At 43.5% G+C, this 72,089-nt stretch overlaps 1 protein-coding gene and 1 pseudogene across 1 annotated transcript; both read right to left on the bottom strand.

The window, feature by feature from the left end:
• Positions 1-57,925: 57,925 nt before the first annotated feature.
• On the bottom strand, positions 57,926-58,873 carry LOC134934500 (olfactory receptor 5V1-like). Its single transcript, XM_063929932.1, has one exon. The coding sequence runs from the start codon at positions 58,871-58,873 to the stop codon at positions 57,926-57,928; it is 948 nt and encodes a 315-aa protein (XP_063786002.1).
• A 2,703-nt stretch (positions 58,874-61,576) lies between these two features.
• LOC134939192 (5S ribosomal RNA) lies at positions 61,577-61,695 on the bottom strand (annotated as a pseudogene).
• Positions 61,696-72,089: the final 10,394 nt, after the last annotated feature.

Below are 72,089 nucleotides of genomic sequence, written 5' to 3'. Positions count from 1 at the left end.
TTGCCGTATAATTCCTGTGATGTTGTAGTATAATTTTCGGAATACTGGCGTATAATTCCTGTGATATTGCTGTATATTTCCTTTGACATTGCCGTATAATTCATGTGACATTGCTGTATGATTCTCTGAATACTGGCGTATAATTACTGTGACATTGCCGTATAATTCTCGGAATACTGGCGTATAATTCCTCTCATATTGCCGTATAATTATTGTGACTTTGCCGTATAATTCTCTGAATACTGGCGCATAATTCCTGTGACATTGCGGTATAATTCTCAGAATACTGGCGTATAATTAGTGTGATATTGGCGTATAATTCCTGTGATATTGCCGTACAATTCTTGGAATACTGGCATATAATTCCTGTGACACTGCCGTAAAATTCTCGAAAATACTGTAGTATAATTCCTGTGATATTGCTGTATAATTCTCACAATACTGGCGTATAATTCCTGTGACATTGCCGTATAATTCTCTAAATACTGCCGTATAATTCCTGTAACATTGCCTAATAATTCCTGTGATATTGCCATATAATTCCCGTGATACTGTCGTATAATTCCTGTGACATTGCCGTATAATTCTCTGAATACTAGCGTATAATTCCTGTGACATTACCGTATAATTCTCGGAATACTGGCGTATAATTCCTGTGATATTGATTTATAATTCTCGGAATACTGGCATATAATTCCTGTGGCACTGCCGTATAGTTCTCGAAAATACTGGCGTATAATTCCTGTGACATTGCCGTATAATTCTCTGAATACTGGCGTACAATCCCTGTGACACTAACGTATAATTCCTGTGATATTGCCATATAATTCCTGTGATACTGGTATATAATTCCTGTGACATTGCAGAATAATTCTTTGAATAATGGCGTATAATTCCTGTGACATTGCAGAATAATTCTCAGAATACTGGCGTATAATTCCTGTGATATTGCAGTATAATTCCTGTGATATTGCCGTATAATTCTCGGAATACTGGCGTATAATTCCTGTGACATTGCCGTATAATTCCTGTGATATTGCTGTTTAATTCTCTGAATACTGGCATATAATTCCTGTGTCATTGCCATATAAAATTCTCGGAAAACTGGCGTATAATTCCTGTGATATTGCCGTATAATTCTCTGAATACTGGCATATAATTCCTGTGACATTGCTGTAAAATTCTCGGAATACTGGCATATAATTCCTTTGATATTGCCGTATAATTCCTGTGATATTGCAGTATAATTCTCGGAATACTGGCATATAATTGCTGTGATATTGCCGTATAATTCCTGTGATGTTGCCGTATCATTTTCGGAACACTGTCATATAATTCCTGTGACATTGTCGTATAATTCTTGTGACATTGCCGTATAATTCTCTGAATACTGGCGTATAATTCCTGTGACATTGCAGTATAATTCTCGGAATACTGGCGTATAATTCCTGTGATATTGCCATATAATTCCTGTGATATTGCCGTATATAATTCTCAGAATACTGGCGTATAATTAGTGTGATATTGCAGTATAATTCCTGTGATATTGCCGTAGAATTATTGGAATACTGGCAAATAATTCCTGTGACATTGCCGTATAATTCTTGTGACTCTGCTGTATAATTCTCTTAATTCTGGCGTATAATTCCTGCGACACTAACGTATAATTCCTGTGATATTGCCATATAATTCCTGTGATACTGGTATATAATTCCTGTGACATTGCAGAATAATTCTCTGAATAATGGCGTATAATTCCTGTGACATTGCAGAATAATTCTCAGAATACTGTCGTATAATTCCTGTGATATTGCAGTATAATTCCTGTGATATTGCCGTATAATTCTCGGAATACTGGCGTATAATTAGTGTGATATTGCCGTATAATTCCTGTGATATTGCAATATAATTCCTGTGATATTGCCGTGTAATTCTCAGAATACTGGCGTATAATTAGTGTGATATTGCCGTATAATTCCTGTGATATTGCCGTAGAATTCTTGGAATACTGGGATATAATTCCTGTGACAATGTCGTATAATTCTCGGAATACTGGCATATAATTAGTGGAATATTGCCATATAATTCCTGTGATATTGCCGTAGAATTCTTGGAATACTGACATATAATTCCTGTGACATTGCCGTATAATTCTTGTGACCCTGCTGTATAATTCTCTTAATTCTGGCGTATAATTCCTGCGACATTATGGTATAATTCTCAGAATACTGGCGTATAATTAGTGTGATATTGGCGTATAATTCCTGTGATATTGCCGTACAATTTTTGGAATATTGGCATATAATTCATGTGACACTGCCGTAAAATTCTTGAAAATACTGGAGTATAATTCCTGTGACATTGCCGTATAATTCTCTAAATACTGCCATATAATTCCTGTAACATTGCCTAATAATTCCTGTGATATTGCCATATAATTCCTGTGATACTGTCGTATAATTCCTGTGACATTGACGTATAATTTCTGTGATATTGCCATATAATTCCTGTGATACTGGTATATAATTCCTGTTACATTGCAGAATAATTCTCTGAATAATGGCGTATAATTCCTGTGACATTGCCGAATAATTCTCAGAATACTGGAGTATAATTCCTGTGATATTGCAGTATAATTCTTGTGATATTGCTGTATAATTATCGGAATACCGGCGTATAATTCCTATGATATTGCTGTATAATTCCTGTGATATTGCCGTATAATTCTCGGAATACTGGCGTATAATTCCTGTGACATTGCCGTATAATTCCTGTGATATTGCCGTTTAATTCTCTGAATACTGGCGTATAATTCCTGTGTCATTGCCATATAATTCTCGGAAAACTGGCGTATAATTCCTGTGACATTGCCGTATAATTCTCGGAATACTGGCATATAATTCCTGTGATATTGCTGTATAATTCTTGCGATATTGCTGTATAATTCTCGGAATACTGGCGTATAATTGCTGTGATATTGCTGTATAATTCTTGTGATTTTGTCGTATAATTTTCGGAATACTGGCGTATAATTCCTGTGATATTGCTGTATATTTCCTTTGACATCGCCGTATAATTCATGTGACATTGCTGTATGATTCTCTGAATACTGGCGTATAATTACTGTGACATTGCCGTATAATTCTCGGAATACTAGCGTATAATTCCTCTCATATTGCCGTATAATTCTAGTGATATTGCTGTATAATTCTCAGAATACTGGCGTATAATTCCTGTGATACTACCATGTAATTCCTGTGATGTTGCCATAAAATTTTCGGAATACTGGCGTATAATTCCTGTGACATTGCTGTAAAATTCTCGGAATACTGTCATATAATTCCTTTGATATTGCCGTATAATTCCTGTGATATTGCAGTATAATTCTCGGAATACTGGCATATAATTGCTGTGATATTGCCGTATAATTCCTGTGATGTTGCCGTATCATTTTCGGAATACTGGCAAATAATTCCTGTAACATTGTCGTATAATTCTTGTGACATTGCCGTATAATTCTCTGAATACTGGCGTATAATTCCTGTGAAATTGCAGTATAATTCTCGGAATACTGGCGTATAATTCCTGTGATATTGCCATATAATTCCTGTGATATTGCCGTATAATTCTCAGAATACTGGCGTATAATTAGTGTGATATTGCCGTATAATTCCTGTGATATTGCCGTAGAATTCTTGGAATACTGGGATATAATTCAAGTGACAATGTCGTATAATTCTCGGAATACTGGCGTATAATTAGTGTGATATTGCCATATAATTCTCACAATACTGGCATATAATTCCTGTGACATTGCCGTATAATTCTCTAAATACTGCCGTATAATTCCTGTAACATTGCCTAATAATTCCTGTGATATATCCATATAATTCCCGTGATACTGTCGTATAATTCCTGTGACATTGCCGTATAATTCTCTGAATACTGGCGTATAATTCCTGTGACATTACCGTATAATTCTCGGAATACTGGCGTATAATTCCTGTGATATTGATTTATAATTCTCGGAATACTGGCATATAATTCCTGTGGCATTGCCGTATAGTTCTCGAAAATACTGGCGTATAATTCCTGTGACATTGCCGTATAATTCTCTGAATACTGGCGTATAATTCCTGTGACACTGACGTATAATTCCTGTGATATTGCCATATAATTCCTGTGATACTGGTATATAATTCCTGTGACATTGCAGAATAATTCTCTGAATAATGGCGTATAATTCCTGTGACATTGCAGAATAATTCTCAGAATACTGGTGTATAATTCCTGTGATATTGCAGTTTAATTCCTGTGATATTGCCGTATAATTCTCGGAATACTGGCATATAATTCCTGTGACATTGCCGTGTAATTCCTGTGATATTGCCATTTAATTCTCTGAATACTGAAGTATAATTCCTGTGTCATTGCCATATAATTCTCGGAAAACTGGCATATAATTCCTGTGACATTGCGGTATAATTCTCAGAATACTGGCGTATAATTAGTGTGATATTGGCGTATAATTCCTGTGTCATTGCCATATAATTCTCGGAAAACTGGCGTATAATTCCTGTGATATTGCCGTATAATTCTCTGAATACTGGCGTATAATTCCTGTGACATTGCTGTAAAATTCTCGGAATACTGGCATATAATTCCTGTGATATTGCAGTATAATTCTCGGAATACTGGCATATAATTGCTGTGATATTGCCGTATAATTCCTGTGATGTTGCCGTATCTTTTTCGGAATACTGGCAAATAATTCCTGTAACATTGTCGTATAATTCTTGTGACATTGCCGTATAATTCTCTAAATACTGCCATATAATTCCTGTAACATTGCCTAATAATTCCTGTGATATTGCCATATAATTCCTGTGATACTGTCGTATAATTCCTGTGACATTGACGTATAATTTCTGTGATATTGCCATATAATTCCTGTGATACTGGTATATAATTCCTGTTACATTGCAGAATAATTCTCTGAATAAAGACGTATAATTCCTGTGAAATTGCCGAATAATTCTCAGAATACTGGAGTATAATTCCTGTGATATTGCAGTATAATTCTTGTGATATTGCTGTATAATTATCGGAATACCGGCGTATAATTCCTATGATATTGCTGTATAATTCCTGTGATATTGCCGTATAATTCTCGGAATACTGGCGTATAATTCCTGTGACATTGCCGTATAATTCCTGTGATATTGCCGTTTAATTCTCTGAATACTGGCGTATAATTCCTGTGTCATTGCCATATAATTCTCGGAAAACTGGCGTATAATTCCTGTGACATTGCCGTATAATTCTCGGAATACTGGCATATAATTCCTGTGATATTGCTGTATAATTCTTGCGATATTGCTGTATAATTCTCGGAATACTGGCGTATAATTGCTGTGATATTGCTGTATAATTCTTGTGATTTTGTCGTATAATTTTCGGAATACTGGCGTATAATTCCTGTGATATTGCTGTATATTTCCTTTGACTTCGCCGTATAATTCATGTGACATTGCTGTATGATTCTCTGAATACTGGCGTATAATTACTGTGACATTGCCGTATAATTCTCGGAATACTAGCGTATAATTCCTCTCATATTGCCGTATAATTCTAGTGATATTGCTGTATAATTCTCAGAATACTGGCGTATAATTCCTGTGATACTACCATGTAATTCCTGTGATGTTGCCATAAAATTTTCGGAATACTGGCGTATAATTCCTGTGACATTGCTGTAAAATTCTCGGAATACTGTCATATAATTCCTTTGATATTGCCGTATAATTCCTGTGATATTGCAGTATAATTCTCGGAATACTGGCATATAATTGCTGTGATATTGCCGTATAATTCCTGTGATGTTGCCGTATCATTTTCGGAATACTGGCAAATAATTCCTGTAACATTGTCGTATAATTCTTGTGACATTGCCGTATAATTCTCTGAATACTGGCGTATAATTCCTGTGAAATTGCAGTATAATTCTCGGAATACTGGCGTATAATTCCTGTGATATTGCCATATAATTCCTGTGATATTGCCGTATAATTCTCAGAATACTGGCGTATAATTAGTGTGATATTGCCGTATAATTCCTGTGATATTGCCGTAGAATTCTTGGAATACTGGGATATAATTCCTGTGACAATGTCGTATAATTCTCGGAATACTGGCGTATAATTAGTGTGATATTGCCATATAATTCTCACAATACTGGCATATAATTCCTGTGACATTGCCGTATAATTCTCTAAATACTGCCGTATAATTCCTGTAACATTGCCTAATAATTCCTGTGATATATCCATATAATTCCCGTGATACTGTCGTATAATTCCTGTGACATTGCCGTATAATTCTCTGAATACTGGCGTATAATTCCTGTGACATTACCGTATAATTCTCGGAATACTGGCGTATAATTCCTGTGATATTGATTTATAATTCTCGGAATACTGGCATATAATTCCTGTGGCATTGCCGTATAGTTCTCGAAAATACTGGCGTATAATTCCTGTGACATTGCCGTATAATTCTCTGAATACTGGCGTATAATTCCTGTGACACTGACGTATAATTCCTGTGATATTGCCATATAATTCCTGTGATACTGGTATATAATTCCTGTGACATTGCAGAATAATTCTCTGAATAATGGCGTATAATTCCTGTGACATTGCAGAATAATTCTCAGAATACTGGTGTATAATTCCTGTGATATTGCAGTTTAATTCCTGTGATATTGCCGTATAATTCTCGGAATACTGGCATATAATTCCTGTGACATTGCCGTGTAATTCCTGTGATATTGCCATTTAATTCTCTGAATACTGAAGTATAATTCCTGTGTCATTGCCATATAATTCTCGGAAAACTGGCATATAATTCCTGTGACATTGCGGTATAATTCTCAGAATACTGGCGTATAATTAGTGTGATATTGGCGTATAATTCCTGTGTCATTGCCATATAATTCTCGGAAAACTGGCGTATAATTCCTGTGATATTGCCGTATAATTCTCTGAATACTGGCGTATAATTCCTGTGACATTGCTGTAAAATTCTCGGAATACTGGCATATAATTCCTGTGATATTGCAGTATAATTCTCGGAATACTGGCATATAATTGCTGTGATATTGCCGTATAATTCCTGTGATGTTGCCGTATCTTTTTCGGAATACTGGCAAATAATTCCTGTAACATTGTCGTATAATTCTTGTGACATTGCCGTATAATTCTCTGAATACTGGCGTATAATTCCTGTGACTTTGCAGTATAATTCTCGGAATACTGGCGTATAATTCCTGTGATATTGCCATATAATTCCTGTGATATTGCCGTATAATTCTCAGAATACTGGCGTATAATTAGTGTGATATTGCTGTATAATTCCTGTGATATCGCCGTAGAATTCTTGGAATACTGGGATATAATTCCTTTGACAATGTCGTATAATTCTCGGAATACTGGCGTATAATTAGTGTGATATTGCCATATAATTCCTGTGATATTGCCGTAGAATTCTTGGAATACTGGCATATAATTCCTGTGACATTGCCGTATAATTCTTGTGACTTTGCTGTATAATTCTCTTAATACTGGCGTATAATTAGTGTGATATTGGCGTATAATTCCTGTGATATTGCCGTACAATTCGTGGAATATTGGCATATAATTCATGTGATACTGCCGTAAAATTCTCGAAAATACTGGAGTATAATTCCTGTGACATTGCCGTATAATTCTCTAAATACTGCCGTATAATTCCTGTAACATTGCCTAATAATTCCTGTGATATTGCCATATAATTCCTGTGATACTGTCGTATAATTCCTGTGACATTGCCGTATTATTCTCGGAATACTGGCGTATAATTCCTGTGACATTGACGTATAATTCCTGTGATATTGCCATATAATTCCTGTGATACTGGTATATAATTCCTGTGAAATTGCAGAATAATTCTCTGAATAATGGCATATAATTCCTGTGACATTGCCGAATAATTCTCAGAATACTGGAGTATAATTCCTGTGATATTGCAGTATAATTCTTGTGATATTGCCGTATAATTCTCGGAATACTGGCATATAATTCCTGTGACATTGCCGTATAATTCCTGTGATATTGCCGTTTAATTCTCTGAATACTGGCATATAATTCCTGTGTCATTGCCATATAATTTTCGGAAAACTGTCGTATAATTCCTGTGACATTGCCGTATAATTCTCGGAATACTGGCATATAATTCCTTTGATATTGCCGTATAATTCCTGTGATATTGCTGTATAATTCTCGGAATACTGGCGTATAATTGCTGTGATATTGCCGTATAATTCCTGTGATGTTAACGTATAATTTTCGGAATACTGGCATATAATTCCTGTGACATTGTCGTATAATTCTTGTGACATTGCCGTATAATTCTCATAATACTGGCGTATAATTAGTGTGATATTGCCGTATAATTCCTGTGATATTGCCGTGGAATTCTTGGAATACTGGCATATAATTCCTGTGACATTGCCGTATAATTCTCAGAATACTGGCGTATAATTATTGTGATTTTGCAGTACAATTCCTGTGATATTGCCGTAGAATTCTTGGAATACTGGCATATAATTCCTGTGACAATGTTGTATAATTCTCAGAATACTGGTTTATAATTCCTGTGATATTGCCATATAATTCCTGTGATATTGCCGTATAATTCTCAGAATACTTGCGTATAATTAGTGTGATATTGCCGTATAATTCCTGTGATATTGACGTAGAATTCATGGAATCCTGTCATATAATTCCTGTGATATTGACGTATAATTCTCGGAATACTGGCGTATAATTCCTATGATATTGCCGTATAATTCCTGTGATATTGACGCATAAATCTCAGAATACTGGAGTATAATTCCTGTGACATTGCCGTATAATTCTCTTAATTCTGTCATATAATTCCTGCAACATTGCCTAATAATTCCTGTGATATTGCCATATAATTCCTGTGATGCTACCATATAATTCCTGTGACATTGCTGTATAAATCTCGGAATCCTGCCTTATAATTCCTGTGATATTGCTGTAAAATTCCTGTGATATTGCCGTATAATTCTCAGAATAATGGCGTATGATTCCTGTGATATTGCCGTATAATTACTGTGATATTTCAGTATAAATCTCAGAATGCTGACGTATAATTCCTGTGACATTACCGTATAATTCTCTGAATACTGCTGTATAATTCCTGTGACATTACTGTATAATTCCTGTGATATTGCCGTATAATTCCCGTGATACTGGCGTATAATTCCTGTGACATTGCTGCATAATTCTCTTAATACTGGCGTTTAATTCCTGTGACAATGCTGCATAATTCTCTGAATACTGGCGTATAATTCCTGTGACATTGCCATATAATTTTCATAATACTGGCATATTATTCCTGTGATATTGCAGTATAATTCCTGTGATATTGCCATATAACTCTCAGAATACTGTTGCATAGTTCCTGTGACATTGATTTATAATTCCTATGATATTGCCGTATAATTCACGTGATACTGCCATTTAATTCCTGTGACATTGGAGCATAAATCTCTCAATACTGGTGTATAATTCCCTGTGATATTGCCGTATAAGTCCCAGAATACTGGTGTATAATACCTGTGATATTGACGTATAATTCCTGTGATATTGCCGTATAGTTCCCAGAATACTGGTGTATAATTCCTGCGATATTGCCGTATAATTCCTGTGGCATTGCCGTATAATTCCTGTGATATTACCGGTTAATTCTCTGAAAACTGGCAAATAATTCCTGTGACATTGCTGTATAATTATTGGAATACTGGCGTATAATCAGTGGCGCAAGTTCGTCCCAGTCGCCAGGAGGCATAATAAATGTAGATGCTCCCCTACATATACACACACATACCATATGTAGCTATCCGGCACTAAGGGTGAACAGTAGCAGTGTGCTCGGGTACCTTTCCCAATAGTAATATAGATACACATAGAAAGTGGACGCACTCCAAGTCAGTCATTACAATAAAACAGACACCAGCATACCATTATAGTACACATACAGTGCTCCCTCACCCGCCAGCAGGTCTCGATGGAGATGCTTTGGTGCAGCGGTGTGCCGATATAATTAGTGTTCCCTCTAGGATTTTTTTAGGGCAGGGTGCTGATCACGGGGAGGGCACATTTCTCCATTCGGGAGGGTACATTTTTAAGTTAGATGGGCAAACTTAGGTACATACTATAATGCTTGGTGCTCCCATTCCTATAGGTCAAAACATGGACAGTGCGCATCGAAGGCGCGCAGCAAAAATCTAGGGGCGTTGTTTCGTGGGGAATGGGCATGGCCACATAATAGTGGCAATTCACATTACACCACACGGTAGTGCACCTAATACACATTGCACCAGGTAGAACCTCCTATACACACTGCGACAGGTAGAGCACGTTATACATATTGCGCCAGATAGAGCACGTTATACACATTGCGTCAGGCAGAGCACTGAGGCACACTGCACCAGGTAGAGAGCGCTGAGGCACACTGCACCAGGTAGAGAGCACTGAGGCACATTGCACCAGGCAGAGAGCACTGAGATTGAAGTTTACAGCTGCAAAATACTTAAAAGGTTAATTTAGCCCAGGGGGACTCTCATGTGCCTATCGGGTCCGGCGGCGCACGGGTGGGTCCGGCGGCGTGGTGGGGTCCGGCAGGCAGCAAACGGCGGGGTGGCAGGGCGCACAAAAATGGGCAGGGCGGGATTCAGCTGTCTAAAAAAGGGGCAGACACCTAGCGTGAACACTAGATATATATAAAAAAAACACAAACACCTCATTCACTTAAACACACACACATGTCTCTCGCTTAAACACACACGCCGCTTTCACACACACACACACACACGCACACACGCACACGCACACACACATGCCTCCCACTTACACACACACACATGCCTCTCACTTACATACACATGCCTCTCACTTACACACACCTCTCACACACGTGCCTCTCACTTACACACACACACACACCTCTCACACACGCGCCTCTCACTTACATACACATGCCTCTCACTTACATACACATGCCTCTCACTTACACGTCTCTCACTTACATACACATGCCTCTAACTTACACACACACACACATGCCTCTCACTTACATACACATGCTTCCCACTTACACACACACACATGCCTCCCACTTACACACACATACATGCCTCTCACACACATGCCACTCACTTACACACATCACTCACACACATGCCTCTTTTACTTGAATGCACAACTTTCCTTAAAAACACACACACACCTCACTTAAAAACAAGCACACACAAAACACAGTGCTTTCCCCCAAATACACCTATCCCCCACCCCCCATACAGTGCCTACCTTTGGCTATCATCAGGCTGACGGAGCATGGAGGAGCAGAGAGCTTCCCTCGGCTGGCTTACTAAACTAGAAGCGCCCGGGAGGAGCTGCACTCTGGAGCTCCCCCTAGCTGCAGCCAGTGCCATCTCTCTGTACAGGAGGCAGCCTCCGTGTCACTGACACAGCTCCTCCATCTGCAATAGCAGCGCGGTCCTCAGGCAGCGGGAGACAGTGGAGGAGATGTGCCCCCTTGTGGTCAGGAGCCTGGCGGCAGCCGACTCCACTGCCTCCCACAGTTCCGCCACTGCGTATAATTCCTGTGATATTTCCGTATAATTCTCAGAATACTGGCGTATAATTCCTGTGATATTGCTGTATAATTCCTGTGACATTGCCGTATAATTCCTGTCACATTGCCGTATAATTCTCGGAATATTGGCGTATAATTCACGTGACATTGCCGTATAATTCCTGTGACATTACCGTATAATTTTCGGAATACCGACGTATAATTCCTGTGATATTGCCATATAATTCTTGTGATATTGCCGTAAATATCTCGGAATACTGGCATATAATTCCTGTGACATTGCCATCTTATTCTCAGAATACTGGCATATATCTCCTGTGATATTGCCGTATAATTCTCGGAATACTGTCGTATAATTCCTGTGATATTGGCGTACAATTCCTGTGACATTGCCGTATAATTCTTTAAATACTGCCATATAATTCCTGTAACATTGCCTAATAATTCCTGTGACATTGCCGTATAATTTTCGGAATAATGGCGTATAATTCCTGTGATATTGCCGTAAAATTCCTGTGATATTGCCGTATAATTCTCGTAATACTGGCATATTATTACTGTGACATTGCCGTATAATTCTCAGAATAATGGCGTATAATTCCTGTGATATTGCCGTATAATTCCTGTGATATTGCCGTATAATTCTCAGAATACTGGCATATAATTTCTGTGACAGTGCCGTATAATTCTCGGGATACTGCCGTATAATTCCTGTGACATTGCTGTATAATTCCTGTGATATTGCCATATAATTCCCGTGATACTGGCGTATAATTCCTATGACATTGCTGTATAATTCTATGAATACTGGAGTATAATTCCTGTGACATTGCTGTATAATTCCTGTGATATTTCCGTTTAATTCTCTGAATACTGGCGTATAATTCCTGTGACATCGCCTTATAATTCTCGGAATACTGGCGTATAATTCCTGTGATATTGCCGTATAATTCCTGTGACATTACCGCACAATTTTTGGAATACTGACGTATAATTCCTATGATATTGGCATATAATTCTTGTGATATTGCCGTATATATCTTGGAATACGGTCGTATAATTCCTGTGACATTGCCGTATAATTCCTGTGATATTGCCTTAAAATTCTCTGAATACTGGCATATAATTCCTGTGATATTGCCTTATAATTCTCTGAATACTGGCATATAATTCCTGTGACATTGCCATCTAATTCTCAGAATACTGGCGTATATCTCCTGTGACATTGCCGTATAATTCCTGTGATATTGCCGTTTAATTCTCTGAAAACTGGCGTATAATTTCTGTGACATTGCCGTATAATTATTGGAATACTGGCGTATAATCAGTGGCGCAAGTTCGTCCCAGTCACCCGGACGCATGATAAATGTTGATGCTCCCCTACATATACACACACATACCATATGTAGCTATCCGGCACTAAGGGTGAACAGTAGCAGTGTGCTCAGGTACCTTTCCTAATAGTAATTTAGATACACATAGAAAGTGGACGCACTCCAAGTCAGTCATTACAATAAAACAGACACCAGCATACCATTATAGTACACATACAGTGCTCCCTCACCCGCCAGCAAGTCTCGATGAAGATGCTTTGGTGCAGCGGTGTGCCAATATAATTAGTGTTCCCTCTAGGATTTTTTTAGGGCAGGGTGCTGATCACGGGGCGGGCACATTTCTCCATTCGGGAGGGTACATTTTTAAGTTAGATGGGCAAACTTAGGTACATACTATAATGCTTGGTGCTCCCATTCCTATAGGTCAAAACATGGACAGTGCGCATCGAAGGTGCGCAGCAAAAATCTAGGGGCGTTGTTTCGTGGAGAATGGGCATGGCCACATAATAGTGGCAATTCACATTACACCACACGGTAGTGCACCTAATATACATTGCACCAGGTAGAACCTCCTATACACACTGCGACAGGTAGAGCACGTTATACATATTGCGCCAGATAGAGCACGTTATACACATTGCGTCAGGCAGAGCACTGAGGCACACTGCACCAGGTAGAGAGCACTGAGGCACACTGCACCAGGTAGAGAGCACTGAGGCACATTGCACCAGGCAGAGAGCACTGAGATTGAAGTTTACAGCTGCAAAATACTTACAAGGTTAATTTAGCCCAGGGGGACTCTCATGTGCCTACCGGGTCCAGCGGCGCACGGCTGGGTCCGGCGGCGTGGTGGGGTCCGGCAGGCAGCAAACGGCGGAGCGGCAGGGCGCACAAAAACGGGCAGGGCGGGATTCAGCTGTCTAAAAAAGGGGCAGACACCTAGCGTGAACACTAGATATATATTAAAAAAACACAAACACCTCATTCACTTAAACACATACGTCTCTTTCGCTTAAACACACACGCCACTTTCACACACACACACACACACACACACACACACACACACACACACACACACACACATGCCTCTCACTTACATACACATGCCTCCCACTTACACACACACACATGCCTCTCACTTACACACACCTCTCACACACGTGCCTCTCACTTACACACACACACCTCTCACACATGCGCCTCTCACTTACATACACATGCCTCTCACTTACACGTCTCTCACTTACATACACATGCCTCTAACTTACACACACACAAACACACACACACACACACACACACACACACACACACACACACACATGCCTCTCACTTAAATACACATGCCTCCCACTTACACACACACACGCCTCCCACTTACACACATACATGCCTCTTACACACATGCCACTCACTTACACACATCACTCACACACATGCCTCTTTTACTTGAACGCACAACTTTCCTTAAAAACACACACACACACACACACACACACCTCACTTAAAAACAAGCACACACAAAACACAGTGCTTTCCCCCAAATACACCTATCCCCCACCCCCCACACAGTGCCTACCTTTGGCTATCATCAGGCTGACGGAGCATGGAGGAGCATAGAGCTTCCCTCGGCTGGCTTACTAAACTAGAAGGGCCTGGGAGGAGCTGCACTCTGGAGCTCCCCCTAGCTGCAGCCAGTGCCATCTCTCTGTACAGGAGGCAGCTTCCGTGTCACTGACACAGCTCCTCCGTCTGCAATAGCAGCGCGGTCCTCAGGCAGCGGGAGACAGTGGAGGAGATGTGCCCCCTTGCGGTCAGGAGCCCGGCGGCAGCCGACTCCACTGCCTCCCACAGTTCCGCCACTGCGTATAATTCCTGTGATATTTCCGTATAATTCTCAGAATACTGGCGTATAATTCCTGTGATATTGCTGTATAATTCCTGTTACATTGCCGTATAATTCCTGTGACATTGCCGTATAATTCCTGTGACATTGCCGTATAATTCTCTGAATACTGGCGCATAATTCCTGTGACATTGCCGTATAATTCTTTAAATACTGCCATATAATTCCTGTAACATTGCCTAATAATTCCTGTGACATTGCCGTATAATTTTCGGGATAATGGCGTATAATTCCCGTGATATTGCCGTAAAATTCCTGTAATATTGCCGTATAATTCTCGTAATACTGACATATTATTACTGTGACATTGCCGTATAATTCTCAGAATAATGGCGTATAATTCCTGTGATATTGCTGTATAATTCCTGTGATATTGCCGTATAATTCTCAGAATACTGGCATATAATTTCTGTGACATTGCCGTATAATTCTCGGAATACTGCCGTATAATTCCTGTGACATTGCTGTATAATTCCTGTGATATTGCCATATAATTCCTGTGATACTGGCGTATAATTCCTATGACATTGCTGTATAATTCTATGAATACTGGAGTATAATTCCTGTGACATTGCCGTATAATTCCTGTGATATTTCCGTTTAATTCTCTGAATACTGGCATATAATTCCTGTGACATTGCCTTATAATTCTCGGAATACTGGCGTATAATTCCTGTGATATTGCCGTATAATTCCTGTGACATTACCGCATAATTTTTGGAATACTGACGTATAATTCCTGTGATATTGGCATATAATTCTTGTGATATTGCCGTATATATCTTGGAATACTGCCGTATAATTCCTGTGACATTGCCATATAATTCCTGTGATATTGCTGTATAATTCTCGGAATGCTTTCATATAATTCCTGTGACATTGCCGTATAATTCTCTGAATACTGTCATATAATTCCTGTGATATTGCCATCTAATTCTCAGAATACTGGTGTATATCTCTTTGATATTGCCTTATAATTCTTGGAATACTGGCATATAATTCCTGTGACATTGCCATATAATTCCTGTGACATTGCCGTATAATTCTCTGAATACTGGCGTATAATTCCTGTGTCATTGCCGTATAATTCTTGGAATACTGGCGTATAATTCCTTTGATATTGCCATATAATTTCTGTGATATTGCTGTATTTTTCTCAGAATACTGGCGTATAATGTCTGTGATATTGCCATATAATTCCTGTGATATTGCTGTATAATTCTCGGAATGCTGGCATATAATTCCTGTGACATTGCCGTATAATTCTCTGAATACTGGCATATAATTCCTGTGACATTGCCGTATAATTCTTGGAATACTGGCATATATTTTCTGTGATATTGCCGTATTATTACTGTGATATTGCCGTACAATTCTTGGAATACTGGCGTATAATTGCTGTGACATTGCCGTATAATTCTCTGAATACTGGCATATAATTCCTGTGACATTGCCGTATAATTCCTGTGATATTGCCATATAATTCCCATGATTCTGGTGTATAATTCCAGTTATCCTGCCGTATCATTCCATATAAATCCATATAATTCCATATAAATCCAGTCCAGTGGTGCTGCCATATAAGTTCAGGGGTGCTGTCAGGTGCTGTATATTATTTACTCCAAATAAAGGGGTTATTAATATTTAATCCAAATAATTTTTACAGGGCTTGCCCTGTGAGGTGTAGGAGTACGCTCTCTTGTGCTGCATATTGTGTTATATAACTCCAGAAAAATAATGGAGAACAAACATTTTGAGGAGTTAATAGGGAAAGATCAAGAACCACTTCCTCCTAGTGCTGAAGCTGCTGCCACTAGCCATTACATAGACGATGAAATGCCATTAACGTCATCTTCCAAGGCTGGTGCCCAATGTGATAGTAGAGGACGTGTAAAATCAAAAAAGCCTAAGTTTAGTAAAAAGAACCAAAAAAAGAAATTTAAATCATCTGAGGAGAAACGTAAACATGGCTTGTGGTTCAGCTTCACATGACGATGGAAGCCCTCATCCTCCCACTAGAAAAATTAAAAGAGTTAAGCTGAAAAGAGCACAGAAAAGAACTGTGTGCTCTGAGATGGTATCACAAATCCCCAAGGAGAGTCCAATTGTGTCGCTGGTTGTGATGCCTGACCTTCCCAACACTGGACAGGAAGAGGTGGCTCCTTCCACCATTTGCACATCCCCTGCAAGTGCTGGAAGGAGCACCCACAGTCCAGTTCCTGATATTCAAATTGATGATGTTACTGTTAAAGTGCATCAGGATGATGATATGGGTGTTGCTGGCACTGGGGAGGAAGTTGACGATGAGGATTCTGATGGGGATGTGGTTTGTTTAAGTCAGACACCAGGGGAGACACCTGTTGTCCTTTGGATATAGAAGCCCATTGAAATGCCTGGGCAAACTACCAAAAAAGCCACCTCTTCGGTGTGGAATTATTTCTCCACAAATCCGGACAACAGGTGTTGAGCCATCTGTTGCCTCTGTCAATCTGTAATAAGTAGAGGTAAGGATGTTAACCACCTAGGAACATCCACCCAAATATGTCACCTGCTGCGCATTCATCAGAAGTCACTGTCAAGTTCAGAAACTTTTGGTAAGAGCATAAGCAGTCCACTGACACCTAAATCCCTTCTTCCTCCTGTACCCAAGCTCCTGCAAGAGACACCACCTACTCCCTTAACGTCAACTTCCTCCTCAGTCAGGAATGTCTGTAGTCCTGCAGGCCATGTCACTGTCAAGACAGAGGAGTCCTCTCCTAACCAGGATTCCTCCGTAGGATCCTTGAGTGGTACGCCTGCTGTTGCTGCCGCTGCTGTTGTTGCTGCTGGGAGTCGATCGTCACCCCAGAGGGGAAGTTGGAAGACCACTTGTACTACTTCCAGTAAGCAATTGACTGTCCAACAGTCCTTTGTGAGGAAGATGAAATAGGACTGCAGTCATCCTTTTGCAAAGCAGATAACTGAGGCCTCGACAGCTATGTTGGTGTTAGAGGTGCGTCCGGTATCCACCATTAGTTCAGAGTCTCTTAAAGAATTGTTTGAGGTACTGTGTCCCCGGTATCAAATCCCACCTAGGTTCCACTTCTCTAGGCAGGCGATACCGAGAATGTACACAGACGTCAGAAAGAGTCACTAGTGTCCTAAAAGTGCAGTTGTATCCAGTGTCCACTTAACCATGGACATGTGGACAAGTGGAACAGGGCAGACTAAGGACCATATGACTGTAACAGCTCACTGGGTAGATGTATGGCCTCCCGCAGCGGCACCAGTAGCAGCATCTTGCAAACGCCAACTTATTCCTTGACAGGCTATGCTATGTATCACCACTTTCCATAAGAGGCACATAGCTGACAACCTCTTACTGTAACTGAGGAACATCATCGCAGAATGGACTCTCCTGTGGATTTGTGATATTGGACAATGCCACCAATATTGTGCGTGTATTACAACTGGGCAAATTCCAAAACGTCCCATGTTTTGCACATACAATTAATTTGGTGTTGCAGAAGTTATTAAAAAAATTAAAGGGGTGTGCAGGAGATGCTGTCGGTGACCCAAAAAATTTCGGGATACTTTCGGCATTCAGCCACCACATGCCGAAGACTGGAGCGCCAGCAAACACTCCTGAACCTGCCCTGCCATCAACTGTAGCAAGAGGTGGTAATGAGGTGGAATTCAATAATCTATATGCTTGAGAGGATGGAGGAGCAGCAAAAGGCCATTCAAGCCTATACATCCACCTACGGTATAGGCAAAAGAGGGGTAATGCACCTGACTCAAGCACAGTGGACAATGATTTTTGTCTTGTGCAAGGTTCTCCAACCCTTCGAACTTGCCACACGTGAAGTCAGTTCAGACACTGCCAGCTTGAGTTAGGTCATTCCCCTCATCAGGCTTTTGCAGAAGCAGCTTGATAAATTGAAGGAGGAGCTAAGATGGAGCTATTCCGCAAAGTATGTGGGACTTGTGGATGGAGCCCTTCATTTGCTTTGCCAGGATTCAAGGGTGGTCAATCTGTTGAAATCAGAGCACTATATTTTGGCCACCGTGCTTGATCCTAGGTTTAAAGCCTACGTTGTATCTCTCTTTCCAGCAGACACAAGTGTGCAGAGGGGCAAAGACCTGCTGTTAGAAAATTGTCAACTCAAGCGGAACGTGACCCATCAACAGCTCCTCCTTCAATTTCTCCCACCACTGGGGCTGCAAGGAAAAGGATAACATTTCCTAGCCCACCTACTGGCGGTGATGCAGGACAGTCAGGAGTGAAAGCGGACATCTGGTCTGGACTGAAGGACCTGCCAACGATTACTGACATGTCTACTGTCACTGTATATGATTCTGTCACCATTGAAAGAATGGTGGAGGATTATATGAGTGACAGCATCCAAGTAGGCATGTCAGACAGTCCGTACATATACTGGCAGGAAAAAGAGGCAATTTGGAGGCCCTTGCACAAACTGGCTTTATTTTACCTAAATTGCCCCCCTATAGTGTGGACTCCGAAAGAGTGTTTAGCGCAGCCGGTAACCTTGTCAGCGATTGGCGTAGTAGATTACTTCCACAAAATGTGGAGAAGATGATGTTCATCAAAATGAATTATAAAGTCTTCGGGAAGACTTTTACCAGCAATTGCCTCCAGGAAGTACACAGGAACCTGTGATGGTGGATTCCAGTTGGGACGAATTAATACTCAGTGAGGAGGATGTACACGGTGAAAGGGGTGAGGAATCAGAAGATGATGATGAGGTGGACTTCTTGCCTCTGTATAGCCAGCTTGTGCAAGGAGAGATTGATTGCTTCTTTTTTGCTGGGGGCCCAAACAAACCAGTAATTTCAGACACAGTCGTGTCGCAGACCCTGTCGCTGAAATGATTGGTTTGTTAAAGTGTGCATGTCCTGTTTATACAACATAAGGGTGGGAGGGCCCAAAGACAATTCCATCTTGCACCGCTTTTTCTTCTTTGCATCATGTGCTGTTTGGGGACTAGTTTCTTTTTGTACCATACTGTCTGTAACTGCAGTGACACTGCTAGATGGGCCAGGTGTTTGTGCCGCACACTTGTGTCGCTTAGCTTAGTCATACAGCTACCTCATTGCACCTCTTTTTCGTCTTTGCATCATGTGCTGTTTGGGGCCTATTTTTTAAATCTGCCATCCTGTCTGCCACTGCAGTGCCACAACTAGATGGGCCAGGTGTTTGTGCCGCACACTTGTGTCACTTAGCTTGGCCATCCAGCTACCTAATTGCACTTCTTTTTCTTCTTTGCATCATGTGCTGTTTGGGGACTAGTTTTTGAATATTGCCATCTTGTCTGCAACTGCAGTGCCACTCCTAGATGGGCCAGGTGTTTGTGACGCACACTTGTGTCGCTTAACTTAGTCATACAGCCACCTCGGTGCAATTTTTAGGCCTAAAAACTATATTGTGAGGTTTGAGGTGTTCAAAATAGAATGGAAATGAGTGGAAATGATTGTTATTGAGGTTAATAATACCATAGGAGCAAAATAACCCCCAATTTCTGTGATTTTAGCTGTTTTTATGTTGTTTTTTCCAAAAATCATCCAGATCCAAAACCAAAACACGAAATGTGGTTTTGGCAAAACCAAGCCAAAATCAAAACACAAAAATGGAATTAGAACCAAAACCAAAACACAAAACACGAAAAGTGCAAGCAACACATCTCTAATGCTTATACGCCCTGGTGCATCTAGGCGCAGCAGAGAAGGCAAGATGAGTGAGGCTCCATCTGTAGTAGTGCACCCAATTCATATTGTGTCGCAATACAGCAACCCCCAGTTTATACTATGCCACATTACAGTGACCACCATGTAATACAGGAAGTGTCGCATTGACCGCCATGTAATACAAGGAGTGCCACAGTTACAGCCAAAGGCCTTCATTCAGCATCAGCTGCAGTTTTTCTAATTTAGGGTCGCAGCAGCCTTGTGTGAAAATAGCCCAGACCCTCCCCCGTTTATGACACCCGGCCCCACAATGCCGCATTGCCGCCAGTGAACACCTCTGCCTGTTAATCAGGCAGAGGCATTTACATTAGTGAGATGCAATCACATCTCACTGCATGCACACATAAAATTGTCAGTATGTGATTGCATCGCTAATGTGATCCATACTGAATAATACCACTATGCAATGCAGGGAGTGCCACAGTGACAGCAGGGAGGAGTGCAGTGGCCTCCATATAATACAGGGAGCATTGCAATAACCATCATTTTATACCATGTTGTAATTCAGGGAGCATCACAGTGATTGCTACAGTATGTAATATAATGAGCATCACAGTGACCAACCTGTAATGCAAGGAGTGTAACAGTGAATGCCATATAATACCATCACAGTGAATGCCATTAGAATACATGTAGTGTCACAATGACCCTCATATTATACTGCAATATAATCCAGGTAGCAACACAGCTATTGCCATGTAATACAGGAAGCATCCCTGTGACAGCCATAAAGCACAGTGTGTCGCAGTGATCACCATATAATTCAGTGAGCATCACAGTGACCACAATGTAATACAATGAGCATCACAGTTACCAATACGTAATGCAATGAACATCACAGTGAATGTGATATAATACAAGCAATGTCACAGTGACTATCATGTTATACCTCCGTATAATACAATGAGCATCGCAGTGACTGCCATATAATACAGGGAGCATTACAGTGACTGCCATGTATTGTAGTGAGCCTTCCAGTGACCATAATATAAAACAGGGAGCATTGTAGTGAACAACATATAATACATGGAGCATTGCGGTGACCATTATATAATACAGATACTGTAATACAGGTTGAGTATCCCATATCCAAATATTCCGAAATACGGATAATTCCGAAATACGGACCTTTTTGAGTGAGAGTGAGATAGTGAAACCTTTGTTTTCTGATGGCTCAGTGTACACAAACTTTGTTTAATACACAAAGTTATTAAAAATATTTTATTAAATGACCTTCAGGCTGTGTGTATAAGGTGTTTATGAAACATAAATGAATTGTGTGACTGTAGACACACTTTGTTTAATGCACAAAGTTAAAAAAATATTGGCTAAAATGACCTTCAGGCTGTGTGTATAAGGTGTATATGTAACATAAATGCATTCTGTGCTTAGACTTATGTCCCATCACCATGATATATCATTATGGTATGCAATTATTCCAAAATACGGAAAAATCCGTTATCCAAAATACCTCTGGTCCCAAGCATTTTTGATAAGGGATACTCAACCTGTATGACTTCACCCCTCATAAACACTTACAGATGGAGCCACACTAGTCGTGGCTCCGTCTGTGATGGGCGCGCCTATCACCAATAGCGCCCCCATCCAGCTGGGCATGTGCGCCCGCAACGTGTCCCATTCACTTGAATAGAGAGCTTCTCCTCCCGCCCGCCCGGACAGAGACGCTCAGAATGGGAGCGTCTCTGTGCACTCCTGGCGTGACTAGGCAGACGGATCACCTAGTCACGTCGGGAGTGCACATTTGCGATGGAGCCGCCTCAGATGAGCATGGCTCCATCTGTACACACACATAGAGATGTGTCCTGCTACATCTTTGCTCCATATACTATGCCGCACGCCTTGTTACTTTTAGCCCTGCCATGCCACTGCCTAGTATTCTAAGTTGCTAAGTTGATGGAATCTATCATTCAGTACACTATACAGTAGTACTGAACTGCACTTTGTCATGAATGAAGAGCTGCAATTGAATGGGAAATAAAGGATTAAGGGCCTTATTCAACTAGCATAGCTACAGTGATGTGATCACATTTGGCAGATTTTCTGGCCTGTGTGCACGCACAGGGCCCAATCTGCACAAAGCTCAGGCTGGACAATGGAATTGTATTGCAGTAAGGCTAACGCCTTTGCCTGATTGACAGGTAACACAGTGTTGTGGGGCATGTTGACGGAAATACAGGTGTGCCTGAGTCGGCCATGTGATGTCACATGCGGCCGCTGTGAGAAAAAACACCTGCCTTTGCATCCAGACTGCGCAGGCTACCCTTATTATGCTGGGTTTGCAGTCACATCACTGGAAGAATAGTTTTTTTTGCTAGGTGGCCTTGTCCTGCGCTGCACAGACCCCAACATGTGAGTGCTAGCTTTTGCAGTTTTCCTAAATTAGATGATGATGATGCAGACAGGGCTGCATTAGCACAAGCCCATTTACGCCACTCAAGCAAGGTTGGAATTCTGCCGAGGCTTACTGTACTGAGTTCAGGTGATGGGCCAGTGATAGTGACTGGAATGACCCGGCATTAAGGAGACAATTTTGTTTCAGTCTCACTGAACAGATTAAGGACTTATCGATCCAGTATTCTGCCCCAAAGACCTTAGATGATCTCATGCAATTGGCCATCAGGATGGACAGATGCATCAGAGAGCAGATAATGAAGAAAGAGTTACTTCCTCTGCTAGTCTGGGCATAGACTTCTGAAACCGCAGTGGATTCGGCAGAGCCTATGCAGATTGGGGCTTTCCATCTAACTGTGGAAGAAAAGTCCAGGAGACGGTCACATAACATGTATCTTTATTGCAGTGGTAAAGGACATCACGTCAACTCTTGCCCACAGAAGACAGGAAAGGACTAGGCCCGAATGTAAAAAGGCAGGTTCATTTGCATCTAGCAGCATTATCTCCAAGAAATTCTCTACTAGTTCCAGTTTTTTTTTTCCATGGTAGAGAAGTTGGGTCCTCTGCATTCTTGGACAGCTGCTAGTAACTTCATGGACCTTGCTTTTGCTCAATCTCTGGGTATCCCTACAAAGAAGTTGGATTCTTCAATCACAACTTGTGGTTTAGATGAAAGACTCCATAATGGAATCGTAACTCTTCAGACACTGTCACTTCAATTGGCCATTGGTGCCTTATATTCGGAGGTCCTGTCCTTCCTTTTGATTTTATGTCCTATGGCCCCAAATGTATTAGGGCTACCTTGGCTAAGGGATCAGAATCCTGTGATTCATTGGAGCACCAGTAAAATTGGCAGTTGGGGATCTTATTGTGCCTCTCGCTGCCAATCTGGGTCGCACAGGTGGTTCCAGTGGGGTTGCCGACACTTTATTTTGTTTTTTTAGATGTGTTCTCCAAGAAGAAAGCGAACACTCTTCCCCTACATCGCCAAATGATTCTGCTATCAACTTGGTGCCAGGTGCCAAATTTCACAAAGGCAGATTATATGCTCTCTCATTATGAAATCCAAAACCATGGAGGACTGCATTCAAGAGAACCTACAAAAGGGGTTTAGTCAGCTATCAATGGGGTAAATTTACTAAGATGGGAGTTCTATTTAAGATGGGATGTTGCCCATTGCAACCAATCATATTCCAGGTATTATCTTCTAGAAGGTGCTAGATAAATTAGAAATACAATCTGATTGGTTGCCATGGGCAACATACCATCTTAAATAGAACTCCCATTTTAGTAAATTTACCCCTAAATCACCAGTAGGGCAGGCTTCTTCAAGGTGAAGAGGGATGGTTTGTTACATCTATATATTGATTACAGGAGCCTCAACAAGATTACAGTTAAAACTTATTACCCATTACCCCTCATCTCTGTTTTGATCGACCAGCTTCGAGAAGCAGTAATATTTTCAAAAAAATATTTGCGTGGAGCATATCATTTAATTCAAATTAAGGAGGGTGATGAAGACAGCCTTCAATATCCATACAGGGCACTATGAATACCTAGTAATGCCATTTGGGTTGTCAAATGCCCTTGCAGTCTTTCAGGACTTTATCAACAATGCTCCTCATGAATATCTTGGGAAATTTGTGGTCATTTACTTGGATGACATTCTAATCTACTCTCAGTCCTTGGCAGAGCATCATATCCATGTAAAGGCAGTTCTCCTCAAACTATGAGAACACCACTTATATGCTAAGTTAGAAAATGTGAGTTTGAGGTGGAGAAGATTACATTCCTGGGGTACATTATCATTCCAACTGTCTTTTCCATGGATTCCAATAAGCTTCAGGCAGTTCTTGAATGGGTCCAGCTTTGCAAATTACTATTGAAGATTTATTTGCTCCTTCTCTACAGTCGGGGTGCCAATAGTCGAGCTAACCAAAAAAGGGGATAATCTGTCTCACTGGTCACCTCAAACCCTCCAAGCAATTAAGGATTTGAAGGAGGCCTTTGTGTTCGCTTCCATTCTTTGACCCCCAGATCCTAACCTCCCCTTCATTTTTGAGGCGGATGCCTCAGAAGTTACTGTTCGGTTGGTTCTCTCCCAGAGGGACCCCAAGGACTCAAAGTTACAACCTTGTGCCTTCCTGTCATGAAAATTTTTGCTGGCATTGGTTAATAATTAAAATGATCATAACATTATAATGATGCTGGGAACTGAGAACTCTTAGCCATCAAGTCTGGTCTGGAGGAATGGAGGCATATCTTGGAGGGAGCCAAATATGTCATTACTGTCATGACCATAAAAATGTATCCTATATTGAGTCAGCTAAGAGGTTAAATTCAAGACAGTCTTGGTGGGCATTAGTCTTTGCCAGATTTAACTTTGTTATCACTTACAGATCTTGGTCCAAGAACGATAAAGCTGATGTTCTGTTTCGAAGCTTCATTCATTTAAGATTCCTCCAGTCCCAGGGTTCCTATAATTCCAACTAAATGTATCCATGCTGGACTCACATAAACTCTTGTTTCCCAAATTCGGACAATGCAGTCACTGGCACCTTCAGACACTCCTTCTGGACTCCTGTTTGTTCCTGAAAGATTCAGGGGAGCAGTTTTATCTGAATTTCATACTAAAAGAGTTTTTGGTCATCCTGGAATTTCTAAGATTCTTTCGCTCTGTCTGATGGCATTCCATGTCTCGAGATGTTAAGGAGTTCATTCAATCCTGTAATTCCTGTGCCAGAAACAAGACTCCTTGGGTGTTTGCTATGGTGCAGCTTCTTCTTCTGGTGGTGCCATCAAGACCCTGGTTTTATATCTCTATGGATTTTATTGTGAATCTTTCAGTGTCCTTCAAGTGTAACACCATCTGGGTGGTAGTAGTTTAGTAAGATGGCACAATTTATTTAATTGTCCTAGTTGCCCAGTGCCAAGGATTTGGCAGCTCTATTTATTCTGCACATCCTCAGACTGCACAGTTTACCGCAGGTCATCCTATCGGATAGGGGCACCCAATTCATCGCCTGATTCTGGAAGTTGTTCTGCTTAAGATTGTTTGTCAGTCTCAGACTTTCATCCGCTTATCACCCACAATCCAATGGACAAACAGACCGTGTCAATCAAGCTCTGGAGCAATATCTTTGATGCTATGTCTCCAAGTGCCAGAATGACTGAGTTGAACATTTACCACCTGCGGAATTTGCCTACAATAATTCCTGTCGTTCTTCTACTATGATATGTCCTTTTGTTTGTGTTTCAGAATTTCAGCAAATGCTTGTAATCCTGCACGAAAAATGTGCTTCTGCATTAGTTTTTCTCTTGTCTCAAAATTATTTAGAGGAAGGTGTATCGTGCCCTTTGCAAGGCCTCATTCCATTCAAAACGTTTTTCTGACAGACATCGAAGTCCTTGTACTTTCAAAGTAGGTGACATTGTGTGGCTCTCTGTCTGGAATATCAAACTCTGCCAGCCCTCTCAGAAGTTGGGTCCTAGATTTATTGGGCGATTCCAGATTGTTAAACAGATAAATACTGTGGCCTTTCGTCTCAAATTTCCCAGGACTCTAAGGATTAATAACACCTTCCACTGCTCTCTTCTAAAACCAGCTTTCTTTTCATCTAAATTTAAGGATGGTTGTCTCGTCCGCCATCTCCAGTGGTAATTCAAGGTCATCGTGAATACACTGTGTAAAGAATCCTTGATTCCAAGTTTCTCTTGGGACAAGTTAATTTCCTGGTCCACTGGAAAAGCTATGGGCCTGCAGAGAGAGCCTGGGTTCCTGGGAGACTTTTTCATACCCCTAAGCTTAAAAAGTGTTGTTTTCAAGGAATTCCTGGATAAGCCCAGTTCTAGGGGTTCCTTAACCTGTCCTCAAGGGACGTACTGTTACAATCAGCGGCACGGCTCATTTTATCTGTGAGTCCTGGCCATTGCTAGGCAACCGGGTCATCACTTTTGCCAGAAGGTTACCACCAGGCTCTAGCCAAAGGGACGTCAGGCAGCTTAAACAGCAACGTGTCAGGCAGCCTAAACAGCAACGTGTGAGATATGCAGTTTAGCAGGTGCACGTACTTTGTTAATTGTATTCCCTTCCTCCTTGTGTGCTGCTGATTGACTTCAGTGTGTCTTTTAAGGCATTCTGACCAGATATGCCTCTCTGGTTATAGCTTATGCTTAGTCTGTATAAACAGCTGATCCCTGTCGACAGTTCCTGTGGATACTCTGCTGGTTTTATAGATACCCTGCCTGTTCATCTGCCTGCCCTGTCTGATTCTACCATCTGCACAGTGTCACCACCCACCTCAAGTACCTGCATTCCACCTCTTTGCACTTTCACCTATTCTGAGGTCCAAGTCTGTACCTGACCCTCAATCCTCTGAGCTCCTGTGTTCCTGTACATTCCTGAAACCTGTCCAGGTTAATTACCTTGCAGTTTCCAGCCTATTTTGTGAGCCTCTACTGCTAGAGGTTTAAGTCCATGGGCCCCCTAAGTACCGGTGTGCATATTGAGCTCTAAGGGAACAGTGGGGAGTTGCCCTCTTGAGGGCTCAAAGGGGTCTCACACAAATAGTGCTGGCATTCCCTAACACTGTGTAAAGTGTGCAATACAATGTCTATAATGGTTTAGCATAACATGCAGCTACAGATGGGTCCATGTTTATCTTGACCTTTAATAAGATTAACTGAGACTGGGCAGTCGGACTTAATCTGCTGCTGTAATGACTTAATCCCCTGCTGTATTGTTCTCTGTATTGTATTGCAGCTGAGATCAATAGATTAAGTGTTTATGTTAATAAACCATGTTGAGCCTAGGCGCAGCAAACTAGCCAAGATAACCGTGGACCCATCTGTAGGTGGCATTACCTAGAAATGACAGGTGGTAGCAAGATGGGAGCAATATATTGAGTTCGTCAGAGTACTTTAAGAATATTAAACTTTAATTGTTCTGTCTTTTTTTAATGCTGGGCATGCTTTTTGTGGCTAGTACAGATAGGTATGCTTAGAAATCACAGGAATCTCAACCCAAATGATTTAATCAATTTATTACACAGTCACACTTTGTAAGGGGGGAGGAACAAGGCAACCGGCTCCATCAGGAATATCCCACCTCCAGACCACAACCCACGCACAGTGGCCATCGGCTCCAGAGAATGCACCCAATGGTACACAACATAGGCTGCCACACTGCAGCAGGCGGGGTCAGTCCTGTGCCCCTGGTATAACCCTATCACCCCAACCTGAATCCCTCCACCAGAAGAATAACATCTGGTACCACCAGAGCAACACTGGCCACAACTAAAAGGTGCCCATTACCATTAACAGGCAAATGGGACGCAGCTGTCTGCAATATCAGTTTAGTCTGACAAACATAAACAGCCGGATTCAGCCCATCAGGATCCACAAACTTTAAAGAGACAGAGACTCTAACACCCATTAAATTGAATTACAGTACAAACAACCTACAGTATATTGAATGAAATGTACTGATTTGTATTGGAAATTAATTTGTAATGATTGTATGTAATCTATTTGCTTACCTTTATGTTACACCATTAACTAGAAAGAAAGTAAATATCACATTGTTGAAAGCATTATATTGCATTATTTCTGAATACCGCAGCACATCACCACACCAACGGTTCATTACTGATCGGGGTTGAGTACTATAATAGTGTATATTTCTTACACAGTAAACTGCTGCTCTGCATTCATGACAAAATGCAGTTCAGTACTACTGTACAGTGTAATGAATGAAAGGTTCCTTCAGCCAATCAGCAGGAGGCGCTACAGAAGCTTTGTTGGCTATTTGATGCATGTGCCATGCAGTTTAGGAAAAGCAACTTCTAGTGGACAGAAAGTTGTATTACACTCTCCTGCTTTTCCAGCACCTGTCACAATCCTGTCTAAATTCATATCGTTTGGTGACTTACTTCTGCCATCTGTCCTGTATCCTGTGTCTTTTCTGCTCACTGGGATAAACATCTCACCTGTACCATGAGTTCCCTGAGTGCTGAGTTCTCTGTCTGGAAGGGAAGAGTTGCTAACAAGCTGCACTTATGTTGATTAGTCTTTTGTGTGAATACTGAATTCAGGAAGTCTCTTCATGTTGTGCCTACACAGCAATCATTGAGGATTCTTCATGTTGTCATTATACTACATGCCTCCCTGTGCTCGCAGAGCCTGCAGCCATTACTGCTTCCATGTAGTCCCATGTGGTCCCACAATGCTGTATTTTCCCTCCAAGCCCAGTACTGCGCACAGCCATGACAGTCCAGGTCAGCTGACAGGTCTGGATCCAATCCCGAGCCACTCTGCCATCAGCTGATTGTCATGGCCAATCACCATCCAGCCAGGGGTATATAGCCAGTCTCCCAGCACCGTGGAATAGCCAGTGCTTTGTTGTTCATACCCTGTATGCAGTCTGCAACCCTGCTCCTGGTTATTCTGGACTCCAGTGCTAAACTCCATCCATAGCATCGCCTGGCTCCAACAGCTATCCTGAGTAGCTGTCTCACTGCTCATCGGTCAATCCCAGTGTTCTGTCCTACTCATCGGTCAATCACGGTGTCCTGCTCTGCTCATGAGTCAATCCTGGTGTCCTGTCCTGCTCAACGGTCAATCCCAGTGTTTGGCTGTGCTTCACTACTCATCGGTCAATGCCAGTGTCCTGAACTACTCATTGGTCAATCCCGGTGTCCTACCCTGCTCATCAGTCAATCCTGATGTTTTGCTGTTCCTCACCACTCATTGGTCAATCCTGGTGTTCGGCTGTGCCTCACTACTCATTGGTTAATCCTGGTGTCCTGCACTACTTATTGGTCAATTCCAGTGTCCTGCTCTACTCATCGTCAATTCTGGTGTTCAGCTCTGCTCATCAGGCATTCCCAGTGTCCTGCCCTGCTCATCGGTTAATCCCTGTGTTTGGCTGTGCTTCACTACTCATCGGTCAATCCCAGTGTCCTGCATTACTCATCGATCAATCCCAATGTCCTGCCCTGCTCATCAGTCAATCCTGGTGTTCAGCTGTACCGCACTACTCATTAGTCAATCCTGGTGTTCGGCTGTGCCTCACTACTCATCGTTCAAGCCCAGTGTTCGGCTGTACCTCACTACTCATCGTCAATCCCAGTGTCCTGCACTACTCATCAATCTATCCCAATGTCCTGCCCTGCTCATCAGTCAATCCTGGTGTTCCGCTGTACCTCACTACTCATTAGTCAATCCTGGTGTTTGGCTGTGCCTCACTACTCATCGTTCAAGCCCAGTGTTCGGCTGTACCTCACTACTCATTGGTTAATCCCAGTGTCTTGCACTACTCATCGTTCAATTCCGGTGTCCTGCTCTACTCATCGGTCAAACCTGGTGTTTGGCTGTGCCTCACTGCTCATTGGTCAATCCTGGTGTCCTGCCCTGCTGATTGGTCAATCCCGGTGTTCGGCCATGCCAAACTGTTCATTGGTCAATCCCGCTGTCCTGCTCTGCTCATCAGTCAATTCTGGAGTCCTGCCTTGCACATCGGTCAACTCCAGTGTCCTGTCCTGCAAAGCTGGCCTGCATTCTCCCAGCTCATTGCTGACATACTACACAAGGTACTTTCATGTAACAGAGTAGCTGGCATGCATTCTCCCAGTACTCTGTGTTTCTGCAAAGCTGGCCTGCATTCTCCTAGCTCATCATTGTTGCCCTACACAAGGTACTTACATGTAATGTAATAGCTGGCCTGCATTCTCCAAGCTATCTGCTGTTACTCCTGATCTTTTAGCCATTGCCAAAACTACATTTATACCTGTTGAATCTTTCTATAGTGTATGAATAAATCTTCAAATCTTGCTACATTCTATGCTGGTAATTCAAGCCACGGCCCCATACATCAGCTCAGTCCGGGTCCACAATCAAACTTACCCATGACAGCACCTCAGTACGTTATTTTATACGGTTATAGTATTTTACATTAGGCGACTTAGAATGCCAGGCAGGGTGCCAATAGCAGGGCGCGCTACATGCCATATGGAGCAAAGATGTAGCAGGACACATCTCTGTGTGTGTAAGTGTTTATGAGTGGTGAAGTCGTATTATCTGTATTATATAATGGTTACTGCAATGCTCTTTGTTTTATATGGTGGTCACTGCAATGCTCCCTGTTTTATATTATGGTCACCGGAAGGCACACTTTTGTACATGGCAGTCACTGTAATGCTCCCTGTATTTTATTGCATTCACTGCGATGATCATTGTATTATATGGAGCTATAATATGATTATCGCTGTTATGCTGTCTGTATTATATGGCATTCACTGTGATGCTCATTGCATTGCATTACATGTTGGTAACTGTGATGCTCATTGCATTACATGGTGGTCACTGTGATGCTTACTGTATTATATGGTGGTCACTGCGACACTCACTGTGTTATAGGTCTGTCACGAGAATGCTTCCTATATTACATGGCAATCACTGTGATGCTGTGAGCATAACATAAAGTTGAGATGAGTATTTTAAGAGTATTGGACCTGATATATCTCTTTATGAAAAACTTCCTATGTGTCTTTACAACAGACTTCTTTACATCATGTAATGACAACTTACTGTGCAATATAGATGGCTTTGTAACGTAATCAGATATGTATTCTTATAAAACACAGGACTCACAGACCAAATTATTACTTTATTTAAATGAGTACTGTAAAATATAATGTCTATAGAAGTTTAGTCTTTACACAAAGTGGTCATTTCAAGCAGCGCCCCTGGAGGGTATCCGGTCTTTAGGTCGACCACACTTAGTTCTACAGTTATTAGGTCAACCACTATTGTTTGACATACTTTAGGTCGACATGGTCAGTAGGTTGATGTGGCAAAGGTAGACACATGGAAAAGTCGACATGAGTTTTTCACAATTTTTTCCAGTTTTTGAACTTTTTAATACTTTGCGATCCACATGGACTATGCTGAGCGCAGCGATAGCAGATCAAGGCATCTTGCCCAAAGCATATCGAGCAAAGCGAGCCATGCCAGGGGACATGGTGCACTAATTGTGGTTCCCAGTCACTTTACCCCCAACCCCCCAAAAAAAAGACTCAAGTTGACCTTTTCCATGTCAACCTTGACCGTGTCGACCTATTTCCGGTGTCAACCTAGTCACTGTCAACCAATAGTGCTCGACCTAATGAAGGTCGACCTCGTTAGGGTCGACCCAATGAACCATACAGCCCCTGGAGGAGTGACTGTTTACACTGCCTGAATGTGATCTGTGAAAGGCTGGCCAATCACTGTCAGTAGTATTCTATTCAGTACAGTTGTTTTCATCCAGGTAGCATTTTCCACATAGAGGTTAAACTGTGTATTGCATGGCGTGGATTCTATCGCTGCAAATAGTATGCCGAGAAATGCTGTGACTGGGACGCCACAACATAATGCGCATTAACAGGCTGTGACAGAGAAGCCTGAATGCTGCGCTATGAGCTAAGATGTACAGTAAGAAGACACATCTGTGTAACAGTAATACATTTTTTTGGGATGTGGGGTTGGTGTGTGTTTTAATACTGCATGTGGTGTGTATGGGGGCTACACACCGCATGCAGTATTAAAACATACACCAACGATTGTATAAATAAACAGTAGATGCTAGAATCAAGTGGGCTAAGGGACCTTTTGCGTAAAGGGGAGGAGTTACGACACAAGGGGGAGGAGCTAGGCCAGTGGGATAGTTCCTCTACTATCCACGCCACCAACCATTACCTTTAGTAATCAGGTGGCGAGCGAAGCGAGCCACCGTGCCCGAAGCGTGGCGAGCGTACTTTTCGGGTACCCTGTTCGCCCGTAGCTCCTCCCCCTGGTGACGTGTCTCCTCCCCTAGGTACGTCACAAGGTCCCTTCTCCCACTCCGATATAGAACCAACCATAAATAAACCAGGTCTCTAGATAACTTTAAAGCATTTTTACACCTCCACTGGTGCTTACCTGTAAATTGGATCTGTGGTCCCTGTGCAGCTACAGGGTGTTCTGCAATACCGTGTAACAGGAGGAATACAGACATAGGGTGTCATTCAGAGTTGTTCGCTTGCTATCAGTTTTTTAGCAGCCGCGCAAACGCATTATCGCTGCCCACCGGGAGTGTATTTTCGCTTTGCAGAAGTGCAAACGCCTGTGCAGCAGAGCGCCTGCAAAAACATTTTGTGCAAAACAAGACCAGCCCTGGACTTACTTTTTGTGTGCGTTGATTCTAACGTTGGAGGGATGGCTTCTGACGTCACACACCCGCCCAGCATTCGCCCAGCCACGTCTGCGTTTTTCCAAACACTTCCAGAAAACGGTCAGTTGACACCCAGAAATGCCCCCTTCCTGACAATCTTCTTGCGGCTGCCAGTGCGACTGAAAATGTCACTAGAACCTGTGCAAAACCACAGTTATCTCATTGCTCATTGTGGTGCATACGCATGCGCAGATTAGCTGATTTTTACACTGATCGCTACGCAGTGAACAACGGCAGCTAGCGATCAACTCGGAAAGACCTCCATAGGCTAAAGGAGTGGAAGGGGTGGGGACTTGAGTGAGGTGTAAAGCTTTAGGCACAGAGAGGATAGTTTAACAGAATAGTATGATAGGGTAGATGACAGGAGGGGGACTTGTGGTGATGGGGCAGGGTCTCAGGGAGGGGAGAGAATACTTGACCATCTGCAGCTCAGCTGGTGGCAGCTGAATATAAATAGTAGGAACCAGATGCAACTACAGTAACTAATCAGTTCACCAGTGGGACCAGCTCCATTGAGCTGTGACACTGTGTGCTGACACAGCCAGACCATGGGGTAAATTTACTAAGGTGGGAGATTTTTAGAACTGGTGATGTTGCCCATGGCAAGCAATCAGATTCTACTTACCATTTATCCAGCTGCTTCTAGCAGATAATAGATATAATCTGATTGGTTGCTATGGGCAACATCACCAGTTCTAAAAATCTCCCACTTTAGTAAATTTAGCCCCATGCTGGGTAGTGCTCCTACTCCAGCCTGTGGCATGCTAAGCAATACCGACTTTTAGAAAAGAATTACAAGTACCTATGTATTCCACTGGACATGGGGACGTGATTGGCTGCGTGGGATGTAAGTATTTTTAAGTGTGTATGAGTGTTTAAGTGTGTGTTAATAAACTTTTACTTTCACGGTGTCATACCTCCCAACATGACCCTCTCCAGGAGGGACAGAATGCTCTGCTCCTGGACTTCCCTCTTGATTTTTGTTTGCTTCACCTGTGGTAAAACACCTTTCTTATCAAGTAACTAGTTTAACACATGTGAGGGCAATCAAATATTAAGAGAGAAGTCCAGAAACAGAGCATTTTGTCCCTCCTGGAGAGGGTCATGTTGGGAGGTATGCGGTGTGTGTGATTATTGTAATATTTGTTTTGTTGTGGAACTACAGGTACTAACAGACCCTATAATGCCCTGCATGCTGGTACTTGTGGTTCTTCAAGTACCAGTATGCGGTGCAGGATTGCTGGGACCTGTAGTTCCACAACAAAAGACAATATTTACATAAAACATACCTCCCAACATGACCCTCTCCAGGAGGGACACAATGTTCTGCTCCTGGGCTTCTCTGTTAATTTCTGATTGCTATCATCTGTGGTGAAACGCCTTTCTTATCCATTCACCTGTTCAAAACAGGTTCCAGCAATCATACATTAAGAGAAAAGTCCAGAAGCAGAGCATTCTGTCCCTCCTGGAGAGAGTCATGTTGGGAGGTATGATAAAATTTTTTACACATTTTGTAGCTATTAGCCTGGCACCCACCGCCCACGGATGCCATGGACATCCTTAGGCTTCATCCCTGGCCCTTGAGTGCCCCTTTATTATAGGGGTCCCCACAATCCCAGGGAACCCCGGCCAGGGGTGACTAGTTGGGGGGATAATGCCACGGCCACATGGACTTACATAAATTTGTCCCCCAACTGTGGCTTTATCTCCATGGCTAGTAGAGCCCAGTGCTGGTTTAAAAAATATGGGAGACCCCTATGTCATTTGTCCCCCGTATTTTGGAATCAGCACCAGTCCTAGAGCCCGGTGCTGGTTGTTAAAATACGGAAAACCCCTGTGCAGTTTGTTCCAACTACAAAGGAACTAGGGGTGGTTATCTGTTAAGCCCAGGTAAGCTGGCATTTGGAAGATAGTAAATGTGTGTCTTACCTGCTTCATTGACTTCAGTGCATTTCACCCCCTGCATTTTGGTGCAGCTGAAGGCATGTGACTAATCAAAGAGAGCAGCTGTGGTGAGCTAGTTAATTGATAAGAAAGGTGTTTCACCACAGGTGATGGCAATCATACATTACCAGGAAAGTCCAGGAACAGAGCATTTTCTCCCTCATGGAGAGGGTCGGGTAGGCAAGTATGGTCTGGGGGGATTTTTCAACATGTCCCATAACCATAGTAATCCACTACACAATGACAGAGTAGAGATTGGCGAAGCCTGAATTCTGTTGCTTTAATTATCACGCAGCCAGAAAATAAAAAAGAAGGTACAGCTTTTCAAATATTTGTGTAATACCCAAGAGTATTACAAAATTGGGGACCCCCTGTTTTTTTTTCATTATAGAAAACGACAGTACTGTCCCTATAGAGCCCTGTGGCAGGGCTCTTGTTGAACTTTATCTGACCCTGTCAGCTCTGGCAGGGATGATTTGGTGCCACTATTGTTAGAAGTATCCCCCCCCCCCGGTCAGCATCAGCCAAGCCCAGGAAGTTTGTCCCCTGTTGATTGGGCCCCCCAGGTGGCAGGGCAGAAGGCACCTGGGACAGTCTGTTACAGGGGCTAGGGGACCAGTGAGGACCGAGGGCAGGGGAGGTCCAGAGAGAGGGAGACCCTTAAAAGGAGTTACCCAACAAGGGAGAAAGAGCCCTGGAGGAATGGGAGTAAGCCTACCTTGGAATTCCAGCCATGTGATGTCCCACTGTAGAACTGTGCTGCCCAGCCGCTTTGGAGTGAAGCTGCTGCCGTGTGCCAGGAGACCACCTAATGCCGTGCCTTGGGAGTCGAGACGCCCACCAGGATCGTCCACGCCGTTCAGCGCTGGGTGAAGAGCTGCCAGTGCCTGCCGCTGTGTGATCCGGAGGCTGAGAGAAGAGACCTGACCAGGAGCCAGGACCCCTGAGGAGGAGGAGCCATCTACGCCAGAGGATAGTGGGGATGACTGGAGAAGTCCGGCGTGGATCCAGGCTGTAGAGGAGCTTGTGGAGAGACAGCTGCTAATGAAGACTCTCCCAGGCTGCTGCTCCAGGAGGACGCGGACCAGGCAATGGAGACCAAGCACGCAGGCAACACTGAGGACGACCCCGGGTGAGAAGACCCCAGCAAGGGCCCCTGGCAGCCTGACCAGAGAGCACCATGGCTGGAGAAGATGACCCTAGGCTGCTGAGAAAGATGGCGCTGATCAGCGCGGCAATAGGAGGACAGCAAGGACCCTGCGAAGACCCTGGTGTGCGGAGGACAGAGCAGAGACCGGGACAAGGGTGCATCCCCGGTGCAGTGCTCTGCATCCCGGGTGGTGCTGAAGATCCAGGAGCCGGTTGGAGGTGGCAGAAGTGCTGCAGCATGGGGGCGAGAACCAGCTGCAACCCTTCCGCTACTACACTATGTCCCCTGCTACACACCTTCTGCTGCAAAGCTTTGCATTTGGGCTCTCCCCTCAATCGGTTGCCCCATAGGTTATTTAAATAAAGGGGATAGGCTCCCCTATATCATGTCTCCCTGTGATTTAACCCTTCTGCTGCCCATACTCTGCAATGTGGGCAATATATTGTATTCTAGGGGGGTAACCTTCCCCCCACGCAGTGCCTAACAGAGAAAAAATAGAAAGGGGGTAGGCTCCCCTAACATTTTTAATGCAGCTGCAAAGGCTAATCTTCCTCGCTAGACATTTATCATCTGCAGATCCACTCTGTCAGTCCCTCCGTTGGTTACCAGTATTCTAGCGTATTAAATATAAAATACTTTTACTGACATACAAGGCTATTAACCAAACTGCACCAACATACATCTCTTCACTCATCTCAAAATATCTCCCAACCCAACCTCTCCGCTCTGCACAAGATCTGTGTCTCTCATCCACACGCATTACTTATTCACACTCAAAATTACAGGACTTTATCTGGGCTTCACCCTTTCTGTGGAATGCCCTCCCACACACAATAAGACTCTCCTCTAGTCTCCAAACCTTTAAATGTTCCCTGAAAAGTCACCTCTTCAGACAAGCCTATCAAATTCCAGACCCACCCACATAACCTTCAATGCTTCCCTATCTAATTACATCCTCTCTGTACAGTACACATAACATCACATATATTGTCTTTCTTTACTCTCACACCCTCCTGACACTTTGCCAACAGTGCGGGGTGATCATATCATACAACCCACTAAGAACCTAGCAATCTGGTTGACCATTATGCAATAGGTAGCAGCTATCCTTGTGAATCAATGCCTATTTCCCTATAGATTGTAAGCTTGCGAGCAGGTCCTTCCTACATCTATGTCTGTTTTCACCCAGTTTTGTTCTATTACTGTTCTAATTGTAAAGCGCAATGGAATATGCTGTGCTATATAAGCAACTGTTACTAAATAATAAATAAAAATAATAAATGCGCACTGTGCCCACCTCAAGTTATTTTATCAAGGGGGTAGGCTCCCCTCATGTGATTAGTGCCCCAGGTTGTGCAAAGATTAGGGGTGTGTATTCCCCTTAGTAATTACTACTGAAGTATTGTAAGGGCAGTACGGGTGGTGTAATGGTTAGCATTACTGCCTCACAGCACTGAGGTCATGAATTCAATTCCTACCATGGCCCTAACTGTGTGGAGTTTGTATATTCTCCCCGTGCTTGCGTGGGTTTCCTCCGGGTACTCCGGTTTCCTCCCACAATCAAAAAATATACTGGTAGGTTAATTGGCTCCCAACAAAATTAACTCTAGTGTGAATGTGTGTGCGTGAACATGTGATAGGGAATATAGAGTGTAAGCTCCACTGGAGCAGGGACTGATGTGAATGGCCAAACATATCTCTGTAAAGCGCTGCGGTATATGTGTGCGCTATATAAGTAACTGGTAATAAATAAATAAATAAATAAAAGTGATTGTTTTTTCTGGTTTAGTGCTCTCAGAGGCTATGGTTTGATGCTAAAGATTGTCATTCATTGGAACTGTGGATAAATAAGAGAGTAGCCTGTGCTAAGCAATTAAGTGTACAGGGCTTTGTGTTATGCAAGCTCTGCCCAGTAGTGCCTGTTAAAGCTAATATACCTGTGTGCTTATTACTATTACAAAGGTGGGTTATTATTGACTGTGTTATGCAAGCTCCACCCAGCAGTGCCTTTTAAAGCTAATATACGAGACTTTGCTATTATAAAGACAACACCAGCTTGCTTACCTGTTCCTGCAACTCACCTGCCTATTGTTATTGCTGGTTATATGAGACTGTGCTACTTAAAGACAACGCCAGCTTGCTTACATGTACCCGCAACTCACCTGCCTATTGCTATTGCTGGTTATACAAGACTATGTTTAAATAAGGACAATGCCAGCTTGCTTACCTGTTTTCGCACCTCACCTGCTTGATTTTTATTGCTGGTTATACAAGAATGTGCTTAAATAAGAACAACGCCAGCTTGCTTACCTGTTCTCGCAACTCACCTGCCTACTTGTTGTTGCTGATTATAAGAGACTGTGCTATTATAAAGACAATGCCAGCTTGCTTACCTGTTCCTGCAACTCAACTGCCTAGTGTTATTGCTGGTTATAAGAGACTGTGCTATTGTAAAGACAACGCCAGCTTGCTTACCTGTTTCCGCAACTCACCTGCCCATTGTTATTTGCTGGTTATAAGAGACTGTGCTATTGTAAAGACAGCGGCAGCTTGCTTACCTGTTCCTGCAACTCACCTGCCTAGTGTTATTGCTGGTTATACGAGACTGTGCTATTGTAAAGACAGTGCCAGCTTGCTTACCTGTTCCCACAACTCACCTGCCTAGTGTTATAGCTGGTTATAAGAAACTGTACTATTGTAAAGAGAATGCCAGCTTGCTTACCTGTTTCCGCAACTCACCTGCCTATTGTTATTGCTGGCTATACAAGACTGTGCTATTATAAAGACAACGCTAGATTGCTTACCTATTCCTGCAACTCACCTGCTTATTGTTATTGCTGGTTATGTAAGGATGTGCCCTGTGGGCACATCCATGTTGTGGTCCCTAGCTGGGGACAGCGCTGGGGCAGCTTGTCTGTCCCCAGCGCGGAGTGTGCGGCGGCGGGTGCCTGGTGCAGGGATCGGATGTTTCCCTGCACCAGGCTGTCGGCGGCGGAGAGCGGCGCGGCGGCGCTTTAAACTTGGCGCCGCTGGGGCCGCCAATGAGAAGCGCCGCCCGCGGCTTTTTGAATCCGGCGCCGTCCGCGAGCCAATCACGGCTCGCGGGGCACCGGCCAATCAGGAACAGGCGCGGCGAGCCAATCGGCGCTCGCCGCGTCATAGGCCCCGCCCCCGGCGTCTGACGTCAGACGCCGGGCGGGAGCCTGAAGAAAAGGCTGCGCCGAAGAGCGGCAGAAGAGTCGTCGGGCGGGAGAAGAACAGAAGAGACGGCCGGAAGAAGAGGGAAGAAGACGCCGCGCGGAGGAGAGGAGAAGAGCTCCGGCGGCCGCTGAAGAGGCCTGAAGAATCCAGCCCTCGGAAAGAAGATGTCCAGCGGCGGCTGGACGCGGCGCGACGACGGCGGCGCCGCTGGCCAGGACGGGCCAGCGGCCGAAGATTAAAGAGGAGCGCCGGAGGGGTCACCAGGGGTGGGAAGCAAAGGGCTGCCGAAGCTCCCCCCTGGTGCCTCTCCCAGCGGGTCAGGTAGGCCCTTCTCAGGTGCCCCTGTACCCACCCCTCCCTAGACCACCGGGTGTTCGGGCATTAGGCCCGTGGGCAGAGTCAGGCCCTCTCGGCCTGTGGGCACATAGTCGGGCCCTCCCGGCCCGTGGCACATCTTTGATGAGGTGGTTTGGGCATTAGGCCCGAGCCACCCTATACCCGTGGCCAGGTAGGCAGGCACTAGGCCTGGGGCACAGGTTGGGCACTAGGCCCATAAGGATAGTCAGGCCACCGGCCTGTGGGCGCAGTTAGGCGGGCATTAGGCCCGAGGGGCAGTTCAGGCAATAGGCCTGTTGGGACATTAGAGGGCGCTAGGCCCTAGTGTATCTTGGCCAAGTAGGTACAGATAAGGTGACCCTGGGCACAAGGCCCAGGTCACCCAACGGCAGCAAGTTAGGCGGGCGCTAGGCCCGTGGGCGAAGTCAGGCCTCCGGCCTGTGTGCAGTTAGGGGGCGCTAGGCCCAGCGAAGCAGTGTTCTCCCCGAGGTGAGTACAGGTGGCCCTGGGCGTTAGGCCCAGGCCACCCTGAGGTAATTAGGTGGGTGAGCTGTGCGGCCCCCACTACGGGGTGTTCTGAGTCGGGTAGATAAAGGGACAACACCGTGTTAAGTTGTATTCCGATGTGTGTGGTTACCGTGCAGGGCAAATTGCTGTTATGAGGTTTGTGCTAGTTATGTTGCACCACACCCACAGAGCTAGTTTGAGGGCTCTGCCGTTGTAGATAGTATAGGGTGTGACACTAGGGTAGAGTTAGGCCCTGCACGGCTGTTTCTCTTTGCCTCCTTACAGGGACCTGTAAGTGGAGAAGATCGGAGTGCAAGACTTGTGACGGTGAGTAGCATTCGTGTGCGTTTGTCCCTTGTTTGTCCCCGAGCGCCGGAGTCGGGATTGCTCACGGACGTGAGAATCCTTTTCATCACACTATGTGCGAAAGCGCGAGTGTGTGAAATCTGGGTGGCTGAGGCTTTGTGCCGGTGATGACCATTCGCCCAACCGGTGAAGGTCGCGGCCACCCCTGGGGAATCCCCTGTTCCAGCGGAAGAAGGGTCGATACCCCCTTTGATGTAAACCATTCTCTCCTCAGCTCGGTCGACGGTCAGCTCCAAGAGGGAATCGCCGTGTCCGGATCCGACTGAAGAATTCCAGGTCCGTTGAAGGTTCCGGTACCTGAAGGTGAGAGAGAGCGGCGCCTGGTGAGTACCGCGTCTACACCTGCACGGCAGCAGGCACCACCACACGCACCCGCAGGCCCCCGCACCTCTCACACTTGGCGTAGTCGGCAGGATCGAGAGACCGGATCACGGACACGATGTGGAACGCCACCAAGAAGACCTCCCTGCGGACGGCTCCGGAGAAGACTCACCCCCGGATGTGTGCGGACCAGAGCGACTGGGTGACGGTGTCTGGGGCAGACATCCTGAAGATGGTGCAGCGGTCGGTCCAGCGTGGAAAGGAAGAGCGCCGGGAGAAGGGGCGCAAGAAAGCCGTTGTGACGCCCTGCAAGAGATGTCGGCAAACAGGGCACTTTGCCAGCGAGTGTACTTGGCGAGAGACGTCCCCAAAGAAGGTGGTCCAGGAAGCGGACCGAAGACGTCAGCAGGGCCAAGCGAAGGAGTCCCGATGTTTGCTCTGCGGAAACTACGGGCATGAGCACAACAGTTGTCCTTGGGACGAAGAGTTGAGCGAAGACGAGGTTGATTCCCGGTGTGAAAGCTGTGGAGATCCCCGACATCGGCTCCTGGAATGTCCATGGACGGAAGACAGGACGGACTACGAGGCCACGGTGAAGCAGATGACGGAGTCTCGTCAGCAGCTTTGGGACCGGGTGGCTGCAGAGCCTGTGTGTGCGCTCTGCGAGGCGAGAGGACATGCGCTTCCCGATTGTCCGTGGGATGAAGACCAGATGATTGCGGATGGTCGCGCCCAGAGATGGGAGGAGGAAACCAGGGAAATGGAGCGGAAGGCCTTGCTTGAAGTTAGTTCGCAGGTGCCCATTTCCTCTGAGCCGGAACCAACGGGTGAAGATTCCCCAGTGAAGGAGGTGGACCAGGAACCCGTCTTGGAGAAGGTGGCAGTGGCCCTCCCTTGTTGGAAGTGTCGGCGACCAGGACATGCGGCCAGTGAGTGCCCCTGGGAAGATGCCGCGGACCTACTCTGTCCCAGGAAAGTGACCCCAGTAAGGCAGAATCCTTTCCCGCATGAGGCGGAGGTGGACGACTGGGAGGTGAAGAGACCACGCTGCGAAGAAAAGCGTGAAGACCCAGTGACGGAGACGTCCGGAATCTCCCCGCGATGGAACCGTCCACGTCCAGGACGTGCGGAACAGGAGTGTCCTGGGTACCAAAAGATGCCAGCGGAAGCGAAGGAGTACGCTGAGGAAGTCACGATGCCAGCGGAAGCGAAGGAGTACGCTGAGGAAGAAGAGATGCCAGCGGAAGCGAAGGAGTACGCTGAGGAAACAGAGGTGCCAGCGGAAAGGACTAAGTACGCTGAGGAGGAAAATAATACCCCAGTCCAGGTATCGGAGGAAGACTCGGACTACGGTGAGCTGTCCGCCGACGAATCCCTCCAAGAACAGACGGAGGACAACTCTGGCATCGGAAGCGCCGACGAGAGTGACTGGCAGGATCGGGTGGAGTCGTGCTCCCAGTTGAATGCCCTCCATGAAGAGGAGGAGATAGTCCTGGAGCAATACCTGCCGGAAGTACCAAAAGGGACGGACGTACGGGGACAGGATCGCGATGCCGTGGGAGGACCCGTTCCAGAGGAAGACACAGGACCTTTGGAGATGCCCCACGAGGAAATTCGACATGTGGTGGCTGTTGCCCGGGAGGAAACGGATGCCCCGGAGGATTCCGCTGTTGGGTGGTGGTCGATACCACACCCGGAAGACAGGGACGAAGCCACAGGCGATATCGAAGGCCAAGAGTGGGTGACTGTTGTCCCCGTGGAGGAAGATTCCCCTTGGTGGCCAGCGTCAAGCGACCGTGAGGAGATGCCACTTCCCCAGAGGATCCACCGATGGAGGTCAGGAGGAACGAAGAAGAGGAACCCGGAGCTGGAGGTGGAAGGATGTGGGGTCACAGCCTGTCCGGGCTGGACCCTTGAACACAACCTCGCCGGAAGGACCTCGGAATTCCCTGACCCGCGGACAATGGAAGTCGTGAGGAACTTTGTAGGGACTACAAAGGAAAAAGGGGGGGGAAATGTAAGGATGTGCCCTGTGGGCACATCCATGTTGTGGTCCCTAGCTGGGGACAGCTCGGGATCGGATGTTTCCCTGCACCAGGCTGTCGGCGGCGGAGAGCGGCGCGGAGGCGCTTTAAACTTGTCGCCGCTGGGGCCGCCAATGAGAAGCGCCGCCCGCGGCTTTTTGAATCCGGCGCCGTCCGCGTGCCAATCACGGCTCGCGGGGCGCCGGCCAATCAGGAACAGGCGCGGCGAGCCAATCGGCGCTCGCCGCGTCATAGGCCCCGCCCCCGGCGTCTGACGTCAGACGCCGGGCGGGAGCCTGAAGAAAAGGCTGCGCCGAAGAGCGGCAGAAGAGTCGTCGGGCGGGAGAAGAACAGAAGAGACGGCCGGAAGAAGAGGGAAGAAGACGCCGCGCGGAGGAGAGGAGAAGAGCTCCGGCGGCCGCTGAAGAGGCCTGAAGAATCCAGCCCTCGGAAAGAAGATGTCCAGCGGCGGCTGGACGCGGCGCGACGACGGCGGCGCCGCTGGCCAGGACGGGCCAGCGGCCGAAGATTAAAGAGGAGCGCCGGAGGGGTCACCAGGGGTGGGAAGCAAAGGGCTGCCGAAGCTCCCCCCTGGTGCCTCTCCCAGCGGGTCAGGTAGGCCCTTCTCAGGTGCCCCTGTACCCACCCCTCCCTAGACCACCGGGTGTTCGGGCATTAGGCCCGTGGGCAGAGTCAGGCCCTCTCGGCCTGTGGGCACATAGTCGGGCCCTCCCGGCCCGTGGCACATCTTTGATGAGGTGGTTTGGGCATTAGGCCCGAGCCACCCTATACCCATGGCCAGATAGGCAGGCACTAGGCCTGGGGCACAGGTTGGGCACTAGGCCCATAAGGATAGTCAGGCCACCGGCCTGTGGGCGCAGTTAGGCGGGCATTAGGCCCGAGGGGCAGTTCAGGCAATAGGCCTGTTGGGACATTAGAGGGCGCTAGGCCCAAGTGTATCTTGGCCAAGTAGGTACAGATAAGGTGACCCTGGGCACAAGGCCCAGGTCACCCAACGGCAGCAAGTTAGGCGGGCGCTAGGCCCGTGGGCGAAGTCAGGCCTCCGGCCTGTGTGCAGTTAGGGGGCGCTAGGCCCAGCGAAGCAGTGTTCTCCCCGAGGTGAGTACAGGTGGCCCCTAGGCGTTAGGCCCAGGCCACCCTGAGGTAATTAGGTGGGTGAGCTGTGCGGCCCCCACTACGGGGTGTTCTGAGTCGGGTAGATAAAGGGACAACACCGTGTTAAGTTGTATTCCGATGTGTGTGGTTACCGTGCAGGGCAAATTGCTGTTATGAGGTTTGTGCTAGTTATGTTGCACCACACCCACAGAGCTAGTTTGAGGGCTCTGCTGTTGTAGATAGTATAGGGTGTGACACTAGGGTAGAGTTAGGCCCTGCACGGCTGTTTCTCTTTGCCTCCTTACAGGGACCTGTAAGTGGAGAAGATCGGAGTGCAAGACTTGTGACGGTGAGTAGCATTCGTGTGCGTTTGTCCCTTGTTTGTCCCCGAGCGCCGGAGTCGGGATTGCTCACGGACGTGAGAATCCTTTTCATCACACTACGTGCGAAAGCGCGAGTGTGTGAAATCTGGGTGGCTGAGGCTTTGTGCCGGTGATGACCATTCGCCCAACCGGTGAAGGTCGCGGCCACCCCTGGGGTATCCCCTGTTCCAGCGGAAGAAGGGTCGATACCCCCTTTGATGTAAACCATTCTCTCCTCAGCTCGGTCGACGGTCAGCTCCAAGAGGGAATCGCCGTGTCCGGATCCGACTGAAGAATTCCAGGTCCGTTGAAGGTTCCGGTACCTGAAGGTGAGAGAGAGCGGCGCCTGGTGAGTACCGCGTCTACACCTGCACGGCAGCAGGCACCACCACACGCACCCGCAGGCCCCCGCACTTCTCACACTTATACGAGACTGTGCTATTATAGAGACAGCGCCAGCTTGCTTACCTGTTCCCGCAACTCACCTGCCTTTTGTTATTGCTGGTTATACAAGACTGTGCTATTATAAAGACAACGCCAGCTTATTTCAAGGTTTCCTTCTGTTGTGCATTCCAACAAAGAGTTCTAAATCTAATTGTTACTTATTCTGTCACTGTCACCTTTAACATATATAGTAGTGATGTGCACCGCACATTTTTCGTGTTTTGTGTTTTGGTTTTGAATTTGGTTCCGCGGCCGTGTTTTGGATTCGGACGCGTTTTGGCAAAACCTCCCTGAAAATTTTTTGTTGGATTCGGGTGTGTTTTGGATTCAGGTGTTTTTTTTTTACAAAAAACCCTCAAAAACAGCTTAAATCATAGAATTTGGGGGTCATTTTCATCCCATGGTATTATTAACCTCAATAACCATAATTTCCACTAATTTCCAGTCTATTCTGAACACCTCACTCCTCACAATATTATTTTTAGTTCTAAAATTTGCACCGAGGTTGCTGGATGACTAAGCTAAGCGACCCAAGTGGCCGACAGAAACACCTGGCCCATCTAGAAGTGGCACTGCAGTGGCAGACAGGATAGCAGAATTAAAAAATAGTCCCAAAACAGCACATGATGCAAAGAAAAAAAGACGTGCAATGAGGTAGCTGTGTGACTAAGCTAAGTGACCCAAGTGGCCGACACAAACACCTGGCCCATCTAGGAGTGGCACTGCAGTGTCAGACAGGATGGCACTTCAAAAAATAGTCCCCAAACAGCACATGATGCAAAGAAAAATTAAAAAAAAAGAGGTGCAAGATGGAATTGTCCTTGGGCCCTCCCACCCACCCTTATGTTGTATAAACAGGACATGCACACTTTAACTGACCAATCATTTCAGCCACCGGGTCTGCCACACGACTGTGACTGAAATGACTGGTTGGTTTGGGCCCCCACCAAAAAAGAAGCAATCAATCTCTCCTTGCACAAACTGGCTCTACAGAGGCAAGATGTCCACCTCCTCCTCATCCTCCGATTCCTCACCCCTTTCACTGTGTACATCCCCTTCCTCACAGATGATTAATTCGTCCCCACTGGAATCCACCATCTCAGGTCCCTGTGTGCTTTCTGGAGGCAATTGCTGGTGAATGTCTCCACGGAGAAATTGATTATAATTAATTTTGATGAACATCATCTTCTCCACATTTTCTGGAAGTAACCTCGTACGCCGATTGCTGACAAGGTGAGCGGCTGCACTAAACACTCTTTCGGAGTACACACTGGAGGGGGGGCAACTTAGGTAAAATAAAGCCAGTTTGTGCAAGGGCCTCCAAATTGCCTCTTTTTCCTGCCATTATATGTATGGACTGTCTGACGCCCCTACTTGGATGCGGTCACTCATATAATCCTCCACCATTCTTTCAATGGTGACAGAATCATATGCAGTGACAGTAGACGACATGTCAGTAATCGTTGGCAGGTCCTTCAGTCCGAACCAGATGTCAGCACTCGGTCCAGACTGCCCTGCATCACCGCCAGTGGGTGGGCTCGGAATTCTTAGCCTTTTCCTCGCAGCCCCAGTTGCAGGAGAATGTGAAGGAGGAGCTGTTGACGGGTCACGTTCTGCTTGACTTGACAATTTTCTCACCAGCAGGTCTTTGAACCTCTGCAGACTTGTGTCTGCCAGAAAGAGAGATACAACGTAGGCTTTAAACCTAAGATCGAGCACGGTGGCCAAAATGTAGTGCTCTGATTTCAACAGATTGACCACCCGTGAATCCTGGTTAAGCGAATTAAGGGCTCCATCCACAAGTCCCACATGCCTAGCGGAATCGCTCTGTTTTAGCTCCTCCTTCAATCTCTCCAGCTGCTTCTGCAAAATCCTGATGAGGGGAATGACCTGACTCAGGCTGGCAGTGTCTGAACTGACTTCACGTGTGGCAAGTTCAAAGGGTTGCAGAACCTTGCACAACGTTGAAATCATTCTCCACTGCACTTGAGTCAGGTGCATTCCCCCTCCTTTGCCTATATCGTAGGTAGCTGTATAGGCTTGAATGGCCTTTTGCTGCACCTCCATGCTCTGAAGCATATAGAGGGTTGAATTCCACGTCGTTACCACCTCTTGCTTCAGATGATGGCAGGGCAGGTTCAGGAGTGTTTGCTGGTGCTCCAGTCTTCGGCACGCGGTGGCTGAATGCCGAAAGTGGCCCGCAATTCTTCGGGCCACCGCAGCATCTCTTGCATGCCCCTGTCGTTTTTTAAATAATTCTGCACCACCAAATTCAATGTATGTGCAAAACATGGGATGTGCTGGAATTTGCCCAGATGTAATGCACGCACAATATTGGTGGCGTTGTCCGATGTCACAAATCCCCAGGAGAGTCCAAGTGGGGTAAGCCAATCTGCGATGATGTTCCTCAGTTTCCGTAAGAGGTTGTCAGCTGTGTGCCTCTTATGGAAAGCGGTGATGCAAAGCGTAGGCTGCCTACGAATGTGTTGGCGTTTGTGAAATGCTGCTACTGGTGCCGCCGCTGCTGTTCTTGCTGCGGGAGGCAATACATCTACCCAGTGGGCTGTCACAGTCATATAGTCCTTAGTCTGCCCTGCTCCACTTGTCCACATGTCCGTGGTTAAGTGGACATTGGGTACAACTGCATTTTTTAGGACACTGGTGACTCTTTTTCTGAGGTCTGTGTACATTCTCGGTATCGCCTGCCTAGAGAAATGGAACCTAGATGGTATTTGGTACCGGGGACACAGTACCTCAAGCAATATCTAATTTCCTGTGAATTATCGGTGGATACTGTAAACACATTTAACACCGCCCAGGCTGCCAAGGCCTGAGTTATCCGTTTTGCAGCAGGATGACTGCTGTGATATTTCATCTTCCTCGCAAAGGACTGCTGGACAGTCAATTGCTTACTGGAAGTAGTACAAGTGGTCTTCCGACTTCCCCTCTGGGATGACGATAGACTCCCAGCAGCAACAACAGCAGCGCCAACAGCAGTAGGCGTTACACTCAAAGATGCATCGGAGGAATCCCAGGCAGGAGAGGACTCGTCAGACTTGACAGTGACATGGCCTGCAGGACTATTGGCTTTCCTGTCTAAGGAGGAAATTGACACTGAGGGAGTTGGTGGTGTGGTTTGCAGGAGCTTGGTTACAAGAGGAAGGGATTTAGTTGGCAGTGGACTGCTTCTGCTGTCATTCAAAGTTTTTGAACTTGTCAATGACTTCTGATGAATGCGCTCTAGGTGACGTATAAGGGAGGATGTTCCGAGGTGGTTAACGTCCTTACCCCTACTTATTACAGATTGACAAAGGCGACACATGGCTTGACACCTGTTGCCCGCATTTCTGTTAAAATAATTCCACACTGAAGAGGTGATTTTTTTTTGTAATTTGACCAGGCATGTCAATGGCCATATTCGTCCCATGGACAAAAGGTGTCTCCCAGGGTGCCTGACTTAAACAAACCACCTCACCATCAGAATCCTCCTTGTCAATTTCCTCCTCAGCGCCAGCAACACCCATATCCTCATCCTGGTGTACTTCAACAGTGACATCTTCAATTTGACTATCAGGATCTGGACTGCAGGTGCTCCTTCCAGCACTTGCAGGGGGCGTGCAAATGGTGGAAGGCACCACCTCTTCCCGTCCAGTGGTAAGAAGGTCAGGCATCGCAACCGACACAATTGGACTCTCCTTGGGGATTAATGATTTAGAAGAATGCACAGTTCTTTGCTGTGCTTTTGCCAGCTTAAGTCTTTTCATTTTTCTAGCGAGTGGATGAGTGCTTCCATCCTCATGTGAATCTGAACCACTAGCCATTAACATAGGCCAGGGTCTCAGCCGTTCCTTGCCACTCCATGTTGTAAATGGCATATTGGCAAGTTTACGCTTCTCATCAGACGCTTTCAATTTTGATTTTTGGGTCATTTTACTGAACTTTTGTTTTTTGGATTGTACATGCTCTATACTATGACATTGGGCATCGGCCTTGGCAGATGGCGTTGATGGCATTTCATCATCTCAGCCATGACTAGTGGCAGCAGCTTCAGCACGAGGTGGAAGTGGATCTTGATCTTTCCCTGTTTTACCCTCCACATTTTTGTTCTCCATTTTTTAATGTGTGGAATTATATGCCAGTAATATATCAATAGCAATAGCCTACTGTACCGTACTGCTATATATTATATACTGGTGGTCAGCACAATTATGCACTGTCCTCCTACTATATATACTGTGCACAACTTAAATGCACCACAGGTATGGATGAATAGTATACTTGATGACACAGAGGTAGGTAGAGCAGTGGACTACTGTACCGTACTGCTATATATTATATACTGGTGGTCAGCACAATTATGCACTGTCCTCCTACTATATATACTGCGCACAACTTAAATGCACCACAGGTATGGATGAATAGTATACTTGACGACACAGAGGTAGGTAGAGCAGTGGACTACTGTACCGTACTGCTATATATTATATACTGGTGGTCAGCAAAATTATGCACTGTCCTCCTACTATATATACTGCGCACAACTTAAATGCACCACAGGTAAGGATGGATAGTATACTTGACGACACAGAGGTAGGTAGAGCAGTGGACTACTGTACCGTACTGCTATATATTATATACTGGTGGTCAGCACAATTATGCACTGTCCTCCAACTATATATACTGCGCACAACTTAAATGCACCACAGGTATGGATGGATAGTATACTTGACGACACAGAGGTAGGTAGAGCAGTGGACTACTGTACCGTACTGATATAATACTGGTGGTCACTGGTCAGCAAAATTCGGCACTGTCCTCCTACTATATACTACATTGCAGCACAGATATGGAGCATTTTTCAGGCAGAGAACGTAGATATTTTCAGCACACTGAGCACAGATATTTGAAAGCACACTGAGCACAGATATTTGCATCACACTGAACACAACTGAGAGAATGCTGCACGTCCTCTCCCTATCATCTCCAATGCATGAGTGAAAATGGCGGCGACGCATGGCTCTTTATATAGAATACGAATCTCGCGACAATACGACAGCGGGATGATGACGTTCGGGCACACTCGGGTTAACTGAGCAAGGCGGGAGGATCCGAGTCTGCCTCAGAACCGTGTAAAATGGGTGAAGTTCGGGGGGGTTCGGATTCCGACGAACCGAACCCGCTCATCACTAATATATAGGGGCTATTTCAGTAAGGATTGTAAAAAGTACAAATTAGCAAAAACTGCGACCAATCGCAAAATTGAGAAAGCACGCCCAAACAGAAAATCTGCAACACTAATTTAATGTTACAAAAAAATGGTGGACTTGTCAAATTTGCAAATTTTGCAATGAGATTTAAAGTACCGCATTTTTTGCTAAAAAAAACTTACACTTAGTCGCATTGTTTGCGTAAAGGTTTCTGATGTCACAATTTAACATCAGCCACACATAACATTGAGCCAACCATGCCTACTGTCAGGATGCGTTGAACGACAAGACGAGCTACTTCCACTGGTGAATCCACAAATGCAGTCGGAAAAAGGAAAAAAAAAAGTTTTCATTTATGAAAACATGCACTACCATGTTGTTGAGTTTCAATGCAAAACTGAATTATGGTCAGCAGTGTGAGCTGCTTCCGCTGGGTGTAATGAAGCAATGATTGCAGTATACATCGAACATTCTACAACTGAGTCAGCTTGTGCAGATTTTAAGGTAGACCTGTAGTCACTCAGAAACTGCACACCATAAATGTGCGTTCAGTTGTAAAAATTGTGTATGCACCACCTACCGATCATCGGTATACGCCCACAACACGCCCCTGCTCGTAGTTTTTGCGAGAACAGCCCTTTAGTACGCCCCTACACGCCTACTTTTCGTACGCAGTTTTTGCTATGTCTCAGAAGTTGAATTTTTTGTCTCAGATTTTGCATTTTTTGTCTCAGATTTTACATATTTTCGCATTTTCTGCGATTTTTGCTGCATTGCGATCCTTGCTGAATTAGGCCCAAAATGGAGTTGGATACTGATCTGTGTATGGTCATTGTGTCTGAGGGGTAAGGCAGGTCTGCCTCTTGATCTTAACCAAACCAGGTTTATTTAATTACCCAAATGTAGTTTAAGTTTCGGCACTGTATTTGTGGGCATTACATTTGTATATTTGGACCAGCAGCTTATCTCTACAACAAACATCACATTACTTCTAAAGAATACTTTACATAAAAACTTATAGACATATAAAAGGAATTTAAGACACATGCCACAGAATAAATTCTGTCACAATATGCGGGAGGATGTAACGTGGTGCAAGTTTTTAGGCAAATTCCAACTCTCACCTTCTCACACTTTGAGAAGGTGCGAGTTGGCACCGCAAATCGCAAATAAAATACAGAGCAAGTTTTTAGTAAAAAAACTCTACCTGCATGTGAGGTCTGTCTAAAAAACAGACCAGAAAACTAGTGGTTAAACTCGCACAATGCAATGTGAGCTTTATTACATAGTACGAGTTTGACAGTAGCATGCACAGATCAGTGAGAACCTTATAATAAAGAGGTCCCCTACCTCCAGTCACTCAAGGGCCAAGGATGCAGCCTGGGGCTGTCCCTTACCCATTATACCCATTATACTTACCCCTCTGGAGTCCCACGTTTGCGGCCCTGCACTGCAGACAGAAATCACTCTAAAAATGGCCGTCAGAGAACTGCGCATGAGCAGTAGACTCTGGCATTATACCAGAGTCTACTGCTGCTGGAGAGGAGGGGGCCCATGATGGAGGCTGCACGCAGGTCCCTTCCTCTCTTAAAATGCCCCCGCATTCACAGATTACAAAAAGCTGGTGAAACCATGTGCACTTCTATCATGAATGCAATGTGTGTGGTGCACACGGGGCCCCTAGGTCCAGGGGGCCTACACCACACATGCCTGCACCCATGTTGTTTCTATACTTACCTTTCTGGAGTCCTGCATTGGACGCTGCAGCCGCAGCAAAATATCACTTCCAAAATGTCTGTTGTACAAGTAGGAAATTTGTCTCTGGAACATGGCAAGCGCCATGTTTCCAGGGACCTGCATATGCGCAGAAGACTCTGGTACAATGCTGGAGCCAACAGTGCCATGGAGAGGAGGTGGACCACCCGTAGTCTGCACACGAGCCCCCTCCTCTCTTAAGACACCCCTGGGTGAAACTCAAAAGTTTATTCAGACCTAGAGGATGTACAGTCCTTAGAGTATCCCTTTACAGAAGCAATTTGTCTCTACTGCCCCCTCTAATAGAGGGTGGAATCCAGTCTATAATATTAAACCTTAGAGACACCAGATTATGTTTTTGGCCCCGAAAATGTCTGTCCACTGGTTGCTCGCATTGTAAACCTTCATGTGCTAATCTAATATTCTAATATAGTTTACTTCATACGTAGGAGCCATTACCATGTGGCCTTACACTGGGAATTCAACCCAGACATATTTGTAATTATTTATGGGGTGGGTGTGGGGTGTGGTGGCCCCTGTGTCGGTATGGCTGGGCTGCTTCAGGTCGGCACACCCTAACACTTTATTAACACTTATGATTTTCCCTATCACTTTGTATATATTTTTGTATTATTTTAATCACACCACTTACATAGCACTTCTGTGCTTCTTATTAACCCTTATTAATTTTGACCTGTGTGCTGACCTGGGGTAGCCGACCTGTGCCGACATGATGGGGTCCTGCATCCCGGACCCATACCTAGTATTAGGGACCCCCAGTGACGGAGAGGCCTTGTCGATCGGCCTGGGGCTTAACCCTATATCTGCAGATATACGCAACCAAGATCTCCGTATAATCTAACTATTATGTAGTAATATTTTTCACTCGGTGTGCATTAGGGAACCATTGTTTTTTCCTACACAGAATTACCCCTCCCTTTTTTGCACCTGAGTGACATCACTATCTGATTGAGCAGCTCACCATTTTTTGTGTTTCATACGTAGTAGTACAGGTGACATGATATTTTATCTTCAATTGTTGCCCTCACCTAGGATGAAAAAAAGTCTTCCCAATTTCTAAAAACGTACAAGTCGTACAGCCTAGGCATTTAAAATGTCCTGCTTCTCTTGTGAGGAAATGTGATGGAGGCTTTGGTTTCTTGTTGGTCACAACATTGTGGACTACAAAATTCTTAAGGTGTTTTCCGCTCCGAAACCCAGGCATAATGACTTTGGGCCTAATTCAGACCTGATCACAGCTTCAAATTTGTTAGATAATGGGCAAAACCATGTGCACTGCAGGGGGGGCAGATATTACATGGGCAGAGAGAGTTAGATTTGGGTGGGGGGTGTTCAAACTGAAATCTAAATTGAAATCTGAATTGCAGTCTAAAAATAAAGCAGTAGTTACCCTGCACAGAAACTTAACCCACCCAACTCTATTGCTGCCCATACACTTATACGATATGGCATACAATCATGTGATTTCGATCGCATCTGTGCGTTCAATTGCATGATTGTATGCACATGTTGTACACCATGTGACGCGATGTGCGGGCACGCCGGTCGGCCATCATGTCGCAAGGTCTTATGTGCTGCACTTAATATTTATCGCATCACAGTGCGATTGCATGTGTTTTTAAAAACACATGCAATGTATCGCATTGTGATGCACGGTGGGCACCCACCGGGAGTGGCCAGAGGCCACTCCCACTCAGCAGTTACGTGCCCATCACGTGAGTACCATGATCGCATGGTAATCACTTTGGCAGTTCAGGTGCGATTTTATCGCACCTGAACTGCCGCTGCAATGCCCCGCGATGTCACGTCGCGGCTGAGCTTAAAAGGACAGAACAATAGTGCCATGTTACTTTCTGCACCTGATTGGCCAAGAAATGCATCAGTGACTCCTAAAGCAAGATGCACATATGGTGTATACGCTAACTGGTGGTCTCTCAGTTTCCTGCTGACCTGCTTCATGCTGACTGGTGGCTTTGGCTCCACACTGGCCAGCAGCAACAGCATTGATTCATTGCAGCTACACTGCAGTTTAATACATGGCTCTGCCCTCTCTAGGAATGATGCTGGAGATTCCCAACAGAAGGTCCCACAAAGCATAGGTCACCTAATAGTGATGAGAAGATGATTATCTCACTGTTCTCCTTATATGTTCAGTGGGGATCCGGTCAGGATCCCGATGGTTGGGATCCTTGTTGTCGAAATACCGGCACCTGGCGCCGGCATCCCAACAGCCGTGATCCCGAATGACTGACTGCTGAGCACTGGAGAGGTAAACTGCGCACAGGGATGGGGGATTAGGTTTAGGCTGCGGAGGAGGAGGGTTAGGCTTCAGGGAGGGGGGGTTAGGATTAGGCTCCACAGGGGGAGGTTAGGGTTAGGCTATGGTAAAGGAGGGTTAGAGTTAGGGGGTGATGGGGTGACATGCTTACCTGACCCCAGTCAGGATTCTAAATATTGGGGTGCCATGGTCGGTATTCTGACCACCAGCATCCCATTCGCTGACATTTCAGCCTCACTCATGTCTCTGTCTCACACATTTTTAGCAATAAAATTACTACAGCTGTTTATGGAGATTTGACATTGCATGCCTGAGCTTTTTCTGTATATTTAGACTTATTCACAGCTGTAATGAGCTAATTACGTTGGTTTGCCATATAAATCTTGCTTTATTAAACTACTAACATTGATTGGTACTTATATCCACCAAGTGATCACTGACAGGCTAACCAAATGCATGCATGAATGGATGAAGATACAAATATTGCATTGGTGGTCATTTGGATTTCCCCTGAAGTGGTGTTAATTCTGCATATTATTAATTGTCAAGGATTTTGCATAGAGGGAAAAATAAATCCTCCTTTTTTAACCAATGTTTTATACTTGTTTCTATTTATGTTAATATTTGTCTTGTTGATTTAAATCTGGATATAATTTTATGTTGATAGTCAAAATTGATTTGCAAACCTACAGCCCTTCCCCTTTTCTTGTTTCCATGGATATTAAGATGTGTCCACTTGAGAAGATGAGCATAGGAACACCATTTTTACTGACCTTTTCTTTACTGTAAATTACATCCAAGATTAGTAACTACTTAGCATAAAGGGCAAAATGTACAGTTACTCTATATAATGTTACTTGATAAGATGAACAATACATATACAACTGTGGGCCTAATTCAGAATTACTCTGAATTACCCCCTGTGTTATAATCCTCTGCATTTCCTTTTCTACTAAAACTTACATTTCTATTACATGGTGCAAGAAGTAGGTCAAACATAGGCCCTCATTCCGAGTTGATCGGTCGCAAGGCGATTTTAGCAGAGTTACACACGCTAAGCCGCCGCCTACTGGGAGTGAATCTTAGCTTCTTAAAATTGCGACCGATGTATTCGCAATATTGCGATTACTAACTACTTAGCAGTTTCAGAGTAGCTCCAGACTTACTCTGCCTGTGCGATCAGTTCAGTGCTTGTCGTTCCTGGTTGACGTCACAAACACACCCAGCGTTCGCCCAGGCACTCCCACCGTTTCTCCGGCCACTCCTGCGTTTTTTCCGGAAACGGTAGCGTTTTCAGCCACACGCCCCTGAAACGCCGTGTTTCCGCCCAGTAACACCCATTTCCTGTCAATCACATTACGATGGCCGGAGCGATGAAAAAGCCGTGAGTAAAATTACTTTCTACATAGTAAAGTTACTTGGCGCAGTCGCAGTGCGAACATTGCGCATGCGTACTAAGCGGATTTTCATTGCGATGCGATGAAAAATACCGAGCGAACAACTCGGAATGAGGGCCATAAATATTAACTACAAAATAAGCAGAAAAATCCTGGTGCTCCTCAGAACCAGCAGCCAGAACAACAAGTAGAGAATGTCGTTCCTCAAGCAAAAATGAACCCACAAAAAATGTTGCATCGCTACTGGGCATTAAAAATTACACAGTCCACATTAAATATAATTAAAATACATATATAAATATTTATTAACTACAATTAATTAAATGAATTCCAGAGAGTGAGAGTACTGAATAGTACAGAAATAATCAGTAGTTGGAACATAACTAGTATAATACTGCACTCAAATAATTTTACAATGATACAGTGTTGGTTCATAGTAAGGGTTCTGCTATACTCAAATACAAAATAGTAGCAATTTACAGTATCTAGAAAAATTGAATGACAGCAGCAGAATGAATACAGTCTAGTGTTCTGCAAGTGTTCTAATAAAAAGCAGTCCTAGAAGTAGATAAGTCAGAACACACTGCAGCAGGTTATGTCTTAGTAACAAAGGGTGTCATTCCGGCCTGATCACACGCTAGGATTTTTCGCTGCATTGCGATCAGGTACAACTGCGCATACGTATGCACCGCAATTCGCAGGCGCGTTGTACGCGTGCAAAGCAGATCGTTGCTGAGCGATGGATGTAACAAAGAATCCATTTGCACAGTTGATCGCAAGGAGATTGACAGGAAAAGGGCGTTTGTGGGTGTCAACTGACCGTATTCTGGGAGTGTTTGGAAAAACGCAGGTGTGTCCAAGCGTTTGCAGGACGGGTGTCTGACGTCAATTCCGGGCCAGAACAAGCTGAAGTGATCGCAGCGGCTGAGTAAGTTCTGAGCTATTCAGAAACTGCACAAAACTTTTTTGTACTGACCGGCTGCACATGCGTTCACACACTTGCAAAGCAAACATACATTCCCCTATAGGCAGGGACTATCTGATTGCAGCGCTACAAAAAATAGCTAGCGAGCGCTCAACTCGGAATGACCCCCAAAGTGTAAACTGAAGATGTTTCACCACACAGGCAATAAGGAGGTTCCAAGATGACCCTCCTATTGGCAGATTGTCAGGTGCCCCTGAAGTGTCTATAGCAGATAACCAGTCAACCATTATGCACAGGCAATGAGGCTTGTCCACTGATCAGCAATCAGTTAATAGATTCTAGTTTGATGCCCATAGCTGGGTTATGGTAAGTAAGACCCCTTAAGTTACTGTAGTATGTTCTCACTGGAGAACTCCTCTAGCCCCAAAGGCCTAGCCGATGACAGCATTAGTACTTCAGCCCATGAATTAGCTCTCACCATCTGATGCAAGCGATGACACCGGGATAATGTCAGCACTAGGTCAAGAGTCAGGCGAGCGAACGAGCAGCTTCCAGCCAACACCTTGACTCTGACAAACAAGCTCTGACATACAAGCTCAGCAATCCGCAGGTGAGGCTGCAGTATCATCATTAGTCAGCACAGCAGAGACTAGAGACCTGTGAACACACCTATTGACAAAAAAGTAAGCTGCAGTCACCCATATGGCATACTATCCTAAAATGTTCTGGAGACTCTAGAATTTTAAAGAGTTCCCCTAGACCAGTGGTTCTCAAACTCAATCCTCAGGACCCCACACAGTTCACATTTTCCAGGTCACCCAGCAGGTGCACTGTGTATCACCAACTGTCACATTTTTAAAATCAAAAGGTGACCTGCAAAACATGAACCGTGTGGGGTCCTGAGGAACGAGTTTGAGAACCTGTGCCCTAGACTCTCGGGAGAGTAACACAACCACCAGGATGCCCTATTTCCCCTATTTGTGAGATGGGTATAATGATGGGATTTGCAGCAAATTACTTGATTATAGCCTCATCCCTCCTGTGTGATGGCTCACTTCTCAACATTTCTCAGTGTGGACAGAGCTGTGATGGGAGAATTACATCACAAAAAGTAACAGTAGGTACCATAAGTATACCATATACTCATAATTAACACGAACTCCTTTGTCCTATATTGTTTTGTTTATTACTTCGGTTTTTATGTTTCCACTATGAGTTTTTTGTAAATACGTCTATTTATGGCTTTTAAAACTTCTTTATTCCTTAAACTGTACACAAGTGGGTTTAACATTGGGGTGATGGCAATGTACAACATAGACAACAGTTTATCCTGTTCCTGGGAGAGTTCAGATTCTGGTTTCATATTAAGACTTAGAGATGTCAAACAAAATAATAAAACAATGATTAGATGAGAGGAGCAGCTGGAGAAGGCCTTCCATCTCCCAGATGTTGTATGGATCTTCACAATCTTACTTATGATGTACATATAAGATGTAAGAATTAATACAAAGGGCAGGAATCCCAAAACAATACCATCCACGGTTATTAGAATGCCGATATATGAGCTGTCACTGACAGAAAGGTTAAGTATTGATTTCATATGACAAAAGAAATGGTTGATTTCATGAGACTTGGTGAATAATTGCTTGGAAAGTAACAATGGATACATTAATGCATTAAATATGCCAAGCTGACAGCAGGCTATAGACAATGTTAAGCATGTCTTTTTGTTCATGATAAGAATATAGTGCAAAGGAATACAAATGGCCACATACCGGTCATAAGCCATAGAGGTCAGTAAGAAAAATTCTGTTCCAATACAAAAAACATACAAAAATACTTGTATAAAACATCCTGAGTAAGATATACTGATGTCATCAGTGATAGTGATTATCAGTAGCTTTGGCAAGATGGCTGTGACATATATAATGTCCAGGACTGTAAGATTGCAGAGAAAAAAATACATAGGTGTGTGCAGCTGGGGTGTCATAAACACAATTATAGTAACAAGCATGTTCCCAAGTATACAGAGCAAATACATCAATAGGATGCAAGAAAAAATTGTGAATTTAAATTGTGGATACCTGGAAAATGCCAGCAGATAGAAGTCACCCTGTATTGTGTCATTGTAAATGGTTTCATTCATACTTTACTGAAAAACAGAAGTGAGAAATATGTACTTTGGAAAGAAAATCTTAATAGAGTAATTTATTATTATTATTATTATTATTATTATTATTTATTTATTTATTTATTTATTGGCATTTATATTGTGCCAGACAAATCAGATGGATAAAATGTACAGAAAAATAACACCTGTAAGTTTTGTTTGAACTGTGTGCAGAGGTTGCAGTTGGGTAGAATATCATAGGGAGGTTAAGTGGGTAGTTCAGGAATTTGATGAGATGTCTGAAAGATTTCAGGAAACACTTTACTGTATTGAGGCTTGAGGAAAATGTTGTGGAGAGGTCATTTCATAGAGTGTGTGCAGCATGAATAAAAGTCCTGTTTTACATGAGTCGCTAAGGGCCAGATTCAATTAGCCCTGAAAATAATTTTTTGTTGTAAAAAACACAAATATACAAGGAATTGTGAAAACTGCCAATTGTCTACCTCTGAGCAGGTGATATATTTGGGGGAAATATCTGTTTTAAGTAAGGAAAAAAAATTGGGATTTGGTTCAGATCCCCTGGTACACCCCTCTGAATGCCTAATTAATAGCACTTAGAAGTTTTTAATTATTTTTAAATGGCCATTAATGACGTAATTTTTGGGGTGAAAAAGTGCAACATGTTGGAAATTGGGGTACAAGGTAAAGTACAGGTACATTGAGGTGCTTTATGAGTAGGATAAATGTTTTTAGGCTTGCAAGTGGGGGTAATCATTTTTTGGAGGAACTTATGTCACAGTGGCATAAAATGAGCCTATATATACTCATACCCATTAGTATGTACCTCCTTATAATTTTTTCACTCATTTTAATGAAAAACCCTTGCTTTCACTGAATTTTTCCCTTTAAAAAAATAAATGCATATAACAGCCATTTGACCCAATTTAAGTACCCAAAATACTCTTACTATAACCAATAATAAACTTCTCTAGTGTTGTCTGATTTTAGTTTAGCTGTTTTTGGGGGGTACAGGCAGATTTACCAATTTTTCACTTTTTGCTGCCTGGAACAATTTTTGCAGTAATCCGGTTTTCGCAAATTTGCAATTGAATAGGCGGATAGTGGGAGCATGCATACCCACGAAAAACCAATTTTCACAGCAAAAAAGCCACAAAGGCTGCGAAAACACCAATGACGTTAAATTACCGCAATTTCCTGGCGAACTGAATTTGAACCAATCATGTCTATTAAATGAATAATAGGATAGGCATTTGAATATCCTTACACAGAATTAAGGTTCAAAAAGGGTTGAGATTACCTAAAGGATAAAAAAAGGGGCAGACTAGATGGACCAAGTGGTCCTTATCTGTCGTCAAATTCTATGTTTACAGTATATGTTTAAATTACTTAATTAACAACACCAGTGAACCTGTCATCCTTAGAGGCCCACAATGTACTTGCATCTCCATTTGCGACCAACTAACATAACAGATTGGTAATGCTTTGGCCGCAGAGCTTAAGAAAGAACAAAAGCCAAGAAAAAAAAAAGTCCTGGCCACAAGAAATAAAATCTATGCTTAGAGATCAGCAGCATTTAGAAAGTCTGTTAAGCCTATAAAATGTCACATAATATGCACATAGTACATAAAACTTTTAAACTTGACAATGAGTAATATGCAGAAAGTCCATAAATACCTATTAAATGTCACATATAATAGACTTTACAGACTTTCTGAGCATTATTGTTTTGTAAGTATAGGTTTTAAAGGAGAATCCTATTTCATTGTATTGTATATTGTATGCGTTAAACCATTTGATGCTGAAAAAATTATAATTGGTGCATATTATGAGTACAGTATCATTTTCCTAATAAATCATTTGTTATAATGAATTCATCCTGAGAGATAATGTATTCTCAATGTTTATATAGTGACTTATAATCACAGGTCAGAGGATAGTAAATGTCTGTCAAGAATCTGTTAATTGATTCTCCAGTTATGGCTAATATATCGTAAAGGGTTTGTGGTTTTGGAATCTGCACTGGACCGGATTGTAAATAATGACAAATCATTTTTATATCATATGGGTATAAATAGTAACCAACATAAGGCTACCAACTTTGCCTATATGGCTTTTGAGGTGGAGCTGGGTTGGCGGTGCTCCCGGACATTAGTTCAGAGCAAACTATTGTAGGGTGTTTTTTGCACAGAGGGCAAAAAAAAGGGACTGTTTCATTGTCTCTCTGGGGCACACTTTAGGTAAGTAAATTGCTGATAGGGTTATAATATGGAGTACAATTGGGGTATGAGTATAAAACTTAACTTTTATTAATAAAGACAGACAAAAAAAAGAGAATATATATATGTGTAGATTTCGTTGTGTAAATCCACAACAATAGCTTAAAATAGTATTAAATAACAATGTAACAATGTAAAAGAATGTAACTCACTTTTTATGGGGTGGGTGGCAGAGAATGTATCTGTCCACCCACGATATCATAAGTGAGTATTAATATTGGACGTTCGTCAAAGCGAAAATTTGAAATCCCTTGTTTGCTCGATCAGCTTATGAATTGTTATACATAAGAGCATTCATAGGAGAGAAGCAAGGGTTCCGGCTTTTCCAACTACGGACTCTTTTGAAACGAGTAAGCGTGAGCACATGTACTGTGATTGGGAATTATGAGTAGCTGATAATTCCTGGGTGCATGAACCGAAGGTGTAAATGGTGATTTCCTTGAAACTACAGTACCCAGTATTCCCAGAGGGTCACCTCTTCTGGTACTGACCAGGCCCAATGCAGCTTGGCTTCCAAGATCAGACGAGATCGGGCATGTCCAGCATGGTATGACTGTAGACAATTGGTTTAACGATCATGGATGTATGGAACTGCCCAATGGAAAGAGAAGTACTGGAATGAATCTGTAAATTAGTACATACATGAGAGGCAGACAAGGTTTTGAGGGAATGATAAATCTATTACCCTCAGTCTGTCCTGGCAGTGTATAGCATTAATAGTAGATGTGAATAAAGTACACATATTGCATAAACCAAGATGCACAACTGTAAAGAAGTGTGGCCCTCAATGTTAGAAGGCAGTGGACGAGTGATATCTCTGAAACATGAAAAAGCATAGATAATAGCCGGAGATAATTAGGTGCTGAAACAAGTCGTTATCAGGTAACCAATTAAGAACCCTGACTGTACAGGCTGATGCAGTGGTACTTAATAAATCAATCACACTGATATCTATTGCTGTCCCTTTGTAACCCAAGAAGCATGGAAACAACAAAGCATTGATGAAATCACATGAATTATCAAAGAACCAGTGCTTTACTGGGGACACGCAACAAATGCGAAAAATAATTTTTTTACTGTAGTTTCAAGGAACTCACCATTTACACCTTCGGTTCATGCACCCAGGAATTATAAGCTATTCATAATTCCCAATCACAGTACATGTGCTCACGCTTACTCGTTTCGAAAGAGTCCGTAGTTGGAAAAGCCGGATCCCTTGCTTCTCTCCTATAAATGCTCTTATGTATAACAATTCATAAGCTGATCGAGCAAAAAAGGGATTTCAAATTTTCGCTTTACCGAACGTCCAATATTAATACTCACTTATGATATCGTGGGTGGACAGATAAATTCTCTGCCACCCACCCCATAAAAAGTGAGTTACATTCTGTTACATTGTTACATTGTTATTTAATACTATTTTAAGCTATTGTTGTGTATTTACACAACAAATCTACACATATATATTCTCTTTTTTTCGTCTGTCTTTATTAATAAAAGTTAAGTTTTATACTCATACCCCAATTGTACTCCATATTATAACCCTATCAACAATTTATTTACATAAAGTGTGCCCCAGAGAGACAATAAAACAGTCCCATTTTTTTGCCCTCTGTGCAAAAAACACCCTACAATGGCTAATATATCACCAACTCTGTATCAGTTCCATATTAGGGCATCTTTAGCTATCACCCTGCATTAATACGTAATAAAATAAGGTATTTAACATGACTTAAAAATGCCACATAAGTTTACCTTATAAAGCCTGACACCTAAACTGCAGATCTTAGTCACAGAAACTCATGTCAACAAGATGCATATGATGGTAATTATAGACTAGAGATGTGTGTTTCAGTTCTTCAGAGATCTGAACCTCGTTGAATATTGCGGATCCGATCCGAACTAAGTCCTGGTTTGGATCTTCCTGCAGTTCAGAATTAGATTTTAAATTTGAATTTTGAGTTATGGATTGCAAAAATAACATGATTTTAGCTGTTTTATCAATTTTTAAGAAATCCCAAACCCAAGATACGGATTTTAAATCCAGATTCCAAATCAAAACACTTGAGGGTAGTTTTGCAAATCCAAAACATGAAGATGAAATTAACACTAAAACCAAAACACGGCATACTACGCACATGTATTCTGCGTATTATAGTCTGTCTGCTGTGGATGTACACATCACAGCGTACCATGCCACTGTGTTAGTATACTCTAATAACAAAACTGTGACAGGGAATGCTTCCATATCTAGTTCCACAGCAGCTAAAGTGTTACGTCACCAACCGCAATGTACACTCTCTGTGTTGTCATTTATTTTCAGATATATTGTGGTCTATAAAACACTTATTGCCTATGCTTTCTATTTTTATCTTGAGTGTAGTCAGATGAAGAAAGTAAATACTGTATGTCCCAAAAAGTCACATTTGAAAATCAGCTTTAGAAAAACAAATTATTTAAAATTATCTTAGTTTGATATCTTGAATGAGTATAATATCAACAGCAATAAGCTTTAGAAGCATGTACATTTATAGAGGGGACTTAAAGACTTTTACTAAGCTTTGGATGGAGATAAAATACCAGCCATTCAGCTCCTAACTGCCATGTCACAGGCTGGGTTTGAAAAATGACAGTCAGGAGCAGATTGGCTGGTACTTTATTTCCATCCACTTTATCTCCATCCAAGGCTTAGTAAATAGAGAGTTGTACTTTTATCAAATCTATTTAGACATCTTTTAAAGATTTTTTTTTTCTGTTTTAAATGCTGGAGTGGTTTTACCTCTTCATGAACAGAAAAGTATGTATGCTTTGAAAACTGTTTTGCATATATTATTATTACCTCCCCCCTCGCCTTATATTCATTATTACTTTTTTAATTACTTGGGCCAAAAGCACTGAAAATAAAACACTGTGTCAGTGTTGCAGAAAGTAAGTGACATTATACATGGGGATTTACATGAGACATAGTGTAGCAGGGGAACCATTTATTTGCTTTTAACTTTTTGAAACTTTTCTGTAACATGAAAAATATTTTAGGGGGCTTGCTAGGGAAGAGGGGTCTGATCCTTTTCCTTTTCACCTTAAGATCATTTAAATTGATATATACTCTGTGGCATCTGCATAAAAACAGTGCAGACAGTCACACTTAGATATTTAAAGATAGTGTTGAAAATGTGTATATTACTTTATCCAAACTGTTTATTTAATGATACAATTTAAAAAGTAGGATATCATTTTTTTTAACTGTAATCTATGGCAAGATATAGCATGGAAAATTCAAAGACCAAGTAAAGAGTTTTGTGTAACTAGCACCTTGTCAAGAACAGTTCAATTAACTATTTGTGCATGTGAGATTTACCTGCAGCTCCTGTTCTTGAAATACAGTACTGTACTGACAAGAACTCTTGAACAAGCAAAGAGCCAAACCATATATACAGTAAAAACCCATTTGGGGAAATTATTCCCTCTTGAATTAAAGCATCAAGTATACTTAATATATTTCATTAATACTGTAAAGCAATTTGGTATCTTGTATAAAAAAATAAAATTCTTAGTATAATAAGAATTTTGACATTATATTAGTTCATTAACAGCTTATTTAAAAAAAACACTCACAAATTGTAATTTATTTTAAGTGACTGAATTTGGTCAAGTACTTCTTTTTAAAACTTATGCAAGACCATTTAAAAACAAAACAAAACAAAACATTTTTTTAAACATATTATAACATACAAATTGCAATTTTTATAGTATACTGTGTATGATGGGCCTCCTGTAATTCTTCATCAGTACAGGACCACCATAATCAAAATGATTCAAGAAAGTATTTAATTTTTTCTCCAATATCTATATTAATACCTATACTTTTTGTTACATCAATAAACTTTTTTTGTTAAATCGATGATTGTAACGGAAAAAAAACACTGTCGACTAAGGCTTTAATATTTTTATACAGTATGTCACTAGCTGATGTTCTCCTCTAGCCACTGGTCTGCTGGGCCCTGGGCATGATCATTGTGATCGCTCCCCCTATCTGCACAAGCATAGGCTGCTGCTGCTCAGTGTGCTGGGATGAGGAGAAGAGAGCTCCTGCTATTGCTGCCCAGTAAGAAAGGGGAAAGTAAAGGGGTGAGTGGTGGCTGACCTGGGTCCCCACCAGGCTCCTCCATCAAAATAGGGCCTGGGCAATTAGAATATGCCCCTCTCTGTGGACCTGGCCACTGGTTATACACTGGGGACTAGAGGCACTGCTGATGTACATTTTCCTGGTGGCTGCTACTCTTTGCCACCACTGGGTATGCACACTTGTGACAGAGCTGCATTTAGCAGATGCAGCTGTGCTGGACTTGCCCCTGAAGACTACTGCCTACAGATACTCAATAACAGCGGCGGCTCCTACCTTGTTGAAGAAGGAGGACTTCCACTGGCGATGCTGCCGAGACTCCTGCTCCTTGTACCCACCAGCACCTGTGCTATGTACAGTTCATAGACACTGGGACCCTGTGCAAGTGCAAATCCATGGCTTCTATGGACTGTATCAGCTGCAGCCCATAGAAGCCAGCTAGTGCTGATGAGGCAGGGAGTTGGCTTTCTACAGGAAGCCAGTTCTCTGCCTATTTCAGCCTGGTCTGGCAGTCCCGGAGAGAGGAAACACCTCCCAATAGGACTACCTGTAATGTCTGTGACTGGCAGGTAGGACTTCCAATAGGAAGTCACTGCCAGTCACAGTGAAGTCAGTTCAGTCTCACAGACTGCATCTGGCTTCACTTACAGTGAGATGGATGTCAGATTTTACCTTGGGGGGATTCACTCCTGCAGCCCATAGGAAAAAAAATGCCCCTGCTCAGTGATGGTAACCTGGACATCACCACTGGAAACCAGCACTCCTCAGAGAATTTCCCCAGCAGCGTCACCTCTACTCCATGTAGTCTGCTTCCTCAGCAATGAACACTCCTCCATACCCAACTGATTTTTTTAACTGCCCCCCACATGCTGCTCTTGTCTCATGTTCACTTCAGGGTTCAGTCCAGAGAAGCTTCTTCCAGCTTCTCTGTCTTGTGGCTGCAGCTCCTCTGTATTGTGCCTGCAGCCACTCTCCAACCATTCCCCACAAAGCTCTTAGTGCACCCGGGCATCAATAAAAACAGGGAATACAATAATCTTTATCATATACATTAAGGACAGTTCAAAGGAAAATTAATACAACAATAACAAACATTTACACAGCATAAGCCATATATTCAGATATTGGAGTTACATTACGAAGACCCTCTCACCCACAAAATTGTTGTTTATTGTACAGTATGTTTCTTCTTTTGTGCATTACTCCATGTACAGTCTGAAGACTAGTGTGAAAAAATCACACTTGATCAGCAGTTTCTAACACACTCAAAGAACTCTTCTAGCAACAACTACTTTTTCCCCTTTTTAGTGTTTGGTATGAACAACAACTGAACCTTTTTGACCGTGTCTGCATGCTGTTATGAACTGAGTTACTGCCAACTCTCTTTTGTCTCTATACTCTTCCAGTATCTCTAGCCAGCCCTCTTCTGTTTCTCTAGTCCACTTCTGTCTCTGCAGCCTTCTGGGGGCTAGGGAAACAGAACCAGATTATGTGTATTATGTTTTTAATATGCAAAAAATAAATGATAGAATCTGATTGGTTGCTATGGGCAACATTGCCACTTATCATTTTTAGAAGCTTTAGTAAATTTACCCAGTGGTGAAGTTGTAGCTAGGCTTACCTAATGAAGGCACAGAGATACATTGACTACATGCTAATTTAATATTGTGAAATAAAAATTATAAGACTCTGCGGCGACTCCTACTTACATTCAATGGGGGGGCTGCCACTACCCCTATGCCCGGAGAGGAGAGGAAAGCCAGCCCTGTGTCTTGGCATCTGCACAATGGATCCCGCAGGTGCCAGGACCTGTGCATGCACAGACGCAGCAGTGGAACTGCGCATTGCAAAAATCCTGCTATGGACTTCACTGACTGCACCCCATAGAAGCTGGATTGCGCTGCACAAAAGGGAAGGAGTGGCTTCCTACAGGAAGCCAGCTCTCAGTTTATCGCAGCCCAGTCTGGCAGTCCTGGAGGGAGGAAACACCTGCCTTGTGTGTCTGTGATTGACAGGTAGGCCCTCCATTAAGAAGTCACTGAGAGTCACAGTAAAGTCAGTGCAGGCATCAGGCTCATTGTCACTGAGCTTTCAGATTTTATCTTGGGGGGAAGCTGCAGTCCCATAGGTAAAGTACACCACTGATGAGACTGAAGCGGTTTAAGTCCACATACTAAACTTTTTATATCATCCTGTCCACTTAATTCATAAGAATAAATGAGTTCCAAATAAACTATGATTATGTTGTAGTAATAACATTTAATAGTAAATAAAGTGTGTTAAACTCTGTTAGATAAAGGGTCCCACAGAATTGATCCTTTTTTATTGGTCAATAAAATTTTATAGCAAGTGTCATTCACAGTAGTTATTGCAAAATATTTTTTCTTTTTAGGATGTATATAATACAATCTGATTCCCTATACTAAATGGACTATATATATTCTAAAGCTGGCCATAAAGTACCTGAGACAATCTTTCCTCCAAGCATCCAACTGCTCAACTTGTCTGTCTAATTAAAATGGTTATCCACACACCTAATCAACTTTTTCATCAGACCAGCCAACCTGCTTACTTTTTCAGTGCACCAGCCAACTTCTCTCCAACTTATGATGTCACAGACGTATGCACATGGTGTTTGTCTACTTCTGCATGTAATATCTTTATGAAACACCTAGGACACAGAGAGAAAGAGTACAGGAGGAGGTGGTTGAGGTTAGGCCATAGAGAGAGGTCAGGAGGAGGTGGTGGAGGCTAGGGCACATAAAAAGAGGTCAGGAGAAAGTGGGGAAAGTTAGGGCACAGAGAGAGAATAGGAGGAGGTGGATGAGGTTAAGGTTCACAGAGAGAAAGGTCAGATGGAGTTTGGTGTGGTTAGGGTACAGAGAAAGAAAGGTGAGGAGAAAGTGGGTGAGGTAAGGGTGCAGTGATAGAGAGGTCAGGTGGAGTGATGCTTGTACTGTGTGCAGCAGGGGTCTGGGGTACAGTACAGTTACAGGGTATTAAAGAAATCATAGTACAGTACAGAGCAATATAAAAGAGAGTGATTAGGGCAGGACAGTACAGAATAATACAGAGTGGTTATCGTGGGAGAAGGATGTGGGGAAGTGCACTATTCAGGGTGATTGGCTACCGCCACTATATCACAGACACAGGGAAACACCAATCACAGTGTACTACAGATGCTGATCTGTGACTTTAGCCTTTAGCCAAACACAAATTAGTTTTAAGCACATACAAAGTCACAGATGAAGCACAATTCAAGTTGGAGCGAGAAAAAGCTGCAGCCACTGCATTTTAACACTTCATCATACCAATGCATCTGGAAAGTATTCACAGTGCTTCACTTTTTCCGCAGTTTGTTATGTTACTGCCTTATTCCAAAATGGAATAAATTAATTTTTTTGTTCAAAATTCTACACACAATACCCCATAATGACAACGAGAATTTTTTTTACATTTCTAGAAATTTATAACAAATAAAAAAACTAAGAAATCACATGTACATAAGTATTCACAGTTGTTGCTCAATACTTTGTTGATGCATCTTTGGCAGCAATTACAGCCTCAAGTATTTTTGAATATGATGCTACAAGCTTGGCACACCTATCTTTGGGCAGTTTTGTCCATTCCTCATTGCAGCACCTCTCATGCTCCATCGGGTTGGATGGGAAGCGTCAGTGCACAGCCATTTTCAGATCTCTCCAGAGATATTTAATTGGATTCAAGTCTGGGCCCTTGATGTGCCACTCAAGGACATTCACAGAGTTGTCCTGAAGCCACTTCTTTGAGTTCTTGGCTGTGTGCTTAAGGTTGTTGTCCTGCTATAAGATGAACCGTCGTCCCAGTCTGAGCTCAAGAGCGCTCTGGAGCAGGTTTTAATCCAAGATGTCTCTGTACATTGCTGCATTTATCTTTCCCTCTATACTGATTAGTCTTCCAGTTCCTGCCACTGAAAAACATCCCCACAGCATGATGCTGCCACCACCATGCTTCACTGTGGGGCTGGTATTGGCCTGGTGATGAGCAGTACCTGATTTTCTCCAAACATGATGCCTGGCATTCACACCAAATAGTTAAATCTTTGTCTCACCAGACCAGAGAATTTTGTTTCTCATGGTCTGAGAGTCCTTCAGGTGCATTTTGGCAAACTCCAGGTGGGCTGCCATGTGCTTTTTTACTAAGGAGTGGCTTCTCTCTGGCCACTCTACCATACAGGACTGATTGATGGATTACTGCAGATATGGTTGTCTTTCTGGAAGGTTCTCCTCTCTCAACAGAGGAATGTTGTAGCTCTGACAGAGTGACCATAGGGTTTTTGGTCACCTCACTGACTAGGGCCCTTCTCCCCTGATCGCTCAGTTTAGACACCAGCCAGCTCTAGGAAGAGTCCTGGTGGTTCCGAACTTCTTCCATTTATGAATGATGAAGGCCACTGTGCTCATTGTGACCTTCAAAGAAGAAGATATTTTTCTGTACCCTATCCCGGATTTGTGCCTCGAGACAATCCTGTCTCGGATGTCTACAGACAATTCCTTTGACTTCATGCTTGGTTTGTGCTCAGACATGCACTGTCAAGTGTGGGACCAAATACAGACAGGTGTGTGCCTTTCCAAATCATGTAAAATCAACTGAATTTACCACAGGTGAACTCTAATTAAGCTGTTGGAACATCTCAAGGATGATCAGTGGAAACAGGATGCACCTGAGCTCAATTTTGAGCTTTATGGCAAAGGCTGTGAATACTTATGTGCATGTGATTTCTTAATAAATTTGCAAAAATCTAAAAAAAAAATCACGTTGTCATTGTAAGGTATTGTGTGTAGAATTTTGAAGGAAACATTAATTTATTCCCCTCCCCTTTAGAATGTAAGCTCTCACAAGCAGGGCCCTCATTCCCTCATCCTTTCTTACTTTAATAATCTTCAACTGCATCAACTCCAGCAGTCTTCTGCCACCTGATACTTATTCCAGTGCCATCTGCTGATGTAACTATGTTTATTTACCCTGTACTTGTCCTATACTGTCATCAACTGTAAGTTGCTGTTTTCCTGTTTGATTATTTATGTACTCTGTAATTGGGCGCTGCGGAGCCCTTGTGGCGCCATATAAATAAAGGATAATAATAATAATAATAATAATAATAATAGCTGTAACATAACAAAATGTGGAAAAAGAGAATCGGTGTGAATGCACTGGTACATCAGATTAAGACTCTGTCACACACAGATGTACAAGTGTCGCATATAGTTCAGTAGTTGTATCGCTTCCAGTAATTTTATTTGTGCTCACTAGAATTGTGACCCATTCATGGAAAGGTTGTACCTCTCCTTTTTGTCATATCTTCCTTAGAATTTAGCTAATATCTATATAATAACAATAATCATCATCATCATTTTTTTATTAATCTACTGATCAACTGTGTATTTTGTGCATGCACATTGGTACTGTTTTCTTTGATGCAATTGTATCAAGTTATACATATTACAGTATCTCTCAGACATTGGGTGGAATGTATTGTAATGGGGGTGAGGGCCAGGAAATTAGAGATTTTGTGAGAGTTCTCCAGTTTGTTTGTTTGGTTGTTTGTTTGTTTTTAATGTAGCAATAATTTACATGGCAAAACTAGGTTGATTTTGCCATGTGAATGATTGACACATTAAAAAACAAACAGGAGAACTCTCACATAATCTTTATGTTCTTTATTCTTTCCCTATCACATTCCCCCAATGTATTACATTCCTTCCATTGATACTACTGTAAGTAGCTCCACATAGATAGATGTTTCCTAAACTTGTAGTGGAGCACATATACCACAATTTATTAGGTACTGTACCTACACTAGCATATCTGCTTAGTACCCCATTAATGTACATTGCAGTTAAATGTACTCGCCTCCCAGATACAGAGGGGAACATTTATACAGGGCTGGCTTGTGAGCCACACCCATCTAGGCCTTTTATAGCCTTAATTGTGATCTGCCATAATAGCACAAGGCATCATTTGGGTATTTGTCACTGTTTGAGCATTTGTGTGCACGCAAGGGGACATGTCCTCTGGTCAGCTAAGCCATACCCCCTTGTTTGTGACTATTTTGGGTTGTAACCATGCATCACACCCTTGTTCTAATCATGCTGGGGGTTTGCCTAGTGCTGACTAGACACCAACCTCTCCTCCAGCAGAGAGTGGATGATGCAGGCATATGCACATCATCCATTACCACTATCACTGCTGCACACATCACCCACACTTCATTTGTAATGCACTAGCTGCTCTTATTGGAACCCTTTTTCTACAGATTCGGACTCACACAGATTGTTATGAGGACTACTCAGTTAAGATGGTTACCAGGTGGTACTTGGTGGCACTCACATAATTACCCTTGCCAAGCAGCCTTTTAGCCTCCTGCGATGCTAGGCTTCACCTTTAGCAGCCGCCTTTCCAGGGTGAATTAGGTCCACCTGTACTCATATGCTCCCAGGTCTTATGTAAGGACAAGGCGACTATTGGAGGCTAGGGAAGAGTAAATGCATTACAGTGAGACATTCACTGGACACAACCTTAGTAACACTGCTAAATACACAGATGGAGATACTAACAGAATGCATGTGAGTGCAACAATGCACAGGGTGAAATTCTAATAAATACTGAATGTACATGAAATGCAACAATGCACAGGGTGGTATAATAATCAAACACAGATGGTATGTAAATGCAACAATGCACAGGATGATATAAGCAACTAAATATCAAAGGATAATACATGCAACAATGCACAGGTTGGTATAAATAATCAAATACAAGAGGTAACTCAAACTCTGAAAATAACCAATGC

The sequence above is a fragment of the Pseudophryne corroboree genome, chromosome 6 (assembly GCF_028390025.1).
Source record: "Pseudophryne corroboree isolate aPseCor3 chromosome 6, aPseCor3.hap2, whole genome shotgun sequence".
Lineage (NCBI taxonomy): Eukaryota > Metazoa > Chordata > Amphibia > Anura > Myobatrachidae > Pseudophryne > Pseudophryne corroboree.
The sequence above is the reverse complement of the archived record's forward strand: the minus strand, read 5'-3'. Positions and strand labels throughout refer to the sequence as shown.

Bases quoted from the DNA above. Each gene is read 5' to 3' on its own strand.
- LOC134934500 (XM_063929932.1), bottom strand. From the start codon at position 58,873: ATGAATGAAACCATTTACAATGACACAATACAGGGTGACTTCTATCTG.